The sequence below is a fragment of the Danaus plexippus genome (genome assembly GCF_018135715.1).
Source record: "Danaus plexippus chromosome 9 unlocalized genomic scaffold, MEX_DaPlex mxdp_26, whole genome shotgun sequence".
Taxonomy (NCBI): domain Eukaryota; kingdom Metazoa; phylum Arthropoda; class Insecta; order Lepidoptera; family Nymphalidae; genus Danaus; species Danaus plexippus.
The window spans coordinates 2,355,769-2,422,763 of record NW_026869848.1 but is presented as its reverse complement, the minus strand read 5'-3'; the positions used below and the strand labels follow the sequence as shown (position 1 = coordinate 2,422,763).

The 66,995-nt window shown below is 31.4% G+C and overlaps 1 long non-coding RNA gene across 1 annotated transcript; it reads left to right on the top strand.

Moving 5' to 3' along the window:
• Positions 1-19,748: 19,748 nt before the first annotated feature.
• On the top strand, positions 19,749-33,178 carry LOC133320156 (uncharacterized). The gene is made up of 3 exons (XR_009753601.1): positions 19,749-20,010; positions 29,746-29,845; positions 32,998-33,178. It is a non-coding gene; the product is annotated as an uncharacterized LOC133320156 (long non-coding RNA).
• The last annotated feature ends 33,817 nt before the right edge of the window (positions 33,179-66,995 follow it).

The following is a 66,995-nucleotide window of genomic DNA, read 5'->3' as shown; positions in this document are numbered from 1 at the left end:
GAAATTACAGAATATATAAATCATTCGTACGTCGACGTCCAGACTAGAAATATTTCTGTATTCGCGACTTTGATAGAGCTTACAGTTCCTTGGGAAATGAGCCATCCCAGAGACCATGCCATCAAGGTCAATAAGTTTACGAACTTACTAAGAAAAGGTTCGTTGTATAACATCTAAATCTCTACACCCTACTAAAAGTCTTGGCACTGTCCAGAACTAACACAAATTCGTTCCTAGAATGTACTTCGAAGACAGCCTTAATACATTCTTTTCATATTTGGTAGTTAGAGAGAGGATCTTGGAAGGTGGAGGTGAGCGTTTAACGTGCGTTAGATAGGGGGCCCTTAAACCTACGCCTGGGTCGCAAGTCCCAGGCACTGTTGAAGCACTCTCCCTGCAACGCGAATGACCCGGCACCCGCAAAATGAATCCATGGAATGCTGAGATTTCTCATTTTGTCTCTAAGCAACACCATGCTTCAATATCCTTTATAGTCCTATAAGGCTTCTTTAGCTTCAGAAGTAATTCTCAAGGACTCTTAGACATTAGAGGGTTAAGCTGTACCCATATGTCACATTATATTTGTCTCCGAGTTTCAATTATCAACCCTTGTTCTCCAAAATGAAAACTGTCATACATGCATTAATTACTATTTCAGTAGTTGTAAATGATGAAAATTAAAAACTATATCAATAATACAAACTAATAAGTTATCACTATAAAAATATCCAATAACTGTTTGGCTTATTTAACATTGAGATACAACTGTATGAGTAATATTTTGAAGTTTATAAACAGACTGTATGAAACACAGAATTTACAAATTAGGCTTTGAATTTTTCCAATAAACAATCAATGGTCCTTTTGCAAAATGTTTGTGGCGAGACTATAATTGTAATTCAAGTAATCTCCATATTTGTTCCACTGCCAAATTCGTCGAAAATATTATGTTACTTGACATACGAGAATTAGATTATGATAATAAAATTTAGCAGTTGCTAGTACTACCCCCATATCAAGCATTGTATGAATGTTTTAGTTGATGACTTTCATTAACAACTCCTTGCTTAAATGACGTTAACATTAGATTAGATTTTTTTTGTTTAAAGGCTGACATAAGATCTAAGCGAAATCTAGATAGATGCCTTTAACGTAAGACATGAAAGTGAACGGTGAGGTGAGCACTTACAAGTTTTTTCAGGTAGATGTGACATAAATACTAAAGATCAGTTTTGGAAGCATTTTGGACTAAAGCAAATATTTTCTATATAAATTTAATAAGACTATTGAGACCAATACAAATAAAAGTATAAAAAGAAATCTTTAACCTATACCTACAGGCATACTTTCATGTCTGAATATTTAGCACAGATTATATATAACTAATGATTGTTTCGACTTTTTTATTTCGATCATTAATATCAATGTTGCGTGCATTTTATATAGCTTAACTATAAAATAATCTTAATAATAAATAATTATGATTATAATAAAGTACAAAAGTAATAAGACCAGGTCCTTAATAAAATTTGTCATAGGGCTGTGAAGGCCTTATTTTACCTATATATTAAGGATAAATTAAGTAAAAAAAAATTCTTAATAGCAAAAAAATTAAGTTGGTAAAATCATAATTATAAATAAACAAATGATCACAGCTTGTTAATGTCAAGGAGTAGCTCAATACAGATCCATGAACCGAGTGATCAAAATATATCCACGTGAGCATCAAAAGACATAACTCGCAAAATTGTTCGTGAAGGTAGGCGACCGCAACCGCATGACGTAACTTCCCTGCCTTCGTCCCGACAGTTATTATGTACAATTAGGACTTAGACCACGGCACGGCACTAATCTTACACTAACTTCGATGTATACATAAATAGTTTCCGCCTAATTCTTGGGGTGGTACGGCAATTTCATCAGGTTCAATATACGTACATGTGTTCACTGGAATAATGATAATTTTCAATGCTGTTAGCAGTTACTACTCATGAAGTATGCTTTTAGGAATAAATATCTAAATAATTCAACACAAACAAACATGGTCAATACTTGGATGTAATTATGACAATATAAACAATTTCTAAAAATTCGTAGGTACGTTCTAAGTATTCTTTTGAATATGATTTATGTTTTTATCTAGTCTGATAAATGAATTTACTACTTACGGAGAAATTAACTGATATAGCTTTTAAAATATAAATTATACATTTTCCTTTCGCACCTAGTTAATAGTATGAGTATTTTCTTCAGAGTATTTCGGAGAAAAATAATTGTTATACAAAGTAGTAAGCAGGTAATCGTATGCAATTAAAGAAGCCTGCGAGGTTACAGTAGTCCCTTTGGTGCTCTGGGCCCATGGAATCAAAGCTACACTCACTTTTGACATCGAAGCATTCATATGATGGGTAGGTAATTGATCAGGTTTTTTTGGTATACCGACCTCACTAATCGTTAAAAAAAATATTGCCTTTGACTCCTCTTATAGAGCTTAATTAATATTATTTATATTAAAATCACGTATTGTCAAAAAACCCTCACACCGTCGTTATCATTAAGAAAAAAATATCGTTGAAAAGTAAAATATAATTAAAGTATGGTGCTGGGTCACATTTTTTTTTGTTTGTAGATAATACTCGGGTTAAAAGTTTGAATTGGAATATATTGCACATTTTCATACAGCTACATAATTACAAAATATAAACAGGTATGCATGACCGACAGTGTTTTGTTAATTATGTTATTCTACCAAAAAGAAATAGCATAATTATAAATACATTGTAGGTGAAGTGAAAACTTGCTCAAAGCGGCTGGATCTCGGTGGATACGGAAGACAGAAGACCGGGCGTAATGGCTAAGCTTGGGGAATATATGCTGCAGTGTGCTATCACCTGGGCTGATATGTAAAAAAACATAGGTACGGCATATTTTTGGGAATAGTATTACTTTGTTAGAACTCTCCTTACCTGGGTATCAAATTCTAAGATTTGTTAATGAAAAATTTCGCTCTAAATTCAGTATGACCACACGAAGAGTAGTAAACGATAATTTTTTTGAGAAACAAAAATTCGTTATCATTCATTCTTTAACCTGATTAATTATTCTTGAGTAAAATGTACCTACTATATAATAATTTTAATCGCACCACCAAACTAGTGAAGTCAATTTAGGTGAACTTTTAAAACAAAGCATATTAAATGCTAGGTAAACATTACGGAACCAACTTTTATTGTGTCGTGTTGTAGGTGTAGTTGAAATTGGGTTTTATATTTTCATTTTATTTTTATAATACATTTGTTACAATGTTAATTAAACCACTAGTTTATAATTAAAACATTCGCTACAACCGTTAATTACGCTGTATTAGCGTGACACACGCTAAAATTCTATACAATTCACGGGGGAGATTCCAAATCACAGTGTGAACCTAATAATCATCGAGAAATTTACTCATGTATGTTTGATTCGTCTAAACGGTTTTTGGTCATTTCCCATGCGATCACATGTAATTAGGTGTATATACGATGTAGTCTTATTGCCCCTGAATAAAGGTCACGGTTTGGAAGTTGGTAATTACGAAGGAGTGAATGTTGGTGATAATTATACAGTGAAGTTTGAACCCAACGTTTTCAAGTAACGTGTGAATGGAAGATATGGAACTTTGTGTATTTTAATTACATATAATTTTGTTTGTTAATCCTTTCAGCCTTTGAATGTTTTCAATTTATATTCCTTATGTATCATTATTCAAAATTTATTTTACCTTATCGTTATATTGTTGTTTATATATGAATATTGAAATTAAGTTGTATAGGATAAACATGACTGAATACAGGCTCTACAAAGTTCCTTAGGTATCTAGGCAGTATACGTAATACCTACATTTCACTTAATTCGTAAAATATTATAATAGAAATTTATTATAAAGTGCATATTATTTATATAACATTATACAAGGTAAAACACCAGACTATAGATGATAAATACAAAATACATAAACGTGCACAGTTAAAACAAAGAGTTTATAGCTTAACTGTTATGAGTCTCATTAAAGGTTGCATCGTATCTCCCTGCAGTTAGAGTTTACGACCCCTTAATAAACTCCGGTCGAGGGTAGATTACATGATTTTTACGTTCAACAGTGAAAACGCATCTGTGTAGATCATCAGACTTCGAATTAGTTATTTAATGAGATCTTCCAAAAGTTTTTAAGCAGCATAAAAATTTACTTATTGAAACCTACTTCAGTTTAACTTTGAGTAATTATTAACACGATCTCTTCACATTTAAAAGGACACATTCATGTTTTAAATAAAGGAATATCTCATATATAATGCAATTTTATATAAGAAATAGTTCACAATAACAAAACTATTGTCAAAAAAATATACTCCGCAATTAAGTTCTTACGGTTTTTTTCCGTTTGATGGTATATTATAATACTTTAAACGTAGAATAAATTTCGCTACAATAAGGATAGTCTTGCTGTAACACGCAGTAACTCCATAGCCAGCAGTGACCGGCCTGAAACTGACAGTCCACAATTAGTAGTACTCGTTAACGGAATTTTAATTAAATTCCATGAGAAACTTTGTGTAAACTTTTACTTCAGAGTTTTTCCTTGTCTCCAAAAATTGTTTCTCCTTAAATCCATTGAAGAATGCCTAATTGATTTAATTAATTTGGTCTTGATTTGTTTTTGTGAGTGGATTTCGATAATCTTTTTTATAAATGCTCCAGTTTTTGCCCCAGACTTCATCCGTTTGAGTGTCGAAATTGGGTTCACAGAGAAATGTATAAAGTGTACTAAATAGATATGGTTATCAATCGGCAGCGGCATCTTCAGATATATATTCTGTGTCTCGCGAATCCATTCGATATATAACAATTACGTCGTGATCTCGCGGCAACTAGAAAGTATTCTGGGATAGAATAGTCAATATCTTATACGGTATCTAAGAAACGTTACTGCAAAGTTTCATAAAAATATTTCCTTAAATTGTTCGTGCCTGAAATATCAATAACCATTCATACATTCTCACAAGAATTCATTTATTATATTAGAATGATTTATATCAAGTAAATGGACCGAATGCCCCAGTCTGCAGAAAGTAAAACCGTAGGAACGCAATTTTCTTTTAAGATAAATGAGATTTATTTTCTGAATCGGAGCGTCTTAAACGATTTCATATTAATATTACCAAGAAGCAATGTCATTTTATCTCAGAATAAATCCTACAAAGATCAAAGGAATCAGAAATAGAAATTCTCTGATGGTAAGATCACATCTTTAAAACTAATACCCAGTATATTTAATAACAATGATTCATTTATGTGATAATTGTAATAATTTAATATTTTTATGGCAGCTTGTTAAAATATAGATCTGTGATGTATAATTTTTTATATAAATCACTAGAATTATAATTAATATCTGTGTATTTAGCTACGCTAAATAGGTTAGAGGTGTTTAGATGTACAACGAGGTTTTAGCTTCTATGACGGTTCTATGATTCGTAATTTCACATCATAAAGATAATGGCAACAGTACCAAAATAAAATATTTCTATATTACACAGAATTCGTGTATTTGATCTTCTTATCTTTTTTTCCCAGAAGTCTTCTTACCTTTAAGGTTCAATTCATAGAGCCATTAACAGAATACTATAAGAAAATTGTTTTCATAGCTTTTACTAATTGAATATAAAACTTCAATTAGTAATTAGTAATATTTTTTTTGGTAAAAAAATAACGTCTATAGCACCTAGGCCCACAGTAAAAGCATTTCTAACTTAAATAAACAAATAAAAATATAAAAAATTCGCTACCAAACAACACTTCCTTATTCACATTTTCTCATTCGCTGTCTGATACTTAAAATTATCCACTCTCTTGAGCCATAACTGCATTGCACTCAATTCAAATTAGGCCCACTGCAATAAAGGAAAATGAGTTTTTTTTTTACGAACGGCGAAGTTGTTTTTATTGTGCAAAAATCTCATTTTTCCCTCTACACTGATTAGGAAGTTCATTTAATCGGGGTGGATTTATTATAGCCCCATTTATGTGTTCCTACAAAGTTTATTCACAATTCATGTTGTCCTGTGAACTGTGTAATTATTGGCTTTGTTGGACACATTGGATACATTAAGTGGCAATGATTCACTAGGACTTAATTATTTCTACCTATGAACATCAAAACGATTAGTTTTCGAAATATTTATCCTTATTAATCCTTTGTTTTTATTATGCTTCCAACTCCTAATTCTATTAAAACTTCTGTCATATATTTAAAGATTTTTTTTTTATATGCTGACCCTACTTTTGAAGCTATTAGTTCATTTAACAATTTTAATAAGATGTTTTATAAAAGCTTGCTTTTACTTAACATATTTAAGCAATAGTTTTGCATATTTTTGTATTTAATTTAATTTAAGTGCGGTATTTGGTCTGAGTATATGATATTTATTTTATCGGCGATAGGCTTTATTGAAAAAGAAAAATTAACCTCAATCTATAGATCTAAAAATCCAAGATTTTATGTTTAGTTTAGCCATTTACAAATACCTATCAATTAACAAGTTGTCGAAAAAACAGAACATTTAAGTTGTGTTTTTTCTGATTTTATAGATAATAATATTGATAATCACAAATCACCTAATCGTGATGATCATGTAGAATTTGCCTATTCCCTCGATTTCACGGTTGACTAACAAAACCAGTCAACTTAAGAATCATTACATTTATAATTTATTTAATAGTAATTTTCGGCATTAAAAACAACTACAATTGTAATTAAAGTAATTTATAAAATTAATACAACGATCATAGTCTGCTTCTCAAACAAGTGTTTTGCAATACACAATGTTAAGCATTCAATCAAGGAATAATGAGTACCAAGATTAGATAATGTAAGACATAAATCTCTCAGCGCCAATTATAAGTGTATGATTGTAATGTCCAAGGAATCGAAAGTCGTCCGAGACAATGGGTCTTCTGGGAAATATTCGCGACAGTAATCGGGGTCGGTGTGACCCTCGCGGAGATGGGTTGTCTGCATTTATATTACATAGTAAATACCTTCCAATAAAAACGATATTTTAATGATAATATTACCTACAGGTTTACACATTGTACAAAATCAATTATGTATATTTATAGTTATTAAGGATCGACTTCGTATTATTTGAATGAACAGTAAAGATATTGTATACATATTTTATATTTTAGGTATATGAAAGAAAAACAGTTTGTAGAACTCAAGTTTTCTATAAAATTGATGACATCTAAGGAGGTCACCCGTTGTTATACCTGCGAAAATGAAGGGAAACACGTAACGAAGCTGATTAAAGATGGCGCAAGTTTTAAGTTATTCGTAAGAGAAAACCTCGAGCAAAGTTTGGTAAGCTGCGGTCGACCGCATCAAAAAGACGGCTCCAGAAGAAATATTCTTGTCTGATCGTATAAACTCTGCGGTTTTAACTCTCTTTTTTTTTAATCAGCTTAAGAACCATAAACTAAATACTCGGTATAAACATTTAGTATTTGTTATGTTTTGCTATGAGTACCTACCTATATTACATGTAGTGAAAATTATCAAATTAATTTTATTATATTATGTGCCGTGGTTTACAATCCCGCATTGTTCCCAACTCCCATCGTGTAGGTACAATGGAATGTTACTGCATTGTCATAGCCTTCACAAACCGCGTCAATCAATGACAACTTCGCAGAACGGTAACACAAGGCAATTTGTGTTCTGTTTTGAAAGGTGTCCCAACTTTATAATTGGTGCGAATTCGTTGGGAGTTATTAGCGCGGCAACAATGTTGGTGCCGAGTCTGTAACAAAAGTCCTTGTTCAAAAGTTCCTGTTTTCTATTTTTAAATGTCACCAATATTATGTTGTTAATATTATTAAGCTTACAGAACATATTAAAAGTATAATTTTATTGAGATGTGTCTATAGAAATTTTAAATAAAGAGAATAACTCGTATTTGCGATTTATTTTTACAACTTTGCTATTTCGTCTCTTTTTCGTTTCAGAGATTCAATAACAATGTCCGCAAAATAACATTTACGGCGAAGCAAAGTTCGTCATTACAAAGTTAAATCACGTTTCAATTTGTTTTTGGTTGAGTGAATTCAAACCTATCAAAGATAATTATATCTCACCATAGCAATGTATTTTAATATTTACCTATGTATAATCAGATCAGTACTTTACATAAAATAAACTTACTTTTAAACAAAAAAAATATTTTAAACAAAAATTTTCCTTTTTTTATTATCTGCGAACAATTGCAAAGTCGAATAGTGATGTACCATCGAATAGTGAATTTTATGCTTTATTCATTAACTTGTAAAACAATAAACGATTAAAATAACTGAAAAATAATATGGTCCACTGGCCACAGAAGCTATCAGATCTATTATGATCTATACGACAATATTATAATTGTAACATTGTTATCAGAATTACGTTGTAATGGGATTTCAGCTGTGAAACAATGAATTTCAGTGTTTGGTCTAACCTAAATAGAGGTTAGGATAATACGTTTTGCAAGTTTTGATTTACATGTAGTAAGTATATCAAGTAAAATAATAGATTTAATGGACGAATATATTTAAAGCGAACAATTATTTGTATTAATAATTTTCATTATAATTTACTTAACATCATTAAAAACTACGTTAGTAAATTAGGTATATGTACATACCAAACAGTCTTTCGTAGATGGATGATCGCTCTTACCTTATAACTATATATTATATTCAGTATATTATTATAAAAGTTGGTATATTTTTGTGTTATTCTTATATTGTTATAAATGAAAAGACAGCTATGAAATAATCAGAACATATTTAATAAACAATAACATTGATTGATAGGTCTCGTTTTTCAATTAATTTATCACTTATCACTGTCTTTCATGGAGAAATTTACTTTATTCATTCACATAACAAGGTTGTGAAAATCGTAAATGAAAATAAAAATAGGTACCTACATCAATAAATCGTGAGTCAATGATACATAAATGGTGTATTTTTCCTTAAACGAGAAAACTTCCTAATGATTCGATTCTTCCTATTTATAACGATACGAGGGTAGATGAAAGATAAGAATATATTAAAACTCTGAACCCTAATTAGAATTTAAACAAGTAAGTATATAAAATATATAAAGCCAAGTATACATAATATACAAAGTCTTAAATTTTGTATGTTTTTAATCTATTTTAGAGTCAAATATATACTTAGGTAATTTTGGATCATCTATGATTAAATTTATTTATTCATTACTTTTGTAAATACAGTTGAGCCATAGAAGTTTACTTGGAGCATGCAAGCCAATAAAAACAATAGTAATATGTTAAATTTGATTCCAATTCGATATTCTACTTAATGCTGGTTATAATTTATATTATTAATTTAATATTATGGACAAATTATGTTATTTGTAAAGTATTTGATAATTTCAGCCTTTATCGCAATAACTCATTTACAGCATGTTACAATTTTATTGACAAGAAGTAACCCTGGATTCCGGATATTGGTGTCAAAACCACTGAATTTTCGGGAAGATTTTTCCGGAATTCAATTTCCTAATTCAACAACAATACATCCAGTGCTATCTAAATACATTTTAGTTTTAGGAAGCGTTTAATAATACGGAATACGAAATAAATATAATCATTAATATTATAATCACATGTTAAAAAGTTAAACACAATGTTTATTATTATTATTGATCAAAACATAAAACCCTACGGAAAAACTTGCACATAAGAGTGGGAATATAAATCCTACATGGTCAACAGATACAAGCCGAGCTAAGCCGAGTAATGCCGAGCGCCACTCAGTTTATCCCCACTCCGAAGCTGAAGTAATGTGATAGATGAACGAAAAAAATCGAATCGATAAAAGAAGTTTCAATTAATAAGTTAACAGATATCAGGAAATATATGTTAATACGTATAAGTCCCTATATATTAATTGATCTAGTTGTTTTTCGAATATTCGTATTTGGATCTGCATTTTATGAAATGGAATAATTTATTTGATAGTTTTTAATTTCAGGTTTGCTTTTGTAATATGAAGACAAGATATAGCCACCCATCCATACACTCATTCTTCACTCCTTTCGTATTTAGTGGATCTATGTAAAGTATTAAACACGTAAATAGCTAAGCAGAAATATAGAGGTTCTAATTAACTTTTCAACGCCGACGTCTCGTCGGTAAGTCGTGACCGCGCCGCTACACCTCATATTAAGAGTAAATCCTTTTAAATGCATAAATAATTTAGCTGACGTGGATTAAGAGTTTCATTATTTACACCGATCTGTAAGATTCGTTTGGTAATAATCAGACCGAATAAGTTGTAATACTTAGTATATATGCATTAAATTATGTATATACATATATTATATAACTTTTAATCTGTATTGAAAACTTATGTTGATTTAGTCTGTAGACGAAAAATTCGATGCAGGATGCAATTAAATTTTCCACATTTAGAAAACATGCAGGTGAGAATTTTGCTAATGTAACAATTTAGCAAACCCAAAATTGTCTTGAATTTGAGGTATTTCATAATTCTGTACACGTTATAGGGCAGAATAAAAATCCATTAAAATATTAAAAATACTTAGCAACATATGATTATAAATGAAAAATGAAGCTATGGCAAAATTAAAGACTATCTATAGAATCAAAACATGTAGACTTGGACCTGTTACAAGCGTAGACTTAAGCGTAGCGATGTAGAGTCGTAGAGTCACAGAGGTGCCTAAATTTATTAAACGCTCTTAATATTATTTGAGGCTATGTTTACACCAAAACAAAAAAATATATATATTACTTAAACAATAATTTAATTATTTTAATAAGAGGTTTAAATGGAGTCAGCAATAACATCTACAGAATTATTTTTAGCCATACGGTGGACATTATAACAATCTCAAATACAAAGTATGATACATTAAATGTTATTCCGTTCGGGGACATATTAATTAAATAATAAAATAATATTATGTTCGTTTCGGTGTAATAGAAATCGAATGTCGTATGAGACGTAAAAGCGACCCTCGTCTCTTCTGTTGCATCGTAATCCTCTTAATAGATTCCGACGGTGTACGTCCTGATAAATATACTATCTTAATGAAGACAAAATTCATATTCGGTACGAATGAGAGTTTATAGTGGCTAAAGGTTCGTCCAACTATATAGTGTGTGACGTAAATATAACTATATAATATTAGTGAAGGATAAAATATCAAACACTACTAAAAGTGATTGCCTTTCAGATTTTAATCAAATTAATAAAATATAAATAAACACTGATATATATTCTAGTTAAACAGAATGAAGTGTAAAATATGATTGTGTGGTAAACTGGAGCTAAAGCTCAGGGGAATCAATCACTGATACAAAATTCACAAACTTTCAATTCCATTAAAGGCAATAGGATGCGATATATTTACGATATATTTACTATCTTAGGAACTTTCCCATTCTCATTAAAACGATGGATAAACAATGCATGCAACCGGAAAGAATGTTGTAACAGGGAATGGCTAAGTCTCGTCCTGGGGTGGTAACGCTATTGTTTTTCATAAGACACGATTCTAACAAATTATATCATGATTTGCACAAACCAATAGGACCAATCTTCTTACGTATTGACGAGTTTTAGTTAAAAACTATACTCTTATAATAAAAGATGCTGCTGTATCTACATTAGTAAGGGGAATGTATGTATGTTTCCTTCGCATTACAATTTGGGCGTCTTTACGAAAAGTGTGAATAGGCTGTTACTGTGATAGACCGTTCACCTACGACATCATTTCCACCTTTCCACGGGTGAAATTACAGTCAAACACTATCCAGTCATTATTTATAAAATAAAATAGTAAAATATTTTATATACTACGGTTAATTTTTTAAATACATTTCAATAACTTAGATTTATTTTGACAATTCACAAAGGAACTACTACATAAACTCTTTCGTTTCTAAAACAAATATCATTTTGGAAAGTTCATAATGTGATTGCGGATACCAAAGTTAATTTGGCAAGTTGTTAACATCTGTGCCAATTACTCAAAATTTAAGAATTTGAGTGAAAACGTATATTGATGTGATGACACTTTAACAATGAAAAGAAAAACAGCCTTCCCAAAAAAGGTCTACCGATTACAGTTCTTATAGCTAAAAAGTGATAGATGTTAACAAGAAATTGAAGTTTAATTTAGATTGATAAAATTCTATAATTAGTTTCTTGAAGACGAAAAAAATATAGTTAAAAGGAGAAGACGAAAGCATTTCTGGGAATATATAGTTATGACGCAGCAAACTGTCTCATTAGTTACGTAGATGGCAAAGTAAATGTCCTAGTTTTTATTAATAATCTTATTCTCTCCGTTCTCAGAGGAGCGGTATTCTTAGCAACGAAGAAAACGAATATTACATAAATAATTAAATATTCCAAGACTTCTTTTCTAGTCATTTTGCTGTAAAAGCATAAACTTCAGAGAATTTACATAATGTTAAGCGGCTTATCGTCGAATACAAATAGTAACAGACGGGAAAATCATTCGATTCATGGCGGTTGACTTCCCTATGGTGCCTCGCAAACAACTCAACTATTCACTTCAACGCAATTTACTCCTCTAGTTTAATTATTACTTTGATGAAACATACCAAGTTATTTTTCAAACAATGTTAAAGTTCAAATCACTATTATCATAAGGATTTAGTATGCACCTCTAAATTCTTCAAACTATTTAATTTGACTTAACGTTACATACATATATATGTCACAATGTGTTCCCATTGTTATATATTTTTAATAACACTGAAACTTTAAAAATACGTTCTATTCAGGACTTTGGTTTTTATTTTAAATAGATGTAAAAGTATCGTTAATTTTAGTTTAGTAATAAAAAGAAGACGATTTCATGAAATAATTTGAATAAGATAAAATTTGTAAGAAGCTTTGAATAATTTGAATTTTTTTTTTTTTTTGCTTAAAATCTATACTTTCTGTAAAATGTGTTAAGATTTAGATTATACATATGATGCCAGCAACCCCATTTTTTTATTTTTGATATAAACATATGAAGCACCCATTAGTATATTGTAAGCGGTAGTGTAGTATTAATTGTTATATTAATACTAACTAAAACAATAGTATCAATATGATTTCTAACTAACAATAAAAAGTATATATATTAAAATATAAAATTCATTGTAAACATAAATGTATCTGGTTTTTTTCAGGTACCACGAACGTAACAGAGTTTTTCATTTCTTAATCCTTTAAGTTACAAATAAAAACTGCCATAACAGTTGCTATTGAGTTTAAAAATGTATCGTAGTTAGTACAGACGAATTAAACAATAAGTCAACGCTGTGGACTTTGTATCGTGAACTTCGTATATTTCCACCTAGAGACTAGTTTGAATCTCCAATAACAAAGAAAGATTAATTCGCTAATTGCTTAACATTGTGAGATGATAGGTGATTAAAATGTATTATAGATGCAAAAAAATAACATAAAAATATAAATTACTTATTCTTTCAGTCGCATATTATTAGGATGGTAAATATTTTAACTATAATAATTTCTAAAAAAACATCTATTATTCTTCACGTTTTTAAACATTATTAAGACAAAAGTAAAACTTATTTCAAAGCTGATATGAGGACACAAGAATAATGAATTATTACCAGAGTGTACAAAGTGGTAGCCAATGTTATGATGACGCATGATATGAGTTAACCGACACTATAATAAATTTACGTCGGTTAATTTATTTTAATATTACAAGAGCTTGTGAGAGATACCCATAAAAACAAATCTTTTAATTCAGGTCAATGAAAAAGCTACCCTATTCCAAGGTGAAAAGCGCTGAAAATGCTTTGGGGGAATAATAAAATTTTGAACCGTTAAAGGGGTGTTTGTAATTAACATTTTAAATAATACGTATAAAGCAAAATAATTTAATGCGACGCAAAAAGGGTTAAGATTGTCACTTAAAAATCAGGGCAAAAGCGAAATCATGTCATTCAGTGATTAAATAATATATGTGATGTAATTGTGTTCTTATATTGTATTCAAATATAAAAAGAAATCTTGAAACTTGACAAGTCAGGCAGACGACTATAATCAATGTATTATTTAAAAGTTACAAATAAATGCACATAAGTAATAAGTCTTGTTTGATTTTTACTTTTGTGTCCTCCTTTAGTGTGTATTTCGTCTTTACATCTGACTGTACTTGTCATTAAAGATGTATATAATTTAAGTTGTTTTTGTTAGTTTTGTGAATGTAACAGCTTTATTTATTTTTATAACGGGACTCGTCCCTCCAACTCCTTTAACCTAATTCAAAATTTATTATAACATCATAAAACTTTTATCAAAATCAACCTAAAGTTGTCATAACTTTTTGATTAAATGAAATTAATCATTCTCGATGATAAAACGTCTTCCCTTTTAAATTAAATTTTAATGTATATAGTGTATTAATGTTTGTAACATAATTAAATTATTTGGTTAATAATTTTTGATAACTTTAAGCCTTTATTATTTTATAATTCTTTGTACAAATTCTGCTGTCATTGTTATAAATCTTTTTGATGTATCAAAACAAAAGATATTTCTTATTAAATTTTATTAATTATATTAAGTATTAAATTTTATTAAAAATTCGATAATTTGAATTTACATTACCAAACGTTACGAACAAATTTAAGTTATTCTGGTAGTACTTGAATTATTAAAGTATAATAGTCCATATTACCAAATAAATTATGTTAAAAAAAAACATAAACAATGTCATTGAAGCCAATATGTTTAAAACATGAACATATTATTTTTGATTCCATAGTCAAATAGTAAGTACAATGCTGGTTCTTTTGAAGTTGGTTAAAATAACTAATATATAGAGTATATGTATAGAGGAATTATGTGTAATAATACATACAAATAAAAGCATAAAATAATTTTTTCTTTAAACGGAATTGCAAAGGCAATACGTTTCCTGTAGTTATCTGAATTCAGAGACGTAAATTTCAAACATCTTATTCTTGGCATTCCACGACTCGTTTTTATGCTTATTAGTCCAATAATTATAAGTTAGTTTCTTTAAGTTTCGCAGCTCAAATTTCACAAACGTAGAGTGCCGTAAAGGAAGCGGTTTTCTGACGTCGTAGGTACCTGTTTAACTTTTACCTAACCTTGATCAAATCAAACGGCTACATGTTAAATGACAATAATTACAATAATTTTATTGCACAGTGTACTGTAATATAAAAAAAATATTTAATCGTAGAATAGCTTTTCGATAAAAGTTTGTTACAAAACGGCACAGTTTCAGTTCTCATTTCAGGTCCTTAAATTATTGTTTTCTTTGCGATTATATCTGTTGCAAACTGAATGTAGACGGGTTGTTCAACAACTACTCAAATATAATAAATTGATACAACTCAAATTAAAAATATGAAAAATAATTACGGAAAGTAATTTATTTACAAATATCGTTTACTTTTCATTGCGATGGCTCGTCAAGTGTCTAAAGTAGAAAACACTTTCATAACTTTTCAGCATGGAAAAAATATTTCAATCTAATTTTATCTTATCTTCATTAATTTCAAGTTTATAACCTTCATAAATCTTACACAGTAAGCACTAAACAGTACTTTCAGATAGATAGATTTTTTTTTAAATATTAACTAATATAATAAAACTAATATATTATTTGTTTCGAAAATTCTACTTTTTAATTTATTATAATTTCATTAAAAGACAATAAGAACTGTACTGAATTGAATAAATATGAATGTAGAGTTGGAATTATAAAAAAAAATAAAATTATCAAGGGTCAAGCGGGAAACGAATGTTATATTGGCCTTAACCGTTTTTTAATGTTCCGTACGACAATCTGCAGTAAGGGAACCCTTTTTATTTCAATGCCTTAAGTCCATTTATAAACATTTTATATTCAAGACAGCTTTGAATTACGTATAAATAATGTTGTGATATTTCGATTGTTTTGCCGTTATTTTACTATTAGAAAAAGATGGGTGCCGCCATCCACCTTTTTCTAATATCACGTTTTACTATTATCGCGTATTCGATATACAGCTTTTTTATATTTGTATAAATGAGTCTGGAAATTATGAAAATATGACATATGAGGCTATATTTGAGTCCAAGGTTTACTCACCCAGCAATAGATTAAATAGCGCCTGTTAGATTAAAATGATTCTTATAATTTACTATAGTACATGGCTGCGTAAAATAGTAAATTTATTGTAATAAAATTATTAACTGCGCTGACAGACAAATTAAAATTTGCTGTCGGAAAACTATTTTCACAGTAAATCTATTTACGTCACGGTTAGTTAACAAACTCAAAATAAGTTTGCAAATGCAAAATGGATATTATTATAGTATGTAACTAACTCATACAGAATGTCTAGTTTTATATAAAATGTAGCTCTCTAAAAGTTTTTCTTCCTTTAAAATGGTTAAAATATGGCTTGCGCTCACTTTGAAGTTTTATTCTATAGAAATTCACCTGGCGATAGAATAATACATAACTTGATATCTACACACGTTCCTCAGAAAGAGGAACTTTAAAGCCGTGTAAAGAATTTTCTCAAGTATAAAACTACGAAAAGCGAATAATTAATATTAATAATTATTGAAAGAAAAACCTTTATAATATTTTTTATAACTTCTTATAAAGGTTAAAGCTATTTTTATAACAAATTATTTATAGCCGAAAATTTTACTTAAACAATGTATCGAGTAACATAATTAACAGCACGTCCGAAATTAATTTATCAATGGCTGGGCGCGTATTGATTTAATAATCTATATAAATATATCATTTCATCATTAATATACACATCTCTAAATCTGTGGGAAAATTTTACACAAAATCTTTTGAGTTATCTTAAAATTTTATGTATGCTTCAAACGTTAAGAAAATAAGTGTTCAACTTCATCGATACTTTTTCTGTAACTCAATTAGTGGGTGTAAATTTGCAGATTTTTGTTACCGTTTATTATTATAGGACGTCCTTTTAGTGCGAATAAAAATAATTATAAACGCTAGGCTAATATAACGATATTTAAAAAAAAAATACATTTATAGATAAAATTATTTGCTGGAATCGTTATTTCGCTCTCATAAAGCCCATTCATAAAATAATTTCATTCTGTCGGACGGAGCATATTATTGATATGCAAATTTAAGATATTTCAGTATTAAAACACCTTTTGAAATACTCATTTCTTTACAACAACGTTCGCATTCTTACCTCATAAGATATAACGTTTATTTATGCCACGTTTAATATAAAAGAAACAAAGTGGAACTTGTTTTTTGCGAAGTCTCTGAAACGCTTTATCCCAGACTTGTTGAAAAAAAAACTAGGGTCCCTGACTACCCATTCCAAGTAACGTTCCTTACTTATCATTATTTGTATTACAACAATTCATATAAACTTTATAATTAATAACACAAAGAATCTGAAATTGGACATTAGGTTAATACATATATCAAGGAATAAATATATAAGGTTATAGTTAAATACTTTAAACATTGTGTTTGTTTTACTAAATAAGCTTCAAGTAATAAATTCTCAGAGTTAAAATTAAGTGAAATAACGGTTTTATGAATGTAAAGGCGTGGGTAGACCGCCGCCCTCGCCTGAGATCCGGGAAATAATATTGCAGAATACGGTCATGGTCAGTGATCGACTATTTGCACGTTTAAAAACCGATGAATACAATATAAATATATGCACTTATGGAGACAAAGCAACATTCGCGTTTGTTACTTTGTTCTAATAAGTACTGAACGTATTTGTATAAATATATTTTAACGGATCATATAAATCTAATGCAAAATTAAAATGTTAATTTTTTCTTAAATAACGCCTATTCAGTAAACCATCTTTGACGAAATACAAAATTGTTTCAATACATAATTCTAAATACTCTCAACGGTTATTAAAATATTGAATTCGAAATGTATAAAGTGAGTTGTAGGCTGGGACGCGCGTTATGAATTTTGAATAACATTAGTTTACTAGCGACTGTTGGCTCAGTACTTTAACTATGTTCTGTAAAGTATAATAAATATTAATAAATAATATGATGCAATAATATTTATTATGTTTCGGTGATTTTTATTAAGATGTAACTTTTTTAAACATTCAATAAGTATAAGATTTAACAGAATAAATAGTTACGTAAATTTAATAATCCACTCAAACTAACACAAAAATCCGTACAAACGTCAACAGTCTCTTATAAGCTAACTTTATTTATCTCGTAAAGTACTTGTTAATACTCAACCCCCGGGGTGGGAGTCTGGCTTCTCTGACTTTGATAAAGTCTGACGCATCGACCGACTAGTTGCTAGATCAGTCCATTCACCTTGTTCTGTAATTTCATAAAACACCAATTTATGTAGACCTTCCGCTGAATATTTGAAACCGTTATATTTGTATGGAAAAAGAGGGGAGTGGTAGCTTTATTCATATTGTTTTGTATACATGGTTGTCGATTTATTGTTGGATTACCGTCGGTCAAAGGGGAGACAGGGGTGCGTAGAAATGCGAGAACATTTATAGACAAAACTTGTTTACACTACTTAAAGAATTAAATCACTTCAGTTGATATTTGCCTAGAAATTTGTTAATTTCTTTGTGTTTATCGCTCAATAATATGTTTAAGTTTTATAACGATAGTAAATACTGATCAAATAATTTATACATACTTTCATATATATTCTTTGTATGTTGATAACATTATATGTTATCAAATCTATTGATAAGTTTGTCAATTTAAATAATAAAGAATCGCACACTATACTTTCTAATTAATAAGGTAACCTAAATATATTATAAATAATAACGTAATTAAGAAAACAAAAGAAATTCAAAAAAGAAACACGAACTTAATAAACAGTCTTACAAGTTATTAAACAAACTTTTAATTTGATCTTGTGGTCGCCGATAACAATGCAGCAAAGTTGTTAGGCAGAGGGGGCGCGGTGGCCGCCAATCTTTCTCACATTGCAGTACAAAATCGTACTTCTCAGTAAGAACACCTCGCAAAACTTTGCCGTAAGTAAACTCGCAAGAACCGAACAGAGCCGACATCAAACGACCGCTTCCCGCTCCGCTCAGCTACCCGCCACCGCTACCGCCCGCCCCGCCCGCGGCCGCTACGCGATCTACAATCGCCTCCCTCCGCCAAACAAACGGACAAGTTTTAATGTTTTGCTCACAAAGTGTATGATTAAACGCGGAGAGCGGCGGAGAGAGTCGGCCGTAAGTTATTGATTTTCCCCGACCGAACCCCAGTCGACTACGCGATTCGCGGTACGATTTAAGAGCTCTATGCGGCTATCTCATTAACAAAACCTTATCATATCGCCTTTAAACTACTTTTGTCAGCCAATAGTCCATATAAAATAGCATTTGGAACTTGTAAAAAAGTTTCTAGCATATGAAGTAACTATTGTGAAGTTTTTTTGTGTAATTGTTATGAGAAAAGTTAGTAGTCGCTGCGCAATGGTCGCGCGAGCGGCGCGAGACGCGCACCCAACAACTTCAGATCGCTCTGCGTTCCGAAGTTAACGCAAAGTTCCGCCATTTTGGAACATGCTCACAACCCACTTGTTTTATAAGAAACTTTTTATTAATTCCTGTGGGCCGCGGAGTGACAGTGAGATGTTTTGAGGTTATGCTGAAAGTGGATATACGTTATTCTGACTAGGAACTGGTGTTTTTTTTTGTTTATCGGTGTCTAAGCAGCGTTTGTGAGTGTTTTTGAATATTTGATATTTTGTTTTGAAGTGTATCGAGAGTGACGTTTCCGGGATGATGCTCCAGTGATTTGTGTTTACTTCAGCAAGTAACGGGACGCTTCTACTACACTTCTTGTCGTTGTTTATGAACCGGACGTGTAAATAAGTTGCAGGTGATAACAACTTGACTTTCTGCTATTAGTTATACGTAGTTTAAAAGTTGTGTCAGAAGTTTTTGACCAAAGTATTAAGAATTCACATACTTGCGCGGTGTTATGGAGGCTGCTACTAACTTTCTTTTGTGTGATGCACAGAGTTAACTTACTTTTTTAACAAATTTAAGTGCATTCTGTTTTTACTATATCACGTTATTATTGAAAAAACTTTAAAAATATAAGTTACAGATTAAATAGCAAAATTTTTAATAAAGTAAAATTATAATGTTGTTTAAGTTTCTCGGAATTTATCTCGGAAGGCGTAAGCTTTACTGCGTGACGAGGAATTTTAAAATGGTAATAAGAAAGATGTGACCTTGTCTTCACGTGGAGATCGATATTGTTACTTGCTTAAATATTATCTTAATGCTTATACTCATAATGCAACGAACTATCAATAAACTATATGAATACAGAATATTTAACAAAAACTATATCATTAGTTATTTCAGACATTTCAGATGAACGAGTTAACTTATTCGATGAAACGTAAAAGAAAAGTTTTGAATTTCATTATATCACAAGTAGCGTTTGAACTTGGGCTGTATGTAATAAAGATATATAAGAAATATTTCTTAGAAAAAACTCGTTTGGGTCATAAATAAAGTAAAAGCCTGCGATATTGGAGATCGTTTTATTGGGGACGCCATTACAAAGTCATTTTAGTAACTGGTCCCAGTCTCGGTCTATTGTAGAAGGAAAATCTTTCTACAGTCACGGTTCTCGATGGGATAACGCAGACGAACATAACTCGCCAAAGGCCTTAAGTAAAGTTTATCGTACAAATAATAATTAACCCAATCCCGACTACTCAAAGTACAAACTCGTATAACAGTCAAGAAAGCTATGAAACTTTGTTAAATAACTTTTCAGATAACTTGAACTTCGTCTATTTGCACAAAGTTCTAAGCGGAATTCTACCGCGGGCTAATTCAATCTGTGCTCGCTTGTAATAAATGTTGTTTTCGCGTAATACCAATTGGGGAGTTAGTATACTTTGCTGACTTAAAAGTTCTGGACTTCACGAAGCAAAACGCGAACTTTTGTAGAACATTTCAGTGTAGTTAGTACAATGTTATAATGGAAATAAGCACTTCAAAATGGCGTTTCCAGCAGCTGTGTTAATAAAGGTATATGTATCAGTTTTGATATTTAAACAAATACAAAATTCAATTTTAGAAGATATTTTTTTGTGTTGACTTAAACATACATAATAACGTCAATCACTTTTTTATTTTTAAAATGTAAATAATGAATCATTTGATAGAACTACTGTAAAAATATTTAGTACCTTCATGATTTGTATATACCTACAAATTTATTACAAATAATACAAATGTAAAATAATGTATGCATACATACTTTCTCCAATTATGAATGTTAAATATAAGTCTGACGTTTTGAATTTACTTATTCAACTTCTGAATTAACTGGAATAAGTAAAGCAACTAAAGATATTATGTTACATGTCAGCTTTCATTTGAATATGAATCTTGTGTGGTACATTTACGATCGTAAGTTTGTTGTTTAGGTTGTTGAGTCTTTATGACTGTCTCTTTATATTTGCCCTGTTTCTTTTTACTTGCTTTGAACAATAAATGGCCTTTAGGGGCGATACCGTATTTTAGGCTTCGAACACATGTTACTTTTTCTCTTTTTACTATTTGTTTCTTATATGTTAAGATTAGTTTATACGAAAACCATTTACATTTCAAAATGCCAATTAGAATTTTAACGTCAATTATATCAATAAGCTGAGCGATAAATTTATTTTGAGAATTTCATACGAGTGTAATCCTTATATAAACGCTCCTAAATAACATTGTGCTTCAAACAGAGACTCGCCCAATAAATCTAACTTGTTGTTCCCGCGATATCATTCACTTATATGGATTCCGATTTTGGTAAAATTAAAATCAAATCTCTACAACCAAGCTTGATGTAACATTGAAAGGCTCACTGAAGACTGATTAGTTGTTTCGGAGATTAGTGTGACCAGATGAAGTGAAGCACAAACAAATAAAATTCGCTTTAATTTTGTTCTGTAATCCGTTTTCCATCTTTATACAATATTTGGAAAATTTGCACAGTACGGCCAAATTACAGACCCAAGCGTTTGGACTGTTAAGTATATGTATATCGTCATCATTACTTTATTAATTATGTTGAAAATGTTTAGTACAAATAGTATTAATTTACTATACTTGAATATTCACCTTTTTGATATTGAAAAAAGTAAGTTTTATTAAGTATATTAATGAAATTCTTTTCTGTTTGAAGTCTCACGTCTGCTGCCATTCTGTTTGTTTCCAAAATTATATTATACTTACACATACATTGCTTATCCAGCTTAATTCTGCGAATGCGATGTTAATATTCTCTGTACCACTTCCACGAAAGTATAATATGACCCTTCCTTACTTCAATTATCTATACGAGCTATTGTTTGAGTAATATTGAAATTGAGTTTTGCATAGAAAATGAGTGGATTTAAAAAAAATAGACGTAATTTGGTTGTTTACTTTCAATTTGAGAAAATGATGTTGAATTATTGTCGTTTGTCTAGATTTATGAGTTTAAATGTTATGGGCGGAAAGAAAAGTTTTTTTGGAGAATTACAATTTTATTTACATTGAGATATTTCTACGTAATATTATTAAGAAATACTTAGATTAATAAAGAGCTATTAATTAAAATAACTTTCTGAAAAGAAAAGTAACTTTTCGAAACTCAATACTTTCAAGGTTTTTGTAACTTTTTGATGTTATACGTATTACTATACAGACTATTTCATATCAGCGATAAACTTCTAATTATATATATTCATCTTACTTATACAACTAAATTATAGAATTCCAGATTACCATAACTGTAAGTATCTTTAAACTTAGTGAGATTTAAATTACATTCAATCATCAACGAATAACCTCAGCCGACGGAAGCACAAACATTCCTTCGGTAAAGGGTGCTACAAGATCAAGATTAACTCTGGGGGCAAAGTTATTTGTTTGTATTAAACGACCTTTCTGTTATGTTTTCTGATCCGGCCTTATAAAAGATGGACTTCGATGAAATTTGAGCCTAGTGCGATACGACAAAATTTTCAATGTGCGGGTGTTTAGTAATTAGAGGGATGCCAAACAAGAAGGTACCCTGGCCACTGCGGTGGAAAGGCAACGCCTTAGTCTTGGTAGATCTATACGGTCCACCAAAGGAATGGCGCCAAATAACAACAGCATGACCATTTTCTCAAAATCAGCACAAATTAAACACCTCTTTCATGAAATTAGAAAACATCGAAATTTTTAGAAGTAGCTGAGATTATACAAATCGGGCCCATTGTCACAGAAGTTCTCTTTCCTCCAGAAAGTATTGGAGGTACAGGAGAACTTCATGGAACCGGAGCCCCTAGATCGTGTCAATTTGAATATTCAGTAACCTGTTAGCTGATGATAGTGAAGTCGAGTACTGTAACTGATTGAATTCATTTACTGATGTGCATCAAGGCAGCGTTCCATCTCCGATGTTGCTTACTGTCTTCATAAATAAAATTCTAAAAATTTTCTCCTCTCTAACATCTCTTTGCAGTTTATTTTTACCTTTGTGGGTACTTCCTTTCATAAAACCTTGAAACAGCCAAAGACGACGACAATCAAGACCGCCTTATAATTTAATTTGTAATCCAAGCAAGTTTGAGTCTATGATAGTTGACACAGATAGTTAAGTTGTAAAGTTTTGTCAGGTTACACAGTTTACCAGATCTAAAATTCAATAGAATTACAATTCTTTTTTAGAATCTCCTCAAGTAAATAAAATTAGCAGACACGTCACCATGCTTTGAACTCTCTAAAACGATTTTGTAATTTTTCACACCAAAATCAAAACTATACTTGCTCAATCTTTCCTTCTCGCACTCATTTAATCCCTGATGAGAATTATGAGCTAAACTTCAAAATTTAACAACAATAAAATGTTTTCAATCGATTTATTACAGTTTGCGTAAATCTGATGATGTTTCCGATTTGCATTGTAAATTACAGATCCTCTATCCACTTCTGTTAAAAATCGCATGTGTCAGTACTATCTAACAAAATTCAATAATTTTCATTATCCTCATACTTAAGAAAATGCTTTAAATTGTACCCACTTAAAGCTCTTCCTTAACCACTTGTCTTAGATTTAAAAATCTTGGTTTATCATATTTTAACAGAATATTTAAAGGTTTATTGTTTTCTGTCCCTAGACCACAACTATGGCATTATCCTTAAAAAAATCTCGTTTCCTCGTTGTGGGGATCGGGATATGCTTTAGATCTGGACAATATCTGCCCACTTGCGCTATTCCGGAAAGCAGATATTTTTAATTGGATGAATAGGTGATCCAACAGGGTCTGGCACAATAGCCTTATTGGCTATATCACGAATCATCTGATGGCCTGAATTTATAGCATTCTGAACTACTTCTGACTTTACATTAAAAATCGTTGTTAAAGGCTGTTCTTGTGATTCAGTAAGCGCCTTATTATATAACTTTGCACCCTTTCTAAGTTTCTCGGGCCGGATTGAAATAAAGTTGAAAAGAAAAGCCATGGTAGACTGTGTTAATTTGGCTTTTCAGATAGAATATTGGTGAGCCGGTGAGAATATCGTGGAATTTACTAAGATTTAAATAAGAATGAGTTTTCACCATCAAGAGGAGTTTGTTCACCTCGACTCTTTTTGTTCAATACTTTAAAGTAAGTCACTGAGACTCTTATTTAGACTTTATTTGATCAGTATTACATAATCATCAGTATTTAATATATATAAGATACATGCAATGAGTTTAGAAATGCAGAATAATAACATGCGAGTGATTTGACATAGGAGCTTTTTGCATCCGATTAGCAGTAAAATAGCATAACATAATTTATGATTGGTCGCTGGCACTGCTAAAATTTTATTTCGATGCGTTCCAAATGAGTATTCCCAGAATAGAGTAATTTAGGTAACATGGGATAAAGGTACAGATAAAAACTTGCTATATTTACGGGAAGGCAGTTGAAACTGCTAAGCATTTGTTGGTAGGATGCAAGGTTAATCTTTCGGTAGCCAGAGCGCAAAAAATTATAATGATGGATACGTTTGAGAAACAATACAAAATCCCAGAGGATATTTGTGCGTCGGCGTCCAGAACAGGCATTTTTTTGTATTCACGATTTTTAAAGCGCGTTGTGTTATAGAGCATACGATTCCTTGGGAAACCAACAACAACAAAGACCATGCCATCAAGGTCAATAAGTGTTACGAGCTCACTAACGAACCCACTTGGATTAGGTTCTTCGTAAATTTGTACGCGATAGAAATGGGAGCGAGAGGTATAACAGCTAAAGACTTGGGCTTATCCAACTAACATCAATTCATTCTTAGAAGGTACTACGAAAGCAGCCCTAGTAAGTTTGTTTGTTTGAGTCGGTGGAGATGAGCTTTTAACGAGCATTAGATAGGGGCTGTTTAAAAATACACCTGGTTCGCAAGTTCAAGGCAATAATAATGCTCCTGTCCTTGCAACGCGATGGAACAAACACCCGCACTTTGAATCCATGGAATGCTGAGAGGTTTCGTCTTAAAGAAACTTACTTTGCTATATCTAAACGAATAAAACATACGATAGAGATTCTTTTTTCTGACCAATAACTGCATTTTAGTAACTTATCTAGAAAGATCGGAACTTTTTTTAGACCAAATATACATTCCCCCGTAAAATTTAATTAAATTTGTGATTGACTTGGTATTTAGTCTTTTTTATGATTTTTTAAATTATTGTTGGTACTGGCAAACCAGCTTCACTACCCGACCAGTATCATGAAAAGTGACAATTATCCACTATAATCTCCAATTTAATGCTTAAAGAATTTGAAATTTTATTTTCGTAGGAAGTTTAACTGTTAATTTTTTATTATGTTACGGTACAGTCTGTGGGATGGGTTTTAAAAGCATTAAATAAGTTTTTTTTTTAAATTCTGAATATTTTTTTAATTCCTCTATGTATCTTCCCCTGAGTACAAAATCCTTTGGTTTTCTTTTTATGCTATCCCTGGTCGATCCGTGTATATGTAGATATGTTTTGTGTCATCATATAAAAAGGTGTAGACGGTCTAACTGTACATGACATAGATACACCTGTCCAACCTAGTGAATTTACAAAATCGGTATTGTCTTGGGACAAACATAAACATTGATTCGAATAAAGCATTCTGTTTCAGGTTGTAATATTCGGTCCGCTAAATAAGAATTGTAGTCTTAGCAGCTATTGTACATGGAGATCTAGCTCTCATGTAGGATGGAAGGGTGTAAATCGGTTGATCATTTTGTATCTACCCATGTTTATACAGGTTTAATTTGGCAACAAAACATAAAACACCAAGTCAATTAATCTTGTTTGGATACTTCCAGAAAGGAAAACGTTTCCTCTTGCTGCTTTGTCAAATTGAGGTGGCAGTGATCTTAGGTGAAGTTATTGCTCAATATAGTTAATGCCTAACAGCATCTAAGACATACAATGTGAGGGGAGCTGACATTATTTTACAGAGATTTAAAGTCTAATTCAAATGAAATAAGGATGTTTCAAAACTCCAGACGTAGAGGTCTACGCTCTTTAAGAATTTCTTTTGGTATATCCACACCCAGGTTTTGCCCTGGTTTTGTTATAGCTACATTTTAGGTGGATTTGCACTCAGATACATATGAAAAGAAATGTACGATTTGTATTTACAATACAATCCCCCTTGACTAGGACTCATAAGGTTGTGAAAATTTTAGCGATATCAATAATCGGAGTTACCATTCTGCTGAGAATGAGGAATTTGTTATTTGAATTCTTGCAAAACTGTTGCCTCATTTGCAGTAATTCAGAGAAACTTTTATGAAAATGCATTGTTTTTGTACATGGAATATATTCAGAGTAAAAGAACTTTGAAGGTACGGTTATTTTTTTGCACTAACTTGGTCTGGAAACTTAATTTGAAATTGATAATTTAGTAAATGAAAGTTTTACTTCTATTTGAAATAAAAGTTTTTGACCAAAAAAACATGATTTAAGGTATACCTACATTAAAAATAGTTGATAAATAAAAAAAATAAAATTTTTCGTACATAGCTTTATAGCCATATTTTGGCAAATTATAGCGAGGTCTAGGATGATAATTTAGGCGATGATTTTTACACAATTTTGATTGTCTCTGTTATCATTTCAAAGTTATGCTAATATTTCGTTCCGGTTCATATAATGAGCAATAGATATACCGAACAACCAGTAGGTTGTCGTATCATATCGTAGCTAGTAAGCTACGACCTGTTGTAATGTGACATGGGATAGATAGATAGTAAATTTATGGCGTTGTGAAAAACAAACTAATAATAATACAACCAATAAATAGTTGTCAACGTATCTTGGTATCAGTTATTGTAAGTTTTTTAATACTCTTTATTCGCTCGCCTCTCTACTGTCTAATTAATCCTTTCTCATTACCGAGTCACTAGAACTTCGAAAGCGCGGAGCTACTTAGCAAACTTTGTTACTATTGTTTGTTGGAAATACGCCACTTTATTATATTCTTTGGGACTTTTAGTAGCAATAAAATAGAATGATGTTTTTTTATCTATTTGCTCTTTGAAGTTATTGTTTCTTTTCCTTTTGGTACCATGTTATAAATATTATAAGGAATGAAAAAGAACAATCGTTTGTTATTACGAGATGTACTTCCATGTTTTGGGAAATAGCGTAAACATTTTGTTTTGATTAATTTGATGAGAACGTTGTTGTAATTAAATATGACACGACCTATCTAAACCAGGATACATCTGTGTATTTTATTTTTCTTTATCTTCTATACTATGAAGTAAAAAGATATTTTTAAGTGAATACCTTAAGTATAATATCACGGTTACGTAATGAAGATGAAAAAGGAAAATTCTCCTTTCAGAAAATTGAATTTACAGGCTCCGTCTTCTTTTATAATAAAAGCCAATATGGTAAAATTGTAATTTTGTAAATCTGTCCACTGTAATAAAATCTTTGTGTTATACTTACAAACTCTATTATATCAAAACTACGACGTAGAAGGTCGACTTGTTATTGAACTTTGTACAAACTTTGATGTTACTTCCAAAAACTAAAGATTACGTATTAATGTTCATGAATATAAAAACATCCCCAATTTATCGTATATATGTATATGGCTCTTGGCTATATATTCCTTTACATATAAATGTTAATAATTCTTAAATCTGTTTTAAGTAACTTAATTTATTTTTAGTACATAAATCTATAATAGTAAAAAAAGTATAACAATGAACACAATACGTGTAAAAAAAAACAATGATACAAATTATTAAGCGATGCTCACGACTTTTAAATTTTCATTTAAATTAGTAAACAAACGGACAAAGAAAAATATTTCAATACCAACATATAAATAAAACCGATTGTTCAAATACTAAAATATAATCGCTTCAAACAATGTTTAAGATCTTACGCTGAGCTTAAATTGAATTTTCAAAGCTCACAGCTCTCCAGTATCTATATACTATATTACGTCATAATTGAATACAAGAGTGAGGTTTGAGATATTTGCAATTATGATTAAAATTTATATGTACTATTGATATAAAAATATTTTATAAATGGCACAACTTAAATGGATGTCAATCATTATATTTTTAATAGAAGCCTGCTGACTTTGTAACATCAAGGTAAAGTTGAACGAGTTATGACATTTTATAGTGTTTTACTTTTATAATGTTGAATTTCAAACCTTTACATCAAATATTTACATAAACGATGCATTTGATGTGAGCTCTACATTCACTGTAATAATAATTGAACTTACGACTCACTGTTACATATTTATACAATTTTAAACCTACTGAAATAAATTTAATATCTCCTCACAATATCTTTGTGAATAGATACTACATAGGTACTTCTATTTTCATATAAGTTTGCCTTTTGCTGGCTTATATAATATAACAGAATATTTCTTTAGTATTCTGAGTAATAATTTTCGTTATGAAAATTTTATTACTTGTTCATATGAAAGCAATTGTACAAATATTTTATAGAGATAACAATGTTACAAGAACTTTAATTAAAATAAAAATATATAATTCAACTTATTTTACACAAAGGATGTTACGACCAACAGGGTTTTCACAACACAAAGAAATGATCTAACTATTTTCTATATAAGTTGACAACCCTGACGTTATCAATAACATTTTTTTCAATCGTAAAGAGTCAATAAAAAATATTTTTTTTATTGTGGGAAGTGTAACACAAAAATATATCAACGTCATAAAAATTGCATTGAACGGAGTCTGTTGCATCCTCGGCGTCTGTTGTCGGAATAACGCCGTGAGCTGCCAGCTAACTGCGCAAGGACCCGGCCACTCACACATAGATCATACACTCAAACCTAGACATCCTAGTGTATCTAATGTACCTAGATTATTAGTATGCTGTTAACCGCTGGAGAGTGTGTACGTCAGTTTCAGACCGGATATGAATGCAATTGAATGAAACTTTAAACCCGTCTGGATAATTGTATGATTTTCAATATATTTTCATACTTTACTCTTATATCAAACTATTGATGACGTTTTTTATTAATTTTAAGTAATATTAATGGATATTAATATATATTAATATTTTCAGAATGTCACGTAAATCTCGCCAGGGGTACACCATTCGTCATCTTCTACAGTTGCCGAGTACGCGTTCACCGGGGCCTCACCCTCCGCCGCCGGCTATCAAGGTTCGAAAGTTTTACAACTTTGGTTACAGCTTTCTTAATTTGAAAACTTTCCGTCTTCAATGAAATACTTGTAGAAGTTTTTAATTTCGTTAGTACTTCAAATTAAATTGTTGATAAGTTTTAATTTAGAAAATGTTTTTTTTTGTACTTTTAGGAGATTATGTTTAGCTCAGTTATTTAGCACATTTGTTATTTTTTTTTAAATATCTTAGTGCATAATTTGTAATAAACTAAGCTTTTATTATTTCTGGTTTATTTTTTATCTTTTTAGTTTAGGACTTCCGTAAATAACAAAGATTGTATTTGAAAAAAAAATTCCCTTAATTTTATTTCGTGTCAATTTTAATTTTTTTAATTTATGAAAAGCTTTTCCTAAAAACTTGTCATATGCATCCTCCTTTTATTAAATTCGTGTAACAAATTGTAAAACTATGCATCCATGGAAAGGAATTTTAGGTCTGTTTTCATAGCAGGTAATAGATAAACCTGATATATATAAACCATATGTTGCGTGATGTCTATTATAGGAACCATTAAACTGTAGATTATTACCCACCCCATTCTAACAAGTTACCAATTTCCCTCACAGAGGGCGGTTATTGCAAAGGGTAGCTGAAATAATACACAGTTCGTTACCATATAAAGAGATGGCGCTCTTCTCAAATTTGAAAAATAAGCTGAGATGACTTGTAATAGATTTTTATATGTATATTTTTTATTAAACATAAATATATATCGAGTCTGAAAAGTTCAGAAATGAAACGTTTTTCGTCCTTCGTTTTAGGTTTTTTTAGTAATGGCTTTCTTAAAAGCGGATAGTTTGTCAGAAAAAATATGGTGTTATTATTAAATGCAATAGACTATTCTACATGATTATTATTATTATTTAAAAAAAATTTACTACCGAATACCATTTTTCTATTATTCAAACAGTCTAGAATACTTTAAATAGTTATATATTTATGACAAAAACTACTTATCCATACATAGAATCCTTAAAAATAAGCTCATAGCATTGAAAGACGCCTAGAAAGTTGAAAATTATACCTGAGATCAATGTAAGTAAAGTTATTGCCAAGCCAAAGCGGACTGCTGTCTGGGAATGGTTGAGACAAATTAGGATTCTTAACAGCAACCTGAACTTTCCAAAACTAGATATGCCATTTCACCAAAATTTGTGCAAATCAGATTATTGAAATCCATACAATATAAGTATATCCTGTAAAATACTATTTAACATCACACAAAATAAAATGAATAGTTAGTCAGTAATGATCGAAAAGTTAATTTTTAGGGGTAGTAGCAGAATCATAATTCTATTGAACTATCAATTGACTAGTTATTACATACGAAGATGTTTTACTTATCATGGTCATGTTAAGGTCGTAGAGAAATAAACATAATTTGCTAAACATAAAGTTAAAAAAGTATATATAACTAAAAATAAATAATAGTGACCATATTATTTAAATCACATCTTAGTTCATATTACTTTAGATGAAACGGGATATCAGACAAGTCTTGTTTTTTATTTCTTCTGTCTTTCATTTTCTACATGAAATCTTTGGCGCCGTTATACTGATATAAATGGGGCCTTCAATAGATCATGCCAATATTTGTTAGTTGTATTTTATCCCAAAAAAGTTTTAGGTTTCAAACGAAATTTTTTTTTCTATAATACAGTAATCATGTGTATGTAATATATTATGATTTTCAATTTCATAGAATTATTATAGAAGTTAAAGTAATGAGAAAGTAAATCGATTTCGCAAACGTTACTTGGCTCCAAACTGGCTCCCCTTCATCAGATTCTCAAGAAAACTATTCGAATTGGCTTTCCAGTATTATTTACAAAGCGAAATCAACTATTTATTTGTCGAATGATGGCTTTGATCTTGCGATGGCCGTACAAACATACAGTTGACCTTTCAATACATTATAAGAAAGAATGTCATAGATATAACCGAAAATGACTTTGTTTTTAAAAATGACTTTTGTTGTTCTTTTTGTTAATTTATGAAGATTATTTTAAAAAGTAAAAAAAAGGCACTACTTAAGGATACTAAACAATAAATAAATGACTTAATTAGAATCGTTATGTTGGTTTAAGAGAGTCAAAATATATTGAAATGAATGTGTAAATAATACAATTAAAAGTCTTGTCTTTAAATGCGCTAGTTATTGTCATTTAAGTAATAAAAACACTGAAATTAAAATGAAACATTCAGTCATATCCACTCTATTATAAAAAAGGGGTTTCTTTTCACGGTCTACTGGTTGTTAGCCCTTCGACCGTTTTGTCTACATTACTGTACATTTGAAGAATTAATGTCCTTACAAGGGTAAATCTTTGCTTTACCCGAGATTGACGCTCATTTCTTGTGAGTTTCAACATTTGTTTAGTTTATTGGCACTTTTCTGGGGTATTTGATATTTAAGAGATATAATGGTTTGAATGTTTGCTGGAAGTAAATTGTGTGTAATACATAAACTATTTATTATGATATCAGTATAAATGTATTTTTCTTTTAATCATGAAGTTATTTTTTAAATGATTGTTTGTTTTTCATTAACTCTGAAACTATGATGCTTCTTATCTTTAGGTACAGAACTAAAATAAATACTTATAATGAATATCATTCTAGATATAAAATTAAGTGATAAGCCCATGTATGTAGAATGCTTAACATATGTAAATAATTGTGAAATTGCAATCAAAATAGCCAAGTACTGCCACTATACGGTAAAATAAGGTTTCTAGTGAGGGATATTTTTAGACCATAAATTCGTCGTTAATCTGTTGAGTGTTAAGTGATTAAGCGCTCGGCGGGCGGTCCGGTCTTTTATACGCCGATTTGTTAAACAGTTACGTTCAGGGAGGAAAAAAGTGATGGGAGGCTGTCGATGAAAGTTTACGATATGCAATGCAGAAACAACAAAGTTTGCCTTAAATTTTTATATGTAGCAGTTAAAAGATTTGTATGAAATTTAATGCACACAAATGTATAGTCTGAAATAAGCAAATTACGACCGTAAGTTAAATAATATTAGAATAGAGAATGTTTTAGCAAGTTGTATAAAAAACTATGTGATGTGTTATCATAACTTATATCTATAATGACAGTACTAAAAATTATTTCTATTTGTTACAGGTAAGGACTTCAGTATATGCACGATTAGTAGTGTCAGGTGTGAAGGTGTTGTAAGGATCTTGAAGCGCGACCTGCTTGTAAAATATAATATATGAAACAATAATGAGTTTATCTTTATACATAAAATACAATAATATTAACAGATCGTTCCAGAATATTTATTTTATATAATATGACCTGTATGCATTATCTTTAAATAAAAACTTCAATTAACTAATAAAATAAATTTCATCGTTACCGAGTTTGGCCCGCCCTATTTCTACAAATACAACATAGTGTCGGTAATATTTCTTGTAGGCTTCACGCCTGTAATTTACCGGCGGCTACCTAATGTACGGTCTTCCGATTGAAATATAAAATGTAATTGTTATTTATTGACTACTGAGAGGAGGAAATGAATTGTTTTATTGTGAATAATGTTTGCCCTTCGACCATCATATATTTAATGTATCAAATATAGAATCTAAAATATTCTTATGCACGGACGCAACAATAAGTTACAGAACAATAATAAATTGCCGTACATCAAAGAAATATGTTAGTAATAAAACGTAAACCGACCACTTGTATGCTTCTCGATGCAATAAAAGAGATATAAGGCATTAAGACAATCGGTTACGCCAGCGAATAAATTGGCAATGGCAAGAAGTTAGTTTCGCGCATTTTAGGATTACATTGCTCCCGTGTGGCCACTTCGCGATAAAATCTAGTAATGCTTTCAACTCACGACATAGTGGCGATTGCCAATTTCTCTTACTAGGACATATGCTAAAACACCTTATACGTATCACGACATTAAGATATACGGAGAACTTATATGGGGATTTTGTAGTGACAACAATATCCATGTGCTAAAATTGGTTAAATTTCTTATGTTTATAATATACTGTGTTTATACTGGGTTGACTTTGATTTTTCGTAGAGCATTTTTGTTCAAACGAGATGTAAATTATATTTTAGTAAACGTTATCTCTATTAAGCCTTAATTGCTCGAGGTAAAGGAAAAAAATTTAATAACGTATATTTTATTGAGTTTAATTTAGATTTATATTGGAATTATTAAAAACTGTAAATGCATGTCAATATTAAAATAAAATTTAATGGCAAAGTAATTTATAATTTGACAATATATCATAAAGTTAGTGGTGACATTTTGTCTTGAGGCAGCCAAGACGTGACCCTTCGCCACAGAATGCCAACCTCCTAACGAGTTTTTGAAAGCTCTCCTTACAACGAAACCATCTTAAAGGGATTTGCACTTTGTAACTAAATTGTTGTCGTGTAACAGATATGGCTGTAGTTTAATTTGATTTTATTTGTCTCTAAATATGTGACAGAATATACTCTTAAATATATATCTAGAGTGTCTTACCAGCAACGCAAACCTCCCTAGTCCTACGTCATCAAGGTTTTAATGTTGATTGTATAATTGAAAACTTTTTTCAGGACTATTTTTCTGATTCCACGAGATGTTTGTGGCAAAGATTTTTTCTTAGCTGTTTCAGGAAATGCAAAATTATGTAACATATGAACCTTAAAACAACTTATAATCATTTATTCATTTTTTTTTTTCCATAAAAATAAAATTCAATGAACTTATTAGATGAGATTAACGTAGAATGTACATAATTTATAGGTATGTGATAGGTTTCGCTTTACCATAATATTTAGGAAACAGATACTTGAATACTTATTGTCTCTTATCGTTTACATAGACTACGTTTATTATTAGAGTGGGTATAACACAAGTCAACCGTCTTCAGCTATCTAAATCCCATAATCCAAACATTAAGTATTCATCATTGCTTATTGAAACCACCTGTAAATCCCGCACTTGTGTATAACGTTTCCATAACATTTCCTTCCTTGACTTTTGTCTCGAATCTCGGCACGTCTTGGACATCGGGGACACGTCTTACAGAATTAATAATAAGCCAGGGTGCGGTTTCGGCCGCAATGTGCCGAAATTTCTAACCCTCATTACTGGTCCTCTGCACTCACCGCGTGCTTCAAACTTTGGGAGTTCGCGCGCGCGTTTTCCCATTGTTTATAGATGTTGCCGACATCTTGCAGGGTTTTAATAGTCGCATTGCGAATGTTCCGGTGATTTGAATGCAACCGTTGCGTTTGCTCTAATTGCAATAGTTTTAAATTAATGAATTCCCAGTTTTCTTGAGTTAAATGTTTTAAGTGATGTTACTGGATCGGAGATAAATTTCGTATGCTGACTCTTATTTTGTTGTTTTCGTACTTGTAGTAGATAAATATCTTTTTAACACCTGTATATGTATATATTTATATTAATCATATTACGATTATAAAATTGATATTTAGTTTTTTATAAATACAATTATTCGTATGTAAAAAGTTGTAGTGTTTTTTAATACATTTTTTTGATATCACAGCGACATCATATTATGTTAATTAATATATGCATTTCTTTAAAAAATTCTTTTATAAGATTTAAAATTAAACGAATTTTAATACTGTAGACACGATTACATTGTTTTAATTAATTATAAATGAAAATTAATAGAAATAAACCAAATCATATAAATATATATATATATATATAAATATATATATATATGTGTGTGTGTGTGTGTGTAATTAGTTCCGTAGTAAAATTCAAATGATTATACAAACATTCTAGAATAATGAAAGAATTCCGATAAATTTTATCAATAACTTATACGTTAAAAAATGTCACTACCATTTTATAAATAATTTCTTCAGAAAAATGTTAAGATGCTATTCATGACATGAGTTTATAATATTTATAGATTTTTTTAAAGGTACCCTAAATATATAGTTCTAACAAACTAAACTTAACATTAAAATTTGATAACCTTAACAATTAAAGATGTATACATTAACAAAAAATTTGTTAAAATATTTTTAAAAAAATATTTTTTAATAAACAGAACATTAATTATTAAAATACTTTAACGTAAACCTCCATAATAGGCTTCATTTAGAATCTTTGTTCTTAACGAAGTTGTAGGTAGTAAGAAATTTTACCTCACTCATACTTTCCGGAGCATAAAAGGCAAGTCATTTATTAAGACAAGCCTATCCGGTAAAGCGGATATTCATAATAATTTCACAAGGGTGAAAACATTCTCCTAAAATCAAAAGTTCGTTTCAAATTTCAATTACTTATTCGTTCGATGCGTGTGCTGCACGGTCTCAGAAGGAAATGAAATAACACTTAACTTGATTTATAGCAGAAAATATTGTGTTATTATGAATAAGTCATTGTTTTCTTAATAAATCGCGATAGAAAGGAAATGTAAATTTTAATTTAATGTGTGTGATGAATTTGAATTATTCAATTTGTGCGCACATGCACAGAACATGCTTGAATCCATTTAGGAATGTTTTATTTGCACTACGATTATGTTCATATACATTCTTGGTGTTTGTATTAAATTTAATTATTAACTACTAAAGCCTTCGCATAAATTTACGTACAAAAGAAATTAAGCTTTTGTATTTTTTTTTAAATACAATAAGTGTTATATTCAAGAAGTTTGGTATTAAATTATATATTTTATTAAACAAGGCAGCAAAACAAATTTTATTTCCTTCCATGGCAGCGTCCGTACAAAAACAGAACACGAAAGTTGGGCGTACCAGCGGCTTCCTCCTGTGAATTTATATCGTTCCAAAACAAGAAAACAAAAGTGGAGCCGCGCCAAAGGTACATTATCTTAACAAAGTACAGCAATTAGGTACACGTTCCACATCTGACTACAATAATTTAAATATGATAAAACAAAGTGGTACGCTGAGGCGAAGAATAAGGCGGGCTCCTCTTAACTTATTTATAAATTCTTCCTTTATTCCTTAGACGTTCAAGACAGAGGGCAGGCAACCCTTCCCCGTATAATGCAATAAAAGGGGCACTCATATAAGTATCACCGCTTTACCTGATAAGGGATGCTAATCCTTCCTCTTAGTGTCTTTATGCTTTCTTGATATCATCGATCCTTTGGCTTTATGGAAACAATTTTAAACTGAAGTATAAAAAATTAAAAAACCTAGAAATTTAATAAGCATTTTTAATTTTATATTTACTTACAATGATAAAAACATACTATAATATATAGAGGTCGGTTGCAGATGACGTCACACTATTCTTTCATAGCTGGTTGAGTATACTAATGTCTTGATTTAATTTTAAGTTGACTCGGTCCCAAGATAAGAAGGATCTTAGTAGTTATCTTTAACAAAGCAACTGAGCCAATTCGATACGCCACAATCCTTTCGCGTATCTTTAGCCTCAAAGCTATAAAATTATAGATCAGACTATCGACCCCGTAGCCTTTATTTGAAGCCAACGGAGCGAACTATCAAAGAAACTCTTCTTAGGAGTTAGAATCTTAGGGTTGGCAAGTTTAGCAAGGGTTGTGAGATGCGGGTAGGGTGTTTTTGAATGTAAATAGTGGTGCGTGGGCCTCATATGAATTAAATTTAAGTAATTAATTGAGGAGCAGGTCCGTCCGTGCTATTAAGATCGTATCAGCTATTCGTTTTAATTGCTGCTATACAATTAGCGATAATTACCAGGTATAGTTGTTTACACATATGTCGCTTGTTTTGATATAAATTGTATTTTTTTGTTTTTATTACTTAAACATAGTTAATGAGATCTATGAGTTTAATTTAAACTTTAATCCTCTGTTATAATATATTAAAATGGTTAAATAATTGATTTATATAGTAGTAGACATCAGACATTTCCGTGAACTTTTTATGTTGAATTTTTAATAACAAAAAGTAAATTAAAGACGTATGAAATTATCTTAAATTATAAAGTCTAGGTTTGTGTAGGTTGCGTAGGGTCTTAAGGGACGTAGTGGGTCATTTATTAATTACAGGGAACAGTATGTGTCGAGGGTAGAAGTCAACAGCTGAAGAAAGGGGTGGGCCATATTTTAAGATGTCGTCGTCATCTGGGAAGGAATGCGTGGTTTGGGTCCGGCTTAATTATTTATTACTAGCTACTATGCCCTACATATCTTGTTTACCAGTTTATGTTTTGAACCAGCAGCTAAGGGAACACCGTTTAAATATAATATTACAGTGAGAATTAACTTTAAAATAGATACGTATGAGAAAATATTCACTACAAATAACAGACAATGAGTGTGAGTGTGAAATAAAAGTTATGTCATTTAATTTTTATTTTTTATGGAAACGAGTCGAAGATGATACTGTAAATTACGTCACATCTTTGAGTATTTAACAACAGATTTAAGTTGTGAATTGGATATGCTTTAGTCGAATTACTAACAAGCTGCCTGTTTCTATTGAGAGGCCGGCTCCTTAGTAATATGAGATAGGATCTAGGGTGTAATCTTTGAACACTAGTGCAAGTTTTTAATCGTGAGTTATTTTAGCTTAATGGTACCGATAAAATTATCTCGGTATTAAATTATTTAATAAAATTTTCTAAAACTAATATTCTCTTAAGAAAAGATGCAATAATTTTTGATAATAGTCAAATAATGATAATGGAGACTAAATGTAGTTGTTATCTATTAGTGATAGAATCACAAACTATTATTTAAATAACTTCACGGACATGCAACACTGGTTGCGTTAAATATTCAAAGAAGGACAAGGTTCGAGTCCCGGGGTTATCAAGTCCCTCAGACGTGAACTCATGCCTCCCTAATTTCCGATTTGTCGACCTAAAGGGTTGAATGATTAGCATCTGACTTGTCAAAACGCATCGAATCACTATTGTTTGTGACGTAATGACAACTATTTGATTATTACAAATTGGATTTGAACGAATTTTTGGTTATTAGGAATTTAGTCTTTGGTAAATTTACACAGTATCACACATTAGAGGCACAAACAAACAAATGTCTGTAGCATAGAAATAAAGTAAAATAAACACATCAAAGTGCAAAAAATTCTTATTTTAGGACATTTAAAGTCTATGTCTATCATGGAAAAACGTATGATATAATACCTCTTCTGAGGGTACTCCTGAGTTCAGATATTGACCTTTCATTTACTGCTATAAATTGGACAGGTAAATAAACAACTGTCATCTATTAATCCCACAGACAATACAGTATTCTCATTCCATCATTGGTAAATAATTCAGTTCTGTCACGTTGACGGGCTAAAGGTCCCCTGTTCGGAGCATTACCTTCGTAATGACACGTGTAATCCTTACACGGCTGGCCTACGACACCTCATGAATGTATCATTTATCATGGAGTTTTTTTCTTTTCGTATATTCTATTTCGTTTCTTCGCTAATAGCTAGATGATATTTGGAAATAATGACGAACCTTTCAAAAAAAACTTACTATACTTATCATATAATTTATTTGGGTGCCTACTTCATTTTATTGAGCACAAATTAAAAAACGGCCAAGCTGTGATGAGCTTCAGAGAGAATAACCATTGCGTTTTATATACAAGATACATCAATAATAACATTCGATTTAACGGGTATAAATAATGTAGATTATAACTAATTATCAGTATGAACCAAAAACAAAAACAAAAATAAACGGTAGTGGTCATATGAAGGTTTGAAATTTAAATTGTCCAGAACGGCTGGCGACGTATCGGCTGTCACATTACAGCCCCACTGTTATTATCAAAGTTTCTGAAGGGTCTGCACGCTCGCCGCAACGACGCCGAGAGCCGACCGCTGTCGAGATGAACCAGTATTCTATACTGCATACAAAAAATATCGATACTAATATCATTTTTGTGACGTACATTTTCCTTAGAATCTTCTTAGTAATTACTTTAAAACTTATGTTTAAAACGTACCAAGGAAGCACATTTAATTTAAGTTTACCCGTCTAGTTACTTGCGAGTGTATTACATGTTAAATCTTAGAAAATAGAAAATGAACAGTAAAATGTTGTGAACTATAAAAATATATTAGTATCGATAGAAAAAAAGGGTATATAGGTACAAGTTTGACATATTTAAAATGTATATATAAATAAAAGTCCATCTCTGTATTCTAGTATCCTCTGTCATAGTGGCGCATATGGTAATTTCTTATTCCAATAGGAAATTGCGGTCAGTCGCAATAATCCATCATGGGATGTTATTTGTTCGTCCCGGGACATGTTTATATCATTTTATGTATTCCTTACAGGTTTTTGATAAATATTTGTTTCCAGTCAGTTCGGACATGTCCAGGAATTGAATATCCGGCGGGTGAGCTTTGATTGGCATGTTAGGAATTGGTACGGAACCTTTTTGTTACGAGAATATTAAATGCAAGGTTTTTGTAATTTTCTACCAGTTTCCTTATAACAATAAATAATGTTAGGTCTTCAATTGAGTGTAAGTGTGATTAATAATAGAATATTTATGAAGTATTGATGTTCTGTGAACTTTAAGTCAAATTTACTTGGTTCAAGTTTGTTATTTTTTAATTCTAATTAAGGCGAATGTCACATTATTAACTAGAATTTATTATCACGAGACGAAACACAACAAAAACTGTTTCCCATGGGTGGTGTACGTCATTACGATGGAGGCTAAGGATCGCATGCATACAGAATCGGCCTTATCAGTTATGCATAATGCGGAGACCCCAAAGGTGAGCAAAATATTGCATCATCTAACCTTAGTTAAACAGGGTGTTGTTATTTCTGATATCTTGTATATAATCGCTGTTTGTGACATACACGTCGAACAAATATATAAATAACATATAACAAAAAATCAAATTTAATCAGCTCGTATTGACAAATTGACTTTATAGGTTTGTAGTGTATCAAATTGACATATTAATAATTCAATGTTTACTATCACAGTAATTATGTCTGTCTTGTTATTGGTTTAGGATTATTAAGCTACCAAAAATGATTTGTGAGGATCACGAACCCTAATATATCAAGATTTACATTTGCTAATAACATACTTTAGTCAAATATTTCAAATGTATATTTTTTGAACATACCGTAAAACAACAACTAACCCCGTGCACCCAACGTCAACCTGATGGATATTGTTCTGAATCTATTACACTTCTTTATTTTTCGCGACCCATGAATATTTGACATTTGTCTTCTATACAAATGGATACTTTTACGTAGGAAAATGCCAATGTTTTATACGAGAAAAAAATCGATCAGAATTTATCGTGAACGCAAAATGTGTTAGACAGTATCGGTTTCCAATTAACAGTGGCACAGTGAGCCTCATTATATTTTTAATTTGAGGGCGGAATCTCAAATTAAAACGAAGGCGACGTCAAAGGACAGACTGCCATTAGAGCTAAATAATTAAAGAATTCGACCGTCTTCACAGTCGTCGGTATTAAGAAACCACCCCGCTTAACTTCGTAATTTTGATTTAGGTACCTATAACGTAACTCTGATACAGGATTTTTAATTGGGGAAGCATTCATTAAAATGAGACAAGATTTTAGACATCACAATGTATGGTGTGTGCTTAATAAACATATTTTTAATCGCTTTTAGCTAAAGATATTACAGAATACAAAATATATAATATATAAATTCAATTATGATTCATAGTCGACTGACTACCTAAAAATATGTATGTGACACATGAAAATCTTTTTTTCTAAAATATTCTTATACAAGTCACGACATATTCAACCTTTAAATGAAAAGAAATAAAAGTGATTCTTAAATTAAAAGTAAAACGTATTTAATAAGTTTTTATTCCAAAATTTTAGTCTAGACGTGTGAACGATCGTTTACAAGCTAACGAGCTCCGTTCTAGAATTAGAATTGACAGTTGATATTGTAAAGGACTTCGCCATATGAAAATAAACAAAAAGTGTTTATTTATAAACTATACTTAATTTCCTTTACACTAAAAACTTATTAACACAATAAATTTCAAGTTGCTAATGTTATATTCGCGAATATAATCAAAGCTAAAAACATCTTAAGCAATAAAGTCTGCGGCGCAGAGGTACTGTTCGCACGATGGTATTCAAATGGATAAATCCAGGTTGCCAGGGTCTAGGACACCCAAGGGAGTGATCTCGACAGAGATGACCGCTCCCGGGTACTTGACACTTAGATGAGACACTCCGCGCCCTTCAGACAAGCGGCATATCCGATAACATCACTGTTAAAATCATTTCTACACACGAAATTGTTCCACATATTTCATTGATGGGCTGCAGCCATGCATTTGTGTTTTTCCTTTTTATAATGAAATTGTACTTTATCATTTTAAAAAAAAATAATTAAGAATAAACTAATATATAAAAGGCGAACCTTATAATTTTTATTTCAATAATAATTATTATTTCAAAATAACGTTATATTAAATAGAAGAAGTATTTTAATTTAAGAACCTTTTTTAACTAAGATTTAGAATGTATAAAAAATCATCGTTCAAAACAAGTGTCGAAACGTTTATTTCTCACCTAAAACGTAGGTCTGTGGGGCACATTGTCGCAGACAAATTACGATTCGCTCCTACAAGGGCTGCAAAGGGGTAATGTTTACATTTTAATGTAAGAATACAGTCGGTACACTGCGCTCGTTAAGGGGATCATTTCTCGCCCGCAATGTGGATTAAATGCCTCTTTTTGCTTTCAGTATTAATGAACTGTTTGATTAAAGAATTTACCGTGAATTCACAAATTAGTTTCTTTTGTCATGTTTATGTGAAGAGTGAGTTTTTAGTTTCATATTGTATAAATTTAAATAAATAACAATTACATATTTTTTAAGACTACTAACTGGAAGTGCAATGTTATAAACAAAGAAACAATATAATGATTGACATACAGAATCTAATAAAACGACTAAATTACTTGATCATACTACAAGTCAGTTATGTCTTCAGTTATAAAAATTAAGTCATCTTTAAGGGGCTATAACAATTTCAAGTTAATATTAATCGCTTTTCTTTCGCTACCCTTCCGGGACCATCATTTTATTTCCCTTCAATTCGCCCCAAGAGGATAACTATGATATATTTATTATTACGCGGAACTTCGAAAACAATAGAGAGATAATTTCGTTCGTAAGTTAGAGCCTTAGAAATAACGAATTCAATACAATTAACTTAGAACCGATTACTGAAACTGTCAAGTAAATTGTTAATTAGGAAAATTTCTTAGAAGTTTCAAGAATAAATAAAGAAAGCGGTACCAAAAAAGTCACATTAATTTAATTTACTCTAAACTACTTATGGTTTCCTATAATGACATACATAATTTTCAAAATACTACACATTAATAATAAACGGTACGATACTTTTATTCTTGGTAAAATTGAATTTTTTTGCAGTCCAATCAAAAGCCTAAAAAAATATTTAATGGGAATAAACTCATACAGTCATAAAATATATATACATATATATTTTTATAATATATAAATATCTTTTTTCCAAAGCAATCTCGTCAAGTGCTATATAAAACTAGATCTACATGGAAAAGTCATGAGCATAAATGGATACAAGAATATGGGATTGTAGCTGTTACGGAATTTCAAACAATGTATCATTGAAAGCTACCTAACAAGGCCGTCTGTCGTACGTTTCACACTTTGAATCAATAGCAAAAATCAAACTAAACATCCCCTCACGTCCACCTAACGATCAAACTGAGTTCTAATCATGGAACGTCAAAAATGGATATCGAGAATTGAATCGGTGCCTTCTTTTTTCAAAGGGCCGCGTTCAAATGGCCAGATCAACTCAATAAGGGAACCGTGACGTGTTTACTCGCAGCCCACAACAGAGTGCTTTTTTTTTTAATTTTCCAAACGTTATTTACCTCGTGTCGTAAAGGCATTGTGCCAGCGAACAATGGTCGGGGATATGCCGCTTTTTTTTCTTTGTTTTAAACAATTTTTGTTCTTTTCCGAGTGTCCGTGAAAGCGGAGTGTTGCTATTCATTTCGATTCGGAACTGATACGATAGCTGTCAAGTTACGTGCGTTTTATTCTCTTAATTCAGCTAAAGGTATTGTTTATCATAATACCGTTAAAGGGAGAGTTAAGAAATGTCTGCTAATTATTTGGTTACTATCCTTTTCAGTGAGATTTATAAATCCTATATACATATGTATATTATAGTTTTTATACAAAAGATTACTTTGTCCAAAAATTGGGATTTCTACTTGCCATTTTTTTTTTCAGCTATCGTAAAAAAAAATAATTAACAATATATTTGACACAGAAATCATATAAATTGGAAACAATTTCTTATCTCAACTAATGTTATGTATAACTGCGATAATGCTAGACTAAACAATCCAGAATAGAATATATAATTGATATATTATTATAAATTATACAATTAAAATATTATGAAACAAAATAAAATATTATACTAATTACGGTAGTTGTTGGATCTGAAAAACATATTAAGATTGAACTTTTAATGAAACATGTTTATGTCCAAAGACTATAATTGTTTCACAATTTATTTGTACATGTAAAATAACTAAACGGCGAAGGATAAAATAATAAGAGGCAATGATTTATTCTATTATTTTATGAAAAGCTGAAGATGACAAATTTCTTAACCTCACATTCAACGAGGTCGTAGAGAACAAAACTTTTTTGAACTGGTTTTTGGTCAGAAAAGCTTGAGCCTCCACAAGCGAGTATGGTGAGAAGAGAATGAATTAAAATAAAGTTGATATGTATTCAAGAATAGAGCTAGTGCAATAATTCTTCTTAATTTTACAGGATCGTACAATATAAATGAAAATGGTTCAAGTTATATCTAAACATCTCTGCATACGTTTATAATTATACATACATTATGATCATAACATTATTTACATTATTAAAGTGAAACAATCCTATTGGAAATATCTATTGTTTGAAAAAAAAAATATTCCTTACCATAAAATAAGTACTCCAGCCATTATTACTTCAGCTTTCAAAGTTAAATAAAATAAGCTATGGACTAAACTGTACATTTAATTTAGAACAACTGGCGAAATTATTGTTACCTAGAAAAATATTATCAACTTGTGTATTTCAATTAATATGATGTTGCATATAATTTTATTAATATGTATATAAAGCAATTATAATAGATACCTATTCGTTTTTTCAATGAGCTATTTTGTGCGTCTGAGTGAAATAATTATATTTATTTTTTAAATATCCTTGTCCTACGTCATCCGCGCACTCTTATAAAAGCAGATATGTCAATAAAACATCATTTTTTGAGTATAATTCTTTCGTGACTAAACACTAATTAATGGTGTAATATACTGAAAAATGTCACCAAATCTTGGAAATTAAATTCATGAAATTTGCATCCCGAAGATATTGCATGGAGACAACTTAACTTATAGCGAAATAAGATTAACTTTGTTTCCATGAAATCGCTCCCATATTTTCATTATTGTACAAAAATATAAATATTTCTATTTCTTATAACCAAATAGACGTGAGATTTAATGTTCAAAGTGTATTCCAGTTCGTGTAGGTTTATCAGATCTAGAACTGTATTTCAACCGTTTTAATAATAAAGAAGCAATAAAAGCTTCGTCCTTACCCGTTTTCAATAAACACCTTTATCGATTATTCAGCCCGTCGACCATACTTACATCTCTGAAGCCTCCGCCATAGACAGAAAGTTGGCAAACTAATTCACGACACAGGCATAGCTTGTGTCGGGTGGCTGGTAGGTGGTCGCCTGGCGATAGCCGGTGGCCGCGGGTGGAGGGTGAGGGGGTGAGGGGATCCTCCCGGGGGGTGAGAGGGTGAAGGCGTGCTCACAGCTGGGCGGCGCCGACCAATCCCAGCGAACCACCCAGCCGACCCCGCCCTGTTCACCTGCGCCACACCATTAAGCCTGCTTTCCTTGTACTTTTTTCGCGGACCTCGCATCCGTTCCCTGGCGCCGTCTTTATTTTATTTTCTCCTTTAAACCTCCTTCCAGGCTCGCCTCCTATTTCACGCCCGCCGTTGGTAGGAGAAAACCTTTTGTGAATACGAATGCCGAGCAGGTATCCGCGCTCGTTAGTTACGGGCTCTGATATGTAAAGTAAATAAAGGTTCTTTGCGAGACTTCCGTGTAATGAAGCCAACCTTTCTACGTAGGTATATACCTAGCAATCGGATACAGAGACGTCTAATTAAACAGCTATGATATCAAATATTCGACAAAGGATCGTATTACAAAGTTTGCTTTACGAGCGTTGTCGCGCAAAAGCTAATAATAAGTTTAACTTCCGTATCGATCTTCAAAAACTTCTTTATGAATGTAATCTGAGCCAACCTTGCTCTACATTTTGTTTCAATGGCTCCAAGAACGTCGTATGCAAGTCCCTTCCAGGGTGAATGATCTCCACATCGATGAAGTTTAACTCGACTTGGAAAAAACTTTTGTGAAGTTTGTTCGCGCCGCGTGATTAGGAAGACTTAGTTTTGAAGTGAGTCGGGAACAGTTTTTTTTCAGTTTTGAAAGTAGGTGGCTCAGTTTATGATCCGGGTGAAAGTCGCGGCGGATCGATGAACTCCGGCCGGGGTCAACTTCAGCGATCAAAATTTGCTAATAGCCAAATATAATACTAAGGGTAGCGTTTCTCTCCAATGTTCAAAACAAACAAATCTCTGGTTCATTTCCAAGCAGTGACTGAAAACAAATATTCTATTTCTTTATAACAACGATTTTATACGAAATTTTTCAGTGCCCTTTATATTAAGAATCAGAATTATTTACGAGTATCTCCGTGGGCTTATCGGCGAATAGTAAAGTGTACGTCGTATCCAGGAATGTCGCTGAACATTATCGTCGAATGATCGCGGTAAACAACGTATGGCGGGCGCAGGCGATCAGAAATGAATTACGACACAAAAGTTTCACTATGATTTATCACCGTTCGTAGTCAATGCTGTAAATCATACTGAACACCTGATTTATGTCTATTGGACAGATAGTTCATAAGTTTTTTAAAGGGGTATTTATCAAGATTTGTACATGTATAAGTAAACAATTAGGATAATATAATAATACTTAATTAAATTATGATTTTGTTTTTTGTTTTTACAGACTGAGATTTATTCAGAACTAGCAAAAGAAAGAAAGTCTAGGTTTGTCTCTTAAGATTATTAAGTCAATACATTTTCTTTACTCCACTTAATAATGATTAGTCCAATGCCTAAGCTAAAATTATAGATATTATTTTAGTTACATAATAATTTAAATAAAAAAAGACGTCACATAACTTATTACTCATCCGTTTCCCTCGTCGAGATTTATTCGTATGTATTTATGAGTCGTTATCTGGTCCCCTATAACGTGAGGAGTGCAACGTTCTCTCAAGAGTTTAGTTGAGGTAAGATAAGAAACTTGGCCGACGCCGGATCAGCTGCTACCATCGAACGGTGAAGCGTCAACAATCTTTTATCACATCGATAACAAATGTTATTATGAATACAAACCAACTTAGAACAACTTCTATCATAAAAAGGAGAGAAATTTAAATTACTATAATTCATAGCGAGGTTTTTTTTCACACAGATTATAAATGTTATTGGAAAGATTGTATAATCTGGAATTATCTATATTAATTTAAAAGTTTTAGAGAGTTATATTTTAAGCCAATTTGTCTGTCTGTAATGGTAATAGAACTACAACACCAATAAATCAATCTCACAATCCATGTTACCCATCGTGTCGAACAAAATGTTAAGGCTTGTTCCCATTTGAATATAATTTGCCTTTCAAGATCCGACTTCAGTCCGGTCTTAGAAAAGCTAATCAATTATTTAGGGGGCTTTCATCTACGTCTTCAGACAGAGGTGAATTCGAAAATAAATTATTGATGGATATTTCATTTACATTACAAGCTAGCCATAACCAAAATTAAAAAAAAGTAGGTATAATTGATTCTGACACATTAAATTTACAAATATAATATTACGATTAAAACGATATTTTTCCCTCTTAATTAAATAAGTTTGGCAAATATTATTAAATGTTATTACTTTTCTACTATATATTAACTACGTAATTTAATAGATTATTTAGATGCTAGTTCCTCCCAGTGTCGGTAAGATAGTTTAACGTTTGCAATTTCACTATGTCTGTCTAAATTGTTGCTGTGAATAAATTTCAATCAATTACAAGGGCGAGGTGTACGGACATGATAGTTTGATAATAATACCGCGGACTAACTCTTTGAATATTCATTATATCTTTGATGTGTACCGTTCACGAAAGAAACCTGTTAGTATAATATGATGATATTTATTGATAAGTTTGTATGGTTTATGACAATAAATGCAAATTTAACCCCTTCGAAAGTTATCTCATTCATGGAGGTTGCAAATAACATGCAATAAATCATGGAATAGTGCTGAGCCATGGTTTCTTATTAACCATTGTCTAACATCGAGTAGGTAATTAAACATCGAGCGATAACCATTATATCTCGACTTGGCTAGACCTTACCAATATTGATCTAATAAATTATCTATAGCTATATAATACGGATTATTGAAGATCGCTTTTGTGATAAACTGGTCGGTAATATCTTCCCAACGACGAGGATTATTGGTACTTACTTACTAGTAGAATTAAATTATTATATATTTGACAGTATTACATTCATTCGTTCTAAAAGTAAGACACTTTTCTTACTTATAGTTTTAGACCAAACAGACCAACGAAAATCCCGATTATAACATTCTTAAGATGCAAACGATGCAAATATTTTGAAGCTATGTAGAGGTCTGACCAAGAATGCTTACATCGTCTTAAAATTTCCTCCACTGACTTCAGGCTTATCTAGAAACCGGCTCTATATTGAATTCATGTTATTATTATTTAAAGTGGTATTTTCCTTTTAAACAATTTAAATATTTTGTGACTAAGATGATTCAATTTTTATATCGTTTATTTGATTTTCTAAGTCCTTATTTTCGGTTTGGAGTAAATTTAATAGAAAATTTTATGAGCAATTTATAAAATACTACGTCTACTACATTCATTGTATATGCAACTTCTATCTAGCTTCTAATCAGGCTTCACTTTTCCCAGCGGGTTGTAAGGAGGACGGGGAGGGAGAGGGAATTAATGGAATCAGGACGCGGTCACTCCGAGCTAGCTGAATCGGTTCGCTGATTTTAAAGGATTGCTAGGAATTTGCGACACGCTTCAAAGTACATACATGTGGTGCAGACTTGGAAATGCTTTGGCAAAGTCTGAACTTAATTTCATGCTTACGGTTTCATTTTGTGTGGTTATTGAAGCCGATTGTTAAGATCGTTTCTAGAACATGTCTATGATAACAGTAATGTAAGTATAAGTCTCGCTCTGTATCTGATGTAACACGGAGAAAACATTAGTTTATTAGTTACCTTATATTTATTATATTTAACTATAGATTTTTTTTCAATTGAGAGTTCATTTATACGAAAAACACAAAATCATTATCCATAATATACATATATAATAAAATAATACAAAAAATATTTATTGCAGAATACATATGTAGTTGTAGATAATACGAATCTAGGAGTCCGCAAGGAGAAATTGGTCTGCGGCCATGTGACGTACACATATATGTGTGTACTGTAACAAAGTTTTCCGCTAGCAATTGAAAGCGCCTCGAGCGATGTCTGTCTTCAATCTAAAATTATTAACGGTTATTCAACATGACTATTTACTCAGTGGACCCGATGTATGTGTGTCACATAAACTCACCCAGCGGTCTTTCTATTTTATGTATTAGTTTTCTATTTATTTATTAAAGTCAACGACCATTTGATTATATATTCGTAGTTCACAGAATTGCTTTTCATGTACAACATATCCAGGTTTCATTTTCCAGTCTATTTTGATATTGACCAATATTGTAGTTAGACGCATTGCATTTCTCTCACGTCACAACCCTATTCAATTTTCAATAGCAAACATTTGTTCGCCAAGTTTTCACAAATCAGATTTAAAATATGGATATTTTTATGTAGATTCAACCCTCGGACCCATGTGGGTGACAAGTGTGAGTGCCTTGAGGCTATGCTATTGTTATATGGACCTATTCAATATTTCTTTCATATATTTCTAAGAAACCAATAACCGTCTAGAAGTGGAAAGAGCTGGGGGAAGTTTCTGCATTATTCCTTGCGAAAACATAACTTTTAAAGAAGCTTAGCATTGTTTTTTATTTGATACTCTTATTGGCAGAAATAAACTCGCATTCAAAAGGATAAATTATTTATTTTATCGATATATATATATATATATATGTATATATCTTGACTGATGTTCCATACAAGCAGACAAATCGTAAATAAATAACAACTTTTTAATAATAACTAAAAGTGAACAACAGAGCCCTCCTAAGGAAGGACCAATGATTCGAATTTATGCTTTATGCAGTGGAAAATGATAAATTTATGGGCGTCCAGTTCCTGCGAAACATTTCGATGTCTTCTAAGAAAAATATCTTTATTTTTATGGTTACTACGCCACGTTTGCATAATGTACATTTGAATATATAATATTATTTTGCGAGAGTCCCGTTTTACTTTCGATTCAGTTACTTGAACGGTTTCTCCTCCACTTGCTTATTTTACAAATGAAAATTAGAAATGTATAATAATATATTCCCAACATGAACTCGCTGTGCATTTCTGATTTGATTCATTGTATAGCATTTTATTATACATCAAAAATCTTCGAAACAAAATAAATTTGTGTAAAGTATGAGTAAGGAAAGATTCTCAAATTAAATTTTATATACTATCGTACTAAACTATTTCGGAACTGTGTGTAAAAGAAAAGATAAACAAATTTTAGCCAGCTTAAGACAGATGGCAGTCGAGCTCACGTAGGACACAGCGTTGCTTCAACCCTTTTCGGGTAATATCTTTAAAAGTTTCCCAGCCTCCCTTCCCAGGGGTCTTGCCAGCGATCTCTTTACGTTTGCTACCTATCAAATACCATTAGCATAAAACGATGTAACGAAAAATCTAGAAATGGAAATTATTGACTTCAGCGTCGTAAAAAAGTATCTAATAGCTTTTAATGATACCTAACCGTTTTTTAAGAGTGTACTGAATGGATATATATATATATATATAAATAACAATACTTTTATATTTATTTATATTTCCATAGAAAATAAATAAAAATATAATTAATTCTTACTGAACAACGTTTCATTGATGAAGGCTATTAGAAAATACATTTGCTATTAACTTCAAAGATCATCTCAATTCTGAGTATTTAATTTAAACTTAATTTCGCTGAAAAGATTATACACCACCGGCAAGGGATGATTGATTTAATTATTCTACTCCTAAGACGTGTCCTCTCTTATAATTACGCTTCATTACTTAAGCATCGCTTTTTGCAGGCTAATTACTTAATAGATGTAACAAGTTATTTCCATCACAAAGTTGAGCGTTGCAAGTAATCGATGGTAAATAGAATCGAAATACAATTGATGATGATATGAATAGGAACAATACCTTGCTCTCATATTGTATATACTTACAAAGCCTTGAAAAGCTTGAAGAATATAATTTTGTTTTGTTTATTGTTTGATTAATGTTATAATTAAATATTTATTTTTTGATTGATGTTTAAGTTAGTTGGATGTAATAATAAAATTAAATATATAATACCACTCTTTTTGATTTATTGTTCTTACTCCATTTCTGTAACGTATGACCAAATAACATGAAATAAAACAAACATGTTGGATGCTATGTTACAAGAGATTGAACAATGAAACTGAAGAGTCTAAGGTTTAATTCCTACACATTTCTACTTCATTAACAACTGTTGTGTGACTAGTTATTTACGTTGTTCAAATAGGAAGACATATTAATAGACATACAAAAAATCTGAAATTTGAGCCAAACAACGAACGATCCAGGGAAAAATACAAAATTATCTTCTTGCAGTGTGGATCATCTCAGTAAATAGGTCAAAGGACCCCCGCCCTGGGGGATGCCCTGATAAAACTTTGGATCTCAAACTTTTGTTTTGAGTACCTCAGGAGCCGCCGGATAATGTAACAATAATCGGAATGATTTAAACTCTATTTACCACATTCACATCTTAATGTTAACTATATTTTGAAGTATTAAGATTTATGTTTAAATAATGGAATTGTGAAATAGATTTATATTTTCTTATTTATGAAAGTAAGACATTTACTTTTGTTTTGTTTATTTATTTATGCCTTTGAAAGTAATGGAAGTGACAGATTGATGATTTCAATTTACTGAACGCTTTATTGAAAATTAAATTATCAGTTTAATGTCATTAAAATTTACGAGAATATTGTTTAATTTTCTTTATTTTCTGCTCGCGTGTAAATCCTGGACTAGAGGTTAGTACTCGTAAACTATAAACTATCTTTCAAAAGCGACGTAAACAAAAACTGAATCTCAAATGCAAATACTTCAACGCTATCAAACAACAGAATCCAACGTAAAAAGCCAACAGGAAAACAAATAGCGCAGTTTGTTACAGGCAATCAGTTACTTTGTACCGGGGCCAGTGGTCTGCAACCGCGCAAATAGGGGCATAAATGTGAATGGATGTTAACGTGTTTTTTACGACGGCTTCGTGGACGTATCGTTTTGTTTGCGTCCGATATCTTTATTCCGATCCACCCCACACGGAATTAATTTTTTGCCCTTACACTATTTTTCCTCATATTAAGGATAAATGATTCACAGTGATTTCCTTTATCTATTTTAAAGATTGCGATTCAGTTTTATATTTTTTTGTTATATGAAATATAAAAATAATACTGTCTTTTAAAATTCATAATTTTATACTTTTATTTTTCTACCTTTTTATACCTTTATTGTTCTATAAAAAGTATTTTAATAATATCTATCAGGTAGAATTATTTTTTTGAAATTATTGAAGAATTTCATCCCTCAAACTGAAACATAAATTTTTCCCTTCTTGTATTTCTTATTAAGTTTCCTGTTTTTGTGCAAAACAAAGAAGTCGTCACCGACAAATAGGATCATACTAGATTGACAAAGGTAATTTATTTATAGGATTTATTGTCGTGTAGGGGAGGAAGAGCCAACATTGACTCTATGTCGAAGTGTTTGCTTTGGGACCGACGTGTTCTTTTTGGGATGACTTTTTCAATACTCTCGATTGAGGATCGGTAATCGATATATTTAGATTTCTTATCTCAGTATTTCTTACATGATTTTTATTTTATCATCATAAAACGTCTAGAGTTTTCTTCAACAATTAAACGGCCTTTAAAGAATTACGATTTTACTAAATATTTTGGACAATAAATTCATTCAATAGTTTTAAGATAAACCAGTAGTTTACATAACGGAAACAGAAAATCGACTCGTGAAAATGAATATGCGTAAGTAAAAATATTGTGTTTAAATATCTAAAGCAATAAAGTAATAATTACACCAGTAGAACACTGATGTATAAGGGCTTAACTTATTGAAACATATGATCCATACATCAAAGGATGTGAAAGATGATCAAAGCATAGCAGGGAACAATTATTCGGTTTGCTGATGATAAATTGACTCCATAACATGAACCAGAGCACTTTTTGTCTACCATGAGAGTGATGAGCCCTGAGGCAGTTACTGCAATAAGGAAAGGGCTTTTTAAGGATCCCTAAAAAATTTATTTCGTGATAAATTCTCGAGCTTTACAATCATTTCTATAATTTATATGTAAAATTCTAATTCTTGATTTGTAACGTGATTTCTTTATAAAAATTATATATTTTCTGATAACATTGTTTTTATTCGGAATTATTATAAAAGTCCATCTCTACAGCTGAAGCAACTCCCCGCGGCCTATTGTCGTGTCACATTAACGAGAATCGCATCATAACTCCCGATAATCTACTTTTATTGGCTCCGTTCACTGCTTTATTACTCAAATATTCCATATCCTAGTATCATATAGGGGTTGTTTAGGACGAAACAAATACATTTTGGTATTTCATTTAATTCCGTACTCGAAAATCGTGTTTTAGGTTATGCGTTTAACTTTTATAACTTAATATTTTACATTCTACTTTTGATAGATAAATAAATGTTTTTATAAAAAAAAACATCATAGAAAAGAAAAAATAAAAAAAAGTAAAACTGTTTTAAATAATTCTAACGTAAAGATCCATTTTGATAGCAATTATAATTATAATTACTGTGAACAAAGGGCAAGATCGCTGTACAATCACGATCAAACATTATACTAAAGACAATTCATTATTAGAGAGCAGTTATGGAGGCTATAATCGCCAGTTATCGCCCTTTTATAGCAGATTTTACGACGCAAACTATTCAGCCAAGAAATGTACTTGTACTTATCTGTACATCTATTGTTAGAAGTAATTAGAAGGGCTGTCACGTCAGATTGTACTTCCTTATAATTATTTAGCATAAAAAAAATACATGCAAATAAAATAACATATGTTTTTAATATATATTTTTTTTCAAGTATGCATCAGCATTCAACCAACTGTAATAATAAACTTCCTTTATTCTACTTTCTATTTAAATGTTGTAGTCTATATAACAAATTAATTTGATAAATGATATCTTTCGCCATCTCTAGTTTTTTCTGGATAAAAATTTATTACTAGTTTTAAAACACATCTTTATTCTGTATGTAGACTAACTCATGTCTAAAAATATATATTTATTTAACACACCTACATATTTTTTAAAATATAAAAAGGAATAACGTTCAAAGCTATTAAGTTGTAATAGTTGTTTACAGCCGGCACTCGCTGTGCGTTTCCAATATATTATGAGCTTGTCGGCAATAAAAAGGGTAAGGAAAAAATGAATAAAGCGGGAAACGTTAAAATAAAGGAGGCCGCGAATATATACGACTTCCTTGAGGAAATAATAATGCTGTTTGCAATTCATTTGGCTCTACCTGGTTACCCTCGGCTTTGAAAAACAACGGATCGCCAGGCATTTCTTTTACAACCCTTCTTAGTTTTTTTTGCGTGGAGGGTCGCGATTTTTACTTTAGACTTTCTTTAAACTCTTTGATTCCTGAAATCAAAGCTTAATAGCAGATGGCAGCAATATGGTCGTAACTGAATTTAATGCATTTGTTTGTTTCAACAAATCAACCCACAGATATGGAACTTTATTAATATTGAAATGTGTGGAACTAAATAAATAATTTTATATTTTAATCGGTAATATACTCAACTTAATAATATTGAAGACAACAGTAATATTGTACCAATACTGTATATTACTAACTTTATTTTTATCGAACGATTTTAACAAAAGATAACATATGTTTTTACAACATTAGTAGCTAACAAAAATCCGAATATATGGAGACACCAATCCAATATTTCACGACAACATTCCTCCTTGGCGTCTTAAGCCGACAAATTGCGTGTCGCGAAAGAAAAATCAAAGTAACAAAAAGGCTTGCTTACATTTAAAAGCGTAATTGTAACTAACCGCTCCCCCTTATTAATTTACCTCGTTCATTCCCGTCACTCCCCAAAGTCACGTTCGTGAAAAAAAAAATACAGGATAAATATTCATGACATTATTTTTCGGATTCTAAGTCAAATACAAATCGAGATCTTTTCGTACAAACAAGAGCTTGATAATATCATTACAATTATATATGTACGTACAAACTACTAACACACAATTTATGAATATCCCTTTGACAGTTTGTGACAGCCTATATTTAAAGGACTGAAATATTTCGATTATTTACATTGACAAACTGATAAATGATATGATATGAAGAAAGATATTAGTTTCAGAAAAGGAAAATTCAGTGTAAGAATATAGTTCATCACCATTAATTACTGTTTTTAAATACTCCAAGTTATTTTAAATGTCATTACTATATGAAATAAAAACGATGTTTTTCCTATTATTGGATGAAACATAATTTCCAAAAAGAAAACTAGATGGGTTGCTCTTTTTTAGCATGAAAATAAGACTAACGGAAAACGCAACCTCGTCCCGTCTCAAACCGCTTTTTTAAATCCCAGTAACAAGCCAATAAATCCCGGCGCATTTTTCTCCAGCCGGGATCCGCCACCCCAAAAAAAGGCTTAGCGCGATTACATCCAAATTTACTTAACACTTAACACATTAAGCACGTTAATAAAGATCTTTATTTGATTTCCTTATCATGCGTCCATTTTAATTTGATAACACCCATATTGGGTCTTGTGTAAATTTTATTATGTAAATTCAAGCCCGAATATGATTAATTTTACGTTAGAACAAAGGATACCGCGGACACATTACTAGATTGGGCAGATGCCGCCAACGTTCGTTATTAAATATGTGTAATTTATATTAATAATTAAGATGAATTTGTTCATCACTCAAACAAACATCGTGCAGGTAAACATGAAGTGGTTTGGAGTTGCTGGAAGCTGTGCGAGTACTCTTTTAATTAATTAAGTGCCTATATGAGTGGGCTGAGCAATCTCAAATATCATAGCTGATTACCATCTGGAACTCATCTGGATCTATTTAACTTTTGTGTATTAACACAACCAAAAAGTTGTAACCGTCGATCACTATAGTGCGTACCTGTGTAATTCTCTCCTAACACCTGTTATTGGTCACTCCGTATCGGATCAAATCGTTTTGGATAATTAACAAGACCCTCGTATTCATTCAATAGTGAATCCCTTCATTCAATCTGTTGAATCTTATCGAATATAGCCGAGCTATTAAGAAAATCAGTGTTTACGACATGACAACGTTTCTACAACAAACTCTTTTAAAAAACTTTTATTTTACTAATTTATAGGAAAACTAAATTTCAATATACTTAAAAGTCACATATGCTTTGAGACGTCATCTTGACCTAAAGTAATAAATTCAAAATATAAATTACTCAAATTCATCATGGGATGGGTGGATTAATAATTACTATTCACAACTGGCGCACAGAAGGCGCCATGATTAGCAATACGTCACCAGTAAATATGGCAACACTTATTCCACGATTTATATAGGGGAGAGTGGGGTAATGGGGATATTTGACAATAAATCTAGCCACACTGACTCAGTACAAAGTACTGGGCCCACAGTGTAAGCTCCTCGGTCAGAGACATCCATTGTAAGGCACCCACGGAATCCGATAATGCCTCGAGATTGTCCCGTCTTTCCTCTAACACCTCCGATACTCCGAAGTTGTGTATTGATAATTTAATGTCAAATCTTCCCTAATTTATTCAGTGGAATCATCTTAAAGTACTCAAGCTACTCAAGTATTATTTAAGGGTTTCTAAGTCTTTCTGACAATTTTTAAGAAGAGCGTGATCATATACATTTTTGTTACATATGTATTCAGGTACTTCATACTCCAGGAGTTATAGAAAATTAAATTAAATTTTTGACAAATTCAAGGGAACCTTCATTTTTCTGTACGTCTTTTCTTATTGCCATAGAATTCGGAACTGTAAATATGACTGTGATACAATTTTTCCGACGTTGATAGGCTTTCTTAGGAGTAAAATTTTAGTATCATCTAGATTCTAGAGTATAAATTGTAAAGATTTGAAAGCTCTCCTAACTATGATATCTATTATGTTCCATAGCCAACAGCTGAATATACACTAATTTCAGTTGATTATCTTTTTTTTAATGATTAATAACCTCTTACATTTTAATAAAAATCAGAACATCAAGCGTAGGTACATCACACGATGGTTCATATCTGATATAACCAATAAGGGATTTTAATATGTGAGTAGTGTGCCAGCGTGCCGCGTGTGCGAACCGGGCTTGGCTAAACTTAATCTATAAATCAAGAACTGAAACTATTTCGTAATTAGATCGTATTTAGGATGGGGTACAACACCTTCGGCTCCTTGAGAAAGCGCCTCCCAAAGGGTCCGAAGGTAAAGGCTCTATTGCCTTTCAAGTACCTCTTTAACGGCTAATATCCTTGGTAAATGGATCTCAAATATTTTACTCCATAACCATTAGGGCTAAGAGATGTAGCCATGTTTATTGCTTTTCGGTATACTATCAAGAGGCTCTCATATTTATTTCATCATAAACAAATTTGTTATTATTTTGAGTACGTTCTTATTAAATACAAAACAAATAATCTGCTTATAAGTTAATCACATAAAACAATTTTATAAATTCGTTCGATATATAGGCGTACTTTGCTAATGTATATGGAAAAATTAAAATCAAAACAATCGAGACGTAAAGCCTCTTAGCAGAGCGCCATTCTTTTATTCTGTAACGCTTTTGATGTTTGTGTACTTAGTGTTTTATAAGTTGATCCTATTACAATGTCCAGGTAACGCGTCACAATGGAGTCGCCGGGACGCTAACAAGATTATAACTTTATTTTGCAAATTAATAAAAAAGAACCAGGCTGTTTAATTCACCCCAGCTCACCTTTCTTTTGCGAATCACGTAATGACGCTAATGACGAACACATTGCTGTCATGTAATTTTATTATTATATTGATTGCCTCCAAATAATATTAACAATCAAACAATTAATTAAGTTTTTAGTCACATTTACAAAATATATTATGTTGACAACTTTTACATTTACGCCAAAAATTTATTTACCATCTGTTTCTTTCTTTTTTTTATACTTTTAGAATTTGTGGAAAGTTTGTATACCTAAAGGTATTATTGGGATTTATAAAACAGATTAACTTTTAGTAAATACAGATCTGTTTACACAGTCACGTTCTGGCAACACCGGACTCACATGTCATATAATCCCGTGTTAATGAAACGATAAATTCGTATTCCGTATGAAGTACACTTGTCCAATATTTTCCCCTAAGAGTGACGCGCGTTGTCTCTCATTAACTTAATATGTTATGGTTTGTACTTCGGCAATATCAAGGAGGAAATGAAATATTTTTATAACTACAGGATGTGTCGTAGGTATAAAGGAAAAATAAATAATTCAAATAACTTTTTCTTAAACTCATTAATCTTTTTTTTTATAGAATTGATCATTTCTATTTTAATAGAATCGAATATTACTTTTAGCTTACATAGTAATAAAGTTTAATTTTTTTCCTAAATGTGGTAAAAATATTTAAGAAAAATGGAGAGAAATAAACCAAATGATCAAATGTATTTAGTCATCGCAACATTCTCCCCTGTATAATAGAGTTGTCATATGTTCGTCTCACATAAGGACACTTGTCGTAATTTTATGTTCATTTCCACTAAGCCGCAACGCTCAACGACACTAATTTACGAATGACACAAATGAATCATTACGGCAGAGCATTCCTAACTATAAACCAATTTATCAATACTGGTAAATATATATTACAATTGTGTATTACATTGTTTATTTAAATATATATTTTCCTATTAAATAATACTTTATAATTTTTCTAATCAAGTTCCATTTTATTTAATTCAGTCAGCTTGTCCGAGGTTTTATCCGTACATTAGGCTCTAGAAGTTCTGCGAATGGACTTTAATGATCCGGGTTGGACTTATGGGCGTACCACAAATGCGAGTTGATTCCTGACACCCCGGGGAAATATATGAAAAGAAGTTATGGGACTTTTACATTAACCATTCCTTGAATCTTCAACTCGATTATGTTTTATATTTACTAGACATCAAATAGATGATTAGTTTTTATTTATTATTAGTATTAGTGAACTGTTATATAAATATTAGTAAAACTAGCTATTGCTGGAACCCTCTGTAACGTTACACTGCTTTTATCTTTACTAATAATCTTCAATGGCCACCGGTCACTAAGTTACTTAGATGTTTTGCATTAATCAGGTTCACCTGCTGACTGGTTCGTCCTGTTAGCGTAACCCTTGCTCACCTACGTTTATATGATTGTGCCAAATCGGCAAGATAATGCCGCGTATTTACTCTGATTCTCGTCGTTAAAAGTTTGGGGGCTGACGAGGGCCGTCGTTAGGCCCCTAATGGCCACCATTTGTCTTGTCCGGCCTCTAGTTGTACCCCGCTAATGAAATTATTGCCGCAACTATAGTAAAGGTTATAAATACCCCTGAAAGACCCGAGCGGACGCCACCTTGTTTCGCACTAATGGACCGGTCAAACTGTAAACTGTGTTATCAATGAAATTACAATTAGTGGAGGGGATAAAAATTACGGAGGGTCGGAAGTTGCATTTACCGATGTTTATCGTCTAGGATATGGAAGTTATGCATGCTTCCCTTAATTGCGTATAGCGTGGCCAACAATAGTTTTAATTTCATATTATTCGGAACAAAAGATGTATACAGCTTTATAATTCTATTGTTTTCTATAGGAGGATATATATAACCATCGGTGATAAGGTGAATGTATGTCCCGTCACGTTGCAGTCTAAATGACACTTGCCGATGAGTTCGTAAGTATAAACTTGTACGATATGAACACAATAAAGTGCGACTTTCCGAGTATTTCGGGAAATGTGTTGAGCAAGAATGCCATCTGCCTTGGACAATCAAAACTTACCCGGAATGGAATTTTCTGCTTAGCGTCCGTGCTATTGCTTTGGACAGCTTCTCGACCCATGTGACGTCTTGAACCTGATATTTAATACCATATTAGATTACATTATATCAGATTAAAATATTAATTCGAACATATACAAATATTTTTTTATTAGTACAACGGAAATTGAACGTTACGTATATAATTAAAAAGATTATATACCAATTTATATAGACTTGTAGGTAAATTTATAACATAGCTACTTAACGAGTTATTGATACAAACAACAAAAATGAGATTTTATATTAGAAATTATTTATTATTATCCACGATAAGATCTCTAAATAGATGTATAGATTCATGTAGAAACAGAGACTTCAATTAAACAGTTTCTAATAAATATAAAAGCAAGCTGTATATCGTTATTTGTCTACAACCACTGTAAAGTGAAGGCCACATCAAAACGAGCCATCGGGTGCGCCACAAAAGGGATCAAAACGGGAAATCGACGCTTTTATTGTACCTTTATACAGTGAAAAAACGCTCATCTCCAAATACCCTAATCTTTCTACATCAAACGATACAAAACCTTGATATTACACGCGTCATTTGAACAGTCTCAAAGACATTCCTCGCCGGGGAAAAAATTAAAATAACAAAGCGAACAATGGATGTGCGGAGCTCGTCTGATTGCGAACATTGCGACTAAGAAGCCAATAATATTAAAAATTCTTTACCGAATTCTATATTACATGCAATTTTTTAATTTCAAAAATTATAACCGAACAGTTACCACAAACATAAAATAGGAAAGGTAAGAATTGAAACCTTTTTTACGATATAAATTATTTTTTAAACAATTTGAGTTTTTTTTATCTATTCAATATTGGTGTTACATATTTTAGTGTTATTAAAAAATCTAAATCAATGAATCCTTTTAAACGAAAGGTAGAAACGTTAAGGATCCGTGAAATCTACAGACTGCGGCGACACATGATGGATCAGGCCTCGGGCTTTTGTGTTCAATTTCCGAACGGTTACCTCCCAATACTAGGCTCCAACACTCACAGATTTTAAACGCATTCCGCCATTTTGTGGGCCATTAGTCGAGGTGAAAGAGGCTGTGATTATGATTGATTGCGCACACAATACAGTAACTCGACTTGTTGAATGGGTCCCTCACGTGTGCAACCACGTTGTATTGTTACGAACTTCCAAAAATAATTCGTTACTTTGTTTGATTGCAAAGTTGTTTTTACATTGAAGCACTCCGATAATTACTTGGAGTGCGTCAGCTATTACGTAATTGGAAATATATAACATTGTTTTAACGTTTCTTACATTGTTCATTAGAATTTTTACTTAAAACATAAATTCTTACAATTTATAAGAAATATGTGAAATTATCGACCTACCTATTGTTTTCCACAGATAAAATATATATCTTTTAATATCTTAAGAATATATGGTATATACATAACTTATTATTATTTAATAAATATTGTATTCGGATATTTCCATAAAATATGAAAATGTTTGAATTTTTATAAACAATCAAAATCAATAACGCAAAGTAGGAGTGGATTTCTATTAGAATTTGATACAATCTCGTTTCTAGATACTGTTGTTGAAAGGAAACTGAAACAGAAACCTTTATATCGTTGAATATAATAACAGTTCTGCAGAACTATAATAAAATAAGGCGCTATATTGAATCGAACCAGTGCACCCATTGTGAGCTCCGATCGCCGCTGCATTGGAAGCAAATCGAGAATGAACGTAGATTAACAATTCCAAACTTCGCTTTAAGATGTTAATTTCAAAATGCCTGGCTGCCTCGATACTCCGCACTTATTGAAGTTGGAATGTAAGAACAGTTGCATACGATCTCTGTTATCAGACGCTAAAATAATATTCTACTTCCATTCCTCATTGTCTAAATCCAAAACATTTACATTGATTTTGTTATCGTTTTACTAGTAAATAGCAATATAATTAATAAATTGTATAAGTAACAAAAACATTTATATTTATTACAATGCATAAGTTTGATATTTTTTCATATAATAACCTGTATTTATTTTTTAATTTACTTTCAAATTTCTTCTTTATTATTATAGATATATATTTCTTAAAGTAATATTACTTTTTGCCATATATAAAAACGCCTATTCTATTATACGACATAAACAGAATAAAGACTTAATTATTTATTAATATACCTAATCAAACGCAATAAAGGAAACACACGTCGAAACAAAAATAGAAACAATTTTTTTTTCTCAAAAGAGAATAGAATTAAAAAACTGGAATCGAAGGAAGCAATTATTTTTTATCTGCACGCACGAGCGGTTATGGGGACTACCCCGACACATGGCACCCGCGGGACGGCGCTGTTAGTGCACAAAAAGTAAGATTCCGAGGAGAAATCTCGGCTTTCTTGTGCATCAACTAACATTGTTTCTTTTTTAATCTAGAATAGTTTTAAATTCAGATTATAAGCAACTCAATTTTTAAAAGAAATCGGTATACTCAAGCATCATTTACGGTGATATGAATTCACTTAAATCATATTTTTCTTGAATCAAATAAAACATTCATCATATGCTTGTTCGTTGCTATTCACGAGATGCGAAGACATTTCCAAATGTCTTTTTTATAATCTGTTTACTTCTACCGCTTACGGAGTAATCTCTTTACATTATGCTGTTAATTCAATGCTTTGCTATAAATTATTATTTTTTATTTGAAGATAATATTATCGAGTTAAATTCACGGATCGAATTTATATATGTAACTAAACAAAAAAGTATGTCAATAGAACATAAATTATTATTAATACATAAATTAATTCCTTTCCGCAGTAACCTTGCTTATATAAAGCTTGTTGATATGCCGTTCATATGAGTTAACTTTGATAAGCACTAAGACGTCTAAAACGTTGAATATAAGGTTAAGGTTGCTATTACATATGCATTCCATTCAGTTATTCAATGCTGAAAGCCCTAAGTCCTCTTCCTCCACGTCTGTTCCTGCTACAGTGTTTCTACCTTTTTCTACCCGTACCCTGCTGCTTTCTTTGGTGAGATTACCTCTCAATCTACATGAGATCTCTCCCTGAGACAGCAGGCAATTATCGTCGTATAAACTGTATGATCGTAAGTAGCTTTTCATCATAAAAAATCTCCCCAACGCTTGCTCATTTCTAAATCGTAATTATTTGTAAAATAATAAACTAGAAGAAGAATATTTAAAGGGTATATAAAACATTATTGAATCTAATTCATACTGAGCGAGGCATTTAACAAAGTTTAACTGTACATAAAATTTTATTGACCCATATATGAAATAGTGAGACAATCTCCAAGGAATCCGCGGAGCTTTTCGAGTCATTAGCCGCGTTTTTATTACTCAATGACAATAAACATGTCGTAAGCTATCGTCTGAAAACATTCATGGAATTAGTTCCCCCGTACATTATTTCAGTTATTGTATTCGGTCTAATCGATTCGAATCGGTAATATGATTAGGCTTATACCTTCAATATAGAAAATATTTTCTTCAGTTCTCTCTTTTTACTTTTTCTATTTATTTAGAAACAAAATAACGAAACGTAAATAAAAGCATGGAACCACCCCGCTGGATCAGGTAATATTTATTGCTTACAATTTTGCTTACAGCGGAAAATATTACAGTACATTTTTCCGTGGCGTCTCATGAAACTCCTAATTTCTAATGGCCCATTTGCCACTTTGTCAATTGCGCCAATAAATAAGCGCTGCGACTGACTAACGGTCCCGTCTCGAGCTAAATATCGTGTCATTCTTTTATTTGTTGCCACTCCAAGTCGACCGTTGGACGATAATTCACCCTTTGCGATATTTGTTTTCTTTAACAAAAGCAAACAGGATCATCAACTAATTAAATAACAATTTGTTAATAGCAAAGATATCAAATAATAGTTTCACTTTATTATAATGCAATGAAAAATTATCAAATATTTATTATTATTTTATATATTATTCATATATATTATGTACGTAGGAGTCAGTTTAAACTATGAATAAATGAAGGAGTTCAGGTAACTTCGACAGTCGCTAGCTTGCCTCGATACTTCAGTTCACACATTCACACTATTAATAAATAGCGTAGCATTAAATCTATACACAACTTTTAGTAACTGTGTATGTGTCAAAAATTTCAAATATATCAAATATGTTCAATTTTAATTTAAATATATCGAATCCAAAATATCAATTGCAATAATTTTATAGAATTGTCCATTCGAATACTATCTGCAAATGGCGTTGACTCTAACTGGCTGAAAGCAAAGTTTGAATATCGTATTCTATTTTTGAATTCAATTGTTATATCAAACTTTTTAAACGCTATTACAACTAAGGACTAGTAGTTTTTCACCATTAGTAAAAAATATTATGCCTTAATATTTAATTTCAAATACAATTTATTGTGTCTATATTTTAATTCATCAAAGAATAAATAATAACTGTATATTTATTTTCAATGTTTCTTACCGATTACTTTAAAAATAATTCCAGCCACATTTTTTTTGCTGTTATCCTTTGACGTAGATGAAATACCAAAAAGCATGAGTAGTCAAAGTCGATGAAGTGAGTATGGATCAGTAAGCAATTTGTTTTGGCAAATTTAGTAAGTGGTCTAAATGGTTTTAAATATTCAAATAAACTAGTCTACCAAAAAATCTATTCATTCGAAATATATCACGTATTTCTAAATAAATTTTCAAAAATAGTGCAAGCATACTAGTAAGCTAGCAAAAAGTTATTTCGAGCTAACGGCGCTTTTGTAATTAAGGAAAATAAAATCACGTCCGTGGCAATGTGTTACGTCAGTTCACAACTAAAGTTCAGTTTCCAAAGTTTTCCTCTAAAATCCCGTACATAAAAGCCAGTGTAAACTCATAGATGGTCACACATCACTGTTTATTTAAATCCGGTTCAACGAGTAATTTCCTTCTAATTTTGCATTTGTAGCGTATTCTCGATGTAGACATGGCATACTGACTACGGTTGTCGGACATGTTTATTTCCTGCTTGTCCTTAATCCTTAAATTATAAATGGCCAAGCAAAAGTTTCTCCAACATTTACCTGAATTTAGCTCGATCAATTTGGACATACAGTAAATGCTATTACAATGGAACGATAGCCAACTCCTAGCAAAGTAAACGTGTGATGAATACATTTATTACATCCAAACCTCATTGTGTATCTGTTTGCTATTTTAAACAAACATTTGGGGTTATAAAATTTAATTTAGTCCAGTCATCAGTCACAAGGCGGGCTGAGGTCACGTCACTGCTTCAGTAAGATAACGTGGGGTCAGACGGTGCACTAACTATCCGCATTGTGATGAACGTACCCCTAACAGACCTCAAATATGCCACTTGGCAGTAACGAAGTGTTTTAGAACAACAAATTTAATAAAATTTCGTCAAAATTATAATAACACTCAACATCAATATAAAGATAACAAATCTAAACCGTATTTTTGAAGGATTCAATTCATCTTTAACATAAGTCACTAACTTGAGCATATTATTCATAAGTTTGTTAACTTCCCTAACGGACGGTCCAAATGCAAACAAGCCGCGAATCGCGATATTAATCATTCAGTACACTTCCTTGATATCGAGCGGCGTCGTGGTAAGGCAGCGGTTCTCCTAATTGTGATTATCGCTAACTAGGTGTTGACCGTCGTTGCGGCTGACCGATGGTCATTCGTAATGCAACTTCGAAGGGGTAGTTACAAGTTTAATTAAATCCTGTTAATTTTGTAACAGTACTGTAATATTGTATATTGAATAAATATAATTCAGTAAACCCTTTAGCAGACCTTTTTAACTTAAAAATGTTCGTACAAAGCATGCCAGCTCGTTACACGACATAGTATTCACCATACATTCACTCCTCATTAAAATTTGTACGACAGCTTCTAAATTCTACTCTTTTCTCCGCACCTCCATTTCAATATACAGGAAAAAGTGGAAGAGCGCTGTGTACGGAGTACCAAGCCGGGTTGGCAAAAGTTTTGCCTTCCCATCCCACGGAGGGGGGCAAAAAGTGTTGCCGACGGGTGAGCGCTTGTATTTATACCTATGTCGGGGAAAAGTTTTCCGTGTTGCGGGGAGTGGTGTGAGAGGCGAGGGTGGGCGCATGCGCCCTGCTTCCGCCGCAGAGCTGACGTGACAGTCCTCTCAGGACTTTAGAACCAACGCCAGGATGCTACTGTTTCTTCTCTAAAATAAGCAATTTACGTATACTACGGTTCCTGTTGTAGATAATATAATATTTTTTTTATGCCAAGTTCAACACTTAAAAATGATTTAAAAATATTTTAAAGTTTAGTAAGGGCTCAGAATGTAAAAAGGTCATTTGATAAGACTGGCATGAAAATGAAAATTGTAGCATCTAAAGTCATTAGGTTTTGTTAATATCTTTGCGTATAAGACATTTAGGAAACTTAGTAGATATATACGTATACTATAAAAACTTTCCTTCAGAAACATATTCCTGATATTTAAATGAACAGAACAAAAATTTTGTAATTTACTTAATTTTT